The following is a 71,362-nucleotide window of genomic DNA, read 5'->3' as shown; positions in this document are numbered from 1 at the left end:
CAGCTCTGAGTCCAGATGTCCAAATACAAATGTGAAAGCAGACAATTTGATTCAGACTTGAAAGTGTGATATTCTAACAATTATCTCTATGGGCATCCATATAAGGACCCTTCGTACTAAACATACTAAATTCCATTCACATGGAAGTGAGCCATCATTTGAGGTAGAAATTGCACATAACACAACCAACACCAGGTTTGGAGTAGGTTAATGTTCTTGAAGGCATTTGATAGCATCAATTTTCAATATGAAGTTGTTATTTCTTTCTATAGAGTGCATGCAGGTTACTTGACAGCATGAATAGATGTCACAACATATTTTCTAAACTGCATCACTGCTTGACGACACCAATAATCATTCATTTGACATAATGGTATCAGCCTCCAAGTACAAATAATGTCTCTTTCAAGCCTTGCTGAAATAAAACTTTGATAACGTGAAATATTTGCTGAGACAACATAAGAGAAAAACAAAACTGGCATTTATCTACAATCTGCAAAACAATGTGTTGCTCTTCTTTGTTTAGAGAAAGGTTTAGGGGCCTGACTTTCTTTATAATCACCATATGGCAGCAACCTGTTTCATGGCAAATCCCCTGCTGTGGGGCCATCTTGAAGATCTTTATTTCATTCACAGGCAAAAGTACAATATAATGGGCTTTTGAATCTCTCTATTCTTAGAAGACAACGTTGACAACCAAGAAATTGCTGCCAGCCAAAGCCACTTAACCCACAGCAAGGCTGTGCATAGATAGCACTGGCAATAAGCTTAGCATTTTAACATTCCTCAGCTGCTTGACCATGTCCCTGACTCGTAGTCAGTTTGGCAAGTTCATGTCAGGACATACAAATGTATTCACTATTTCACAGAGAAGCGTTATGCAGCACTTGCACTGATTTAAAAAAAAGAATTGGCTATTTTGAAAAAAAATCCACATACAGCACAAGAGTACATATGTACATATAAGAAATAAGAAAAAAAATTTAAAGCATAGAGCTCCTCTCTTAGAAAGCACTATAGGAAATTGTTACTTGAGGAAGAGTCACACGATCAAAGAAAAAAAAATCTTTTTAAACTATCACACAACACCAAGGAGGGGATTATGATGCTAACATGACATAATAACAAATGTAGCATGCTCTTGTCTTGACTTAGCTATTGAAGATTAAAACCAATGCTTGTCATCTAACAAATGTTCTGTTATTTAAATCTGCTTTCATATGTCAAATGTGCGCAATGTAGTGCTGAAAAAAACGACTTTCTGCACCACTTTTCCATGTTGGATTTTGTGTTTGCCGTGCAAACAACTTCTAAATATATCCTCAGGTAGGGGGAGTGAGGTCAGAGGAAATCTCTAGTGAAGTCTTTAGGCTCATTAAGGATGGGCTTGATCTCTGCAACACCTACTGTAGCTGCAACAGCTTTGGTTGTGCCAGCTGGCAAATGAGAAACCCACAGGCTGCAGGGTGACACCCTTCACCCCACCGCCACCCAATTCCATTGCTCTGTCTGCTTAATTTTATCACGCATATATTTGACAGATGTAAATAACATGGATCTGACTCAGGATCTCAACTCAAACATTTTAAAGGAGCTGTATGGATTAGGTGGACCATAAATATATCTCACTAATTGTTTCCCTTTGAACTGTCACTTACTTTTGTCCTGCATGTCTGTGCTTTAATATGTAGACTGTTGGGTTTCTTGTTATGATGTAAATAGTATAGATTATTGCAACCTTAAGATGTATCAGGTATGTATTATACTTTCTTTTATAACAACAAGGCAAAATTTCCCAAAAGAAAAGTCATTATAATAACTTTAATGAGTAAAACAGATAGTTCATATAATTTTATAAACCCTGCTATTCAAAAGAAGCTAAGCTATATTTAGATGCCTCCTTCTATAAAACTTTTTTTCTATTTTTACAGTGTGTAGCCATTCAAGTTAAAAGTCCATCTCTGTCTTTTCTTTCTTACATTGTCTATAATGAAGGGATTAGTGAAAACTCCCAATACAAGCCATTATCTTTCAGACAATGGATTATTTGAAAGAAAGTTTTGTTGAGGCTTCATTAGCAATGGCCTCCCTCTGTGGTCTGAAAGCAGGACACATTTGGAGCAATTACTTGACCAGAAAACAACTGTCAGTCATTCTTAAAGGGGAAGGATTCTAATTAATAAACCTCTTAAACCCTTTGGTTTTACTACCATTCCCCCCGCCAGCATTGTTGTCTGATGTGGTTAAGAAGAGTTTTGTCAGAAGAAAAAGACATTACATGCTCTTGTTGCACAGATCTTCAGCTGTAGATCCTTTGCTCAATTGTTTGCAGGGGATTTCAAGGACTTAGCCAGGAGTAACAAGTGCCTACAGTAGTGTCACTTGTCCATTTGTGGACTACAGAGTCGCCATGTGCGAAGCATAGCCTGTGTCAGGAAACCTACAGAAGGTAAGATTATTTCAAGTGCTTCTTATTGTTCATCCTGCCAATTATGTCATTTATCAGTACTCGGTAACTATTATGCTTATTGACGTTCAAGTGATAGATTAAAACAATATCTTCCAAGTGCAGTTTACTTTTTCAGCTCCTCTCAAGGTGGTCTAAAAATGTCACGGAATACATTTTTAATTCAAGTCAACTGCACGCCGAAAGATTTTAAAACTCTGACTGATAAATGATGGGAATCATTCTTGAGAAGGAATTACAAACTATAAACCAAATATATACAAAGACTCAACAAGTGTCAGTGTGCCAAGCAAAGATTTCTTTTTTCTGAGAAGGCCTGGATGAAGTGTTTAAGGAATATGTTCACATTAGATGTAAAAAAAAATAACTTATGTTTGTTCATACATATCTTGCTGACAAGTTTGATTCCCTTTATGATTCTTATGTGTTCTTTATAAAGAATATCATGAAGAACTTAATTACCAAACAAATATAATTTTACTGTTTGACAGTGTTGTCCTTTTTCTTTTCTCTTGATCATTTGCAGACAAAGATGCAAGTTAGTTCTCCTTTAGTGGAAGCAATACATACAACCTCACTGAAGTGATTCTTGGAGGATACAAACCCCACGCGCCATTTGATTCTGCTCCATAGCACAAAAAGTAGGACAAAAGCTCTGTGTAACGATTACTCTGTCTTGTCGTAAGCATTTTGCTTTTTTTCTGACAAGGCATTGAGAAAGTGTGTCCGAAGGCTCGGATGCATTTGTCAATGGATACCCTTGGAATAGTGGACGATAGTGGACATGGAATAGTAGACAACTATGACATGGGAAAAGGTGCTGGGTCAAGCAGTGGAGGCAGGGTCCACAGCATTGATGTCATATTGGGATTCACTAAAGACCAAGAGCCTCTTCTCCATTCAGTCGGAGGTGATGACAGCCCAAAAGCCAATGGAGCAAACCAGCAGGACCCTGAAAAGCAAGTCCCCTCAGACCCCTATGGGCACCTGCCAGAGCTAGGTGACAGCTCTCAGCATTCATCCTACCACGGTGAGTCTTCTCAGGAAATACACTATTACCAGGCACAAGACCTCTTATCAAATTGCAAAAGTTTTGCACCAGTGCACTTTAATGTAACAGGTTTAGCATTACCTTTCAGCAGCTGGTTTCATGTTTATGATACTGGTTCTCTGAATCAATGATGTGAAGTATTTCAGTCTTCCTTGTATTGAAGTAGAGCATTTGGGAAAACATTGGCTATAAAAGCAGCAAAGGTGGAAGAATACATATATCTAAAAAATAAATCCCTTTCTTGTATAAGTAGACCTCATATTTAAAGTCCAACATCAGAAATACAAAATCCAGCCAAAGAAAGACTCATATCAACAATAACAAGTTGTCCAAACTGCTGAATCTTATTTTAACATTAAAGTTTCCAGCACATTCCTTTAGTATTTCAACATATTTTTTCAGAAAAACACATCAGTGAGTCCTTTATGCTGAGTAAGTAATGCTATTTCATATCAAAAGGAATGAAAGAAATGAGTTGTATGTAATTTTACATGCACGTATTTCTTCTGAATTGTCAAACACAGGCATGGCTATTAACATAATTATCTATTACATTCGATTCACATGTTTTACCCTCTGGGTGTTATACATTGAAGCTTACTGGCACTACTTGATGGATGGGAGCCAGAATTAATGCAATTAGTTACATCCATGCTTCTCTTGCTCTGCTTATTGTGAGAAAGGTGTATTTGGAAAGCAACCTTTTCTCTTTTTGCTCTTTGGTTATTTGGACATAATTCTGCGCTGTCCTGTGGATTAAAGCCATGTTTGTCTAGACACTTTTGCTGATCAACTATTGGGTCTGGTTGCAAGATGGAGGCTAACAAGCCACTTAAGTTTGCCTGTTGTTGGGCCTGACTACTAATCAACCACACTTTAGTGTAAGAAAAGAGGGTTTTTCATACTTAGTTTCTTTTGTTTTGATTCAGTATTGTTTAACATTAACTTGTATCAGAAAACCTCTGTCAAGATGAAAATGTTTTTTTTAGACCCATTAGATGTTCGGTGCCCACTGAAGTACTGTAATATTTTGCATTGATATGAACAAAAAAGATTACCTTCTGCACTTTGGAAAAAGCTAGAAATTGACAGAATAGAGTTCAGTACATTGTTATTTCCATCTGCACATGTATTAATTAAAAATCTGAGAATGGACATGCTTGAATGTGGCTATAGTATTAGCTGCAGTTACTCAACACAAAATGTCTAATGCAAATGGAATGAACAATAAAAAAAATACACATTTTAATAAACAAGAGTCAGATGCAGTACTAAATATATATTCAATGTAATGGTGATGGCTGAATGAAAACTAGTATGCACCTGCTGTTTCTGTTTAAAGGCTGAAAAAAATAATCATGGAGATGCTGTCAGCTACAAACTTTAATGTTGCTACAGAGCAGGTCTGTCCAACAGTAGTGAAAACTTTTCACTTTTAGGATCCATTTAAAGTAATCCCAGCTCACCACATACTAAGGCTTTCTGCCACATTTTATTTGATTTTTTTTTTATTAATGAACCACTGTCAGGATTAGCAATCTATTTGATTTTTTACCAAATGTCTATTTGTGAGCTTTGCTGGTCAGTTGAATTATTTTTAATAACTACACATTGCTGTGATGGTTGTCAGTGCCTGTAACAAATACAATTGTATGCTGAGAGCTGATGCTGGGACAAAACTGAGATGGATATCATAAGCCACCATCCTACTCATTATCTCTTTGATTAAACTTGGAACAATCATGCCCTCCCCGCATGGAATTACAATTTAAAACCAACAATTTAGACCGTATTGCTCTAAACGGTTTTGTATGATTAATGAGCTTTGGTGCATCACTCACATGGCTCACTTACTCTTCATCCATTTCTTTGAAAACACAATCTGCGCCATGACTGTTCACCTGGCTTGTGATGAAGCCACCTAAAGTCTCTTGTTAGATTAGAGGACACAGGGACTTTCAGGTTTAACTAGCAGCATCTGTTACTATGGGATTACTGTAAGGAAAGAATTCAGTGAAAGACATAATGTCAGTTGGTCTTACCAAATCCATGAGGTTTACAAGCCCTTGAGGCAAAGGAAAAAAAAAGAGGGGGGTGGGGGGCATCTGTCATTAAGATGTTTCATCATGTAGGAAAAATAATGATTTCACTTTAAGAGAAACATATGTGTTTAATTTATTTATCTATATATTCATTTATTCAATTTGATAAGGTGTTTGTCCCAAGACTAGACAAATGATTATATACATTAGATCGAATGTATGACGTAATGATCGAACTTTTCAGAAATTCAGTGGAACGTGTTGTATGGCATTAAATTAAAAGTTAATATATTGCTAACAAGGTAGAGAAGGTGGGAAGAAATGTGGAGTCTATTAGTCCATAGAAAACATATAGTTTTACTTTTTAAATAAGTGAAATGCTCTGTCCACTTTATTTTGTCAGAACTTTTTAGTCATTACTCTCCCAAAAAGGGGCTTCAATGGGTTAAATTCCAAATCCAGAAAGTTACCGATGAATACATCGGTGAAGTTTTTGGAACTTACCAGACTTGCTAAAAGCACAAAACAAAGAGCTGATGTTGCTGAACTGGTAGCATCTTTGCCTAAAAGGTTTGCCTTTCAGATACCTATCAAAATCAACAATTGCTCCTCCAGCACCTGATTACATTGCTCTCATGTCAGTGGCTTTACTTAACTGAGTAAGATGTGTCAAAGTGGTACTTTTTCACCATCTCTAGCTGTTTACTTGTGTGATACAAGCTGGTTGTTTACTCTGAGTGTTCCTGAGATTATTTGTTTGTCTGTACATATACGCTATTAACTAACAAAACAAATTTAAATCAAAACCTTTTTTAATTCCCTTCATATTGTATTTGAAATATTGCCAGCATAAGTCTCAAACAACCACTTTGAGAAAGGTAGATAAACCTAAATTCTTTGTTAGGCTATAGTGTGGAAAAATTATAGATGACTGACAACTTTCAAACTTATCCTGTCCTTCATTTCAGAATCTAACCTCTTCTCTGGTGACAAATGTGATGGAGAAATGAGCAATCTGCACAAGGAAGTGGACGTTGCCGAGGGGTCTCCCAAGTCTATGAAAGATGAAGAGCACACAAAAAAGAAACACAGAAGAAATCGTACCACCTTCACCACCTATCAGCTTCATGAGCTGGAGCGAGCTTTTGAGAAGTCCCACTACCCAGATGTCTACAGTCGTGAGGAGTTGGCAATGAAGGTCAACTTGCCTGAGGTTCGAGTTCAGGTAAAGATGTAAACAAAACGACAGTATGGCTAATATAACTAGAGCAGCATTGCATTGAATATAAGTCATTTGAACAATTTATTCAACAAAAATCAAAAACAGAAATATCTTTATGCATTTTGCATTGCTGTCCATCAATCTCTAACACTGGATCGAAAAAATGTTTTGACAACTCACAAAGTTCCTTCAGCTACGATATGTTTGTGGTCATGTTTCTTACATGTGACAGTTTGAAACATGGATTCCACAGGCCTCTACTTCTCTTTGTTTTCACAAGCCTTTTCTTGGTGGTGGATTGCCTGTCTGCTAACAAGCTCTACCTGCAATTCAAATTCAGCTGGCCTCACATTATGCACAGGAACTCTTTGTTATGATGCAGAATCAATGGTTGCAAGCTGCCCAGTCAATGAAAGAGTGAATATATTTGCACCTGTGTCTCAAAGCTGATATGAGCTTCATCTCCTAAAGAGTTGACTGCGATTCAGTGCCAGATATAGGCTACCTATCTACTGTAACTGCAGCCAGCCACAGTCCAGAGCATATTAGTCCAAAAGGCCTGGTCTGTGTTGTACATGCAAACTATAAGCTCCTTTTCAATCTTCATTTGGGATAGCCAGGGCAATAGCTCCATGTAACTACCTGCAGATCAGGTGTGCTAATTTTGGGTTTCTAAAGGAATTTTGGTTTTCAGTGCTTGCAACTTTTTACATAATAAAGTGTGCTCATTAGTATAATTTGAGCTGAATAATTCCATGTAATCAATTTGTTATCAATAACAAGATAATTCCCTAATATATGCCACAGTTCAAGTGAAAATTACACTTTTGATTTTCCAAACATGTGAAATAATTAAATGAAAAAAAGAATTAAGATATAAAAATGTAAAAATCCCGTGTAATTTCAGTCCTCCCACAAACATGCATGTTAGGTTAATTGGCGTCTCTAAATTGTATCCTGCCTCTCGCCACATGACTGGGATAGGCTCCCTGCAACCCTAAATTGAATTAAGCGCGTACAGAAAATGGATGGATGGATGCATTATTTCATTGTGTGACATTTCTCTCTGCCCAGGTGTGGTTCCAGAATCGAAGAGCGAAGTGGAGACGTCAAGAAAAGATGGACACTAGCACCATGAAGCTCCATGATTCTCCCATGCTATCCTTCAATCGTCCTCCAATGCCTCCAAGTGTGGGGCCGGTACCAAACCCAATGCCACTGGATCCCTGGCTGACCTCGTCCATTTCCAGTGCCACACCCATGCATACTATTCCAGGTTTCATGGGTTCACCACAGGCCCTGCAGCCCACTTATTCAAGCCACAGCTTCCTCAACACCCCGCCTGGCATGGTTCAAGGTATGCAGTCCATGGGCCCACCTCCATATCAGTGTCCGCCCAGCTTCAACGATAAATACCCAGTGGAGGATGACAGGAGTTCCAGCATTGCAGCACTCAGGATGAAGGCCAAAGAGCATATTCAGTCAATGGATAAAACCTGGCAGCACATGTGATATCACTTCCTAGTATGGATGGACTTTTTTAAATGTGCCCCTGTGAATGTTTACAAACTGCTTTTACATTGTTTGACTCATGTACCAAGGAAGGGGATACATGACACCAAAGAGGCTTGAAAGTCAGAAATTTTATCACAGTCACTATCGTGCAACTGTGTTTTCATTTATTGATTTACGATAAAAGGAATTGATTCAGTCTGTAGGGCTCTTTTCTTTTGGGATTAGCACAAAATGTTTTGGTACCTTTTTATTTGCAAAAGGACTCTCAAATGAGACTTTTTGTTCTGCAATAATTTTGTATATTTGATGATATTTCAGATTGTATTGACAACTTGATATACATTATAGAAAGCCCATCTTATCATAGATCCATCTTATCAGAGGTAGCTATGTTTTTCTCTTTTTTTAATCGTCATTATTGAGTTATATTCTGGTGACAAATGTTAATCAATTTATACAAGTTTTCTTTCTTGAATGAATGGTGTTTTGACTTTTTATGGTTTTAAAATACTTTAAACAATACTAATACTAACTCTGTCTTCAGGTGCCGCTGAAGGGTTAATTTCTTCTTCAGGATTAATGGCCAATGTACTAGGGTTACTCTTTGAAAGTGTTGGTATCTAGTGTTAAGTTCTTAACTGTTTTAGTATAACTATTGGTTTGCTTGAGGGGGGTTTTCTTCTGTCTTTTTGGGTTAGGGTTTGTCTTTGAATTTCACTGTTTAACATTGAAAATACTGTCCAATAACTTTTTCAAGATCTGAGATTTTTTTTTGCTTCTAAGTGGAAAAAAAAAACATGTATCTAAAACCACTTATCCACTCAAATTCAAGCTAATATGGGTTTAAAGGGAATAATGGTGTTTTATATCTAATTGGTAAAATGGCCTTTTGAGGAGCATTGAGCTCTGATGGGGGAGGTTAACGGAAGTCACAGAGCGTAATCTGATTTGGAAGCTAATTTAAACAGACAAGCATACCTCTTAACACCTAATTACTGCTTTTAAAGCGATTAACCCTGGATTCTCAGCCATAGACAGAATGCCCTTAGATAGCCCTGAAAAACCTTTGTCAAAACCTGATTAACCCCCGACCCCTGAAAAAATATTATCAATTTCTATCATTTTTGATTTGCAGATAAAGTACTTTTTGGAAAAAGATGCTCCTCATTCGATTATTACCAAAATTTTACCTAAAGATAAAGGGGATTTTAAGGAACCCCTGTGGTGACATTTGTGGGAAAAGTACTTTGCAGGGTTACAAGTTCAAAAACATGTGACCAGAGATCACTATGTTTTACCAAATACCTATTAAACATCCTCCTTTTTTGCACTGATCCTTTTATTCATGTATTCTCTCATGTCCTCAAAAACGTATACTTGATAAAGCTGATTAATTTATCAAGTCTGCATATTGTTTGCAATTGACCCTTCCAAACAGCTGAATTAAGTGACTTTTACTCATGATCAAATTGTGAGTAACTGCATCTTTCATACTTGATTATGATAACACATTTAGCCTCTTCTGGCCAAGCATTGTTCTGGCCATAACTGAGCATCATTACATAGTGCTCTGCCTACACACTACTAGGTTGTAAGGTTTCAATGCCACAAAGTGAGATTCTTCATGTGCCTCAATAACAATAGTCACTAAAAATGGAAGATACTGGATGCAGGCAGTTTTTTTACAGTTACTGCAATACTGAAAACAGAAGAGTGTGTAGAAAATGTAAAGCTTCTGCGTCTAAACACAGGTTGGTAGAGCTATAAAAAAGCATAAATAGCTAAAAAGTCAAATTAATACCAATCGTTTTATTCTAATGAAAAACCCTAGAAAAATGACAGCATTTCAAATATTTGCTTCAGAGAAGCATTGAGCAAACAAAACAATGTGCAGTGTAAACACAGCATACCAGACCGGTAACAGTTCAGCAGTCTTACTCCTCGACATGAAGTTTTATTTCTGAGGAGGTGCACGTCAGGCTACAAGAAAAGTGTTTAAAGACAAATTGTATTTATATTGTTGATCTCTCACTTTGAGCCATAGATCAGTCAACAAACAAAGTAGCATTTCTCCCATGAATGTCACCAGTGAGGCTCCATATGATTTAGATCAATTTAATGAACGCACACAGCCCCTCTTATCTCTTGGAAATAGCAGAGTGTGGTGCAAATATTGGACCACTGGTTGAAAAAGATGGCGTGATGCGGAGAGGCATAATATAACTTTGATATTGAGTGGGTGTTTTTTGTGTACTTTTGGTGTGTGGGTGTGTGTGGGTGGACGGACGCATGTGTATGTGCACTAAATGAATGCAGAGAGATGCTTAACTTGTAAAGTAAAACAGAATCCAGGGATCAGAACCCTGTCACTAAAATTTGTGTTTCAAATGTATATCTTAAGGTAATATTGAGTATTCAATGCTTTGAGGCATGTTTATCTGGCTTCACGTTAGCTGTATATCATGTTTTCAATGGAAGCACCACAGACTTTGTTGTTCATTGTTGATATTCCCTTTTGTTACCACAGTGAACAAAAAGCCAAAGGAATGAGAGAGAAAATCTATTTCTAGAAGAAGCACTCACAAATGTGTTTTTTTTTTATCAGTTGTCCTTTATGTCATTATGTGTACACATTTTTAGTCCCTTCTTGTTTTTAGTGTGACTTTCATTTTCCTCATGAAAAGACACACAATAAATTTACAGAGCACTACTGTACAGGACCTTGTTTTTCTTTCCACCCATCCATTAGAGAGCCACCAACATGACTTTGTGCTGTTAATGAGCGCTGGTGTACAATAGGCCCATGTAAGCTGTGACAGAGCGAGCTGGCCTGATGGCAGCCTGTTGTGTTCATCCAGACCTGTGGACATTTGCCAGGCCGTTAGGCAGATGAAGCTCCACTCCATCAGGCCCAACCAGGGGTGTCAGGGGGCCCAGCCTGCTTGCCTGCCGAGGCCACAAGGGCCAAGCTGTAATTGCCTTCTAGTAGCCTGTGTGGCTTAACTGCCCCACTTTATTCTGGGAGGGAGTATTGTCGTCTATTTTGCATCCAAGAACTTTGCAGCAGTGTATTTGTAAGTACACAACCGAAACTCCTAATTCATTTTTGGGATATAGTGAACATTTTTCCTAAGTTGATTTCTGAAAGATACATACTATTGTGCATACGAGAAATAAACACTTGGGTAAGACTTGGTAAAATGGTAAAAAACAAAAAAAAAGCCAATAATATTTGCACCCCTCATCCCTGATGATGCGATTTAACATGAAGTTGATTGCAGAATCACTTTATTAGATGCTGCTATTAAATGCTTTAGTTTTGCAGTGTGACAAACCATTTATATGCCTGACTTGTTTGACATAGAATTGTTTAACTTTGCTATATTTAGCCATAACCATCCCTCACCACACCTTTGTCAATAAGACATCAGGAAGCAATATCCAAAATTTGCTCATGACGCACTCAGATTTAGCAATTAATTACACACATTATGATGTTATCGTGCTTGACCAAGCATGACCTTCACTGGGGCCCAGGCTCTAGTTAACAGGCTGACTAGCGGGACGTGGTCCACGGTGTAAATAATAAGGGAAAAGAGCGGAATTAATTGGGTTTGATTAAGAACACTTTTCAAAGGGACAACATTTTCTCCTCTTGACATAATTGCCGATCACTCAGAGGGTGGGGGGGAATTTGATGGCTGGCGCCAGTTGCTCGTCTTCGCCCCAGTGTGTACATAGAAAAAAAGGAAATGTCACCCAAACAGCACTCCCTTTCTTGTTTTACACACATGTAATGGCTTGTTTTTTCATTAATTAGAATCACTCCATGTAACGCATGTTGATCTTAAATTATCACAAAATGCCTTGTTACACCTAACACTAACTTAATAATAATCATCATATTTATAACCTTTCTTGTAACTGTTGTAACATTGTTGTTTCACGTAAACTGCAAACTGACTTGGGTGTCTTCTTCTGTACTCTATTTAGGAGTTTTCTCCAAAGAATAATGCAGTCTGTACCGCAATAAGGGGGTGGGAGTGAAGAAGAAAAGCCAGGAAGTGGGACGGAAGTGTAAAAGTGCAGGGACTGTGGAAAACACAATGCATGACAACCCTCAAACTGACAATCTGCTACATGAAGGGCCATGGATTAGTGCCTTTCCCATCCCCTTGTTCATCCGTATAAGCATTTGTGGCCAAATGAGCTCTAGTTAGACGTGGAAAGTTAACCTCATCACATTTGAACACATGTAGACGTAGCAGGCTGAGATGGTGATAAATTGAACCTTCAACTTTATGGGGAACAGAGCAAGGAAGACATTCTACATTTCTAAAGCCTTTATTGTGATCAAAAACTGTGACTTCAGAGTTGTGGGTAAACATGATAATTTTACATTATGTCATGATATCTGGTAGCAATGACACATCGTGTGGACAAAAGTACAAACTAGTGCTTTTATTTTTTCTATAGGATGTATCGTGTGAGGGAAGACGACATGAGAATCATCACCTTCTTGGATTTAAAAACTTAAAATTCTTTAATAAAAAGACAACAACAACAACAAAAAAAACACTTGCAGACAAATCCACAAAGTTGAACTCGTGAATTACTGTGAGTTCCAACCCGAACGATTCAAACTTGTTCTGCTTCATCAAAAAGAAACAATGAACAGCAGATATTGCCACGTAAAACCAAGTCAGTGAGCAGCAAATAATAGTAAGTCTTTACCAGCCATCTTGGTGGAAAAAGCACAAGAACATCAGAGGATTTTGTACCACAGTATCCTCTATTTAGGTGTTAATGGTGGTTTATCTCATTTTCCTCAGCCAGTTTCATACAGTCTAGTCACAAACACTGACTCCAGGTTCTACCCGTTTGGTTTTAATTTATTTTGTATTTTCTATTCCAAGGCATATTGCTTTCACTTTGACGTCTTCCTTGGTTGACCATATCTTTCCGTTGTACTTGTTCCACATTTTAGACACTGATGATTTGGAACAACCAACATCTCTAGCTTCTTACTTCTTAAGTTTTATAATTCTTTATATTGTTTTGAAGTACAGCTCTCTTGTTGGGGCCACGTTTCTATTAGACAGCTGTAAAAGCTCAGCAACAAGCACTTTTTTTTTTTTTAGGTGCAGACTCATTTCCATATTTAGACTAGTGGAGGGATTTGTTTTAGAAATGCAAATTACAGGATGATTCAACAATATTTGTGTCCATCTTAACAAAGCAAGCAATTTAATTGAACATTTTTAAGGAATAGTTCAAAGCCAGAATAGTAAGCTTTTTAAAAAAAAATCACCGTTTACAACTGTCATTTTTTTCCTACCAAATAAAAGAGCAAAATAAACATCCTCCAAGATGGGCAAGTGAAAATATTTTATATTTTGCCAGTGGGTTGAACATATTCAGAATATATTCAGGCTACAGATCAGATAAAAACAATCACTTCAAAGCCAATCACTTTGGCTGATTGAAGTACTTAAAAATAAAATGCCTGTTATTTTCTTAACTTTTATTTTTTAGTGTGATTCTTTTAACGAGTGCATGATTTATTCTTTCTGCCTTCAGATATGGCAATTGATCATACTCAAATAGTCCCTGCTTGGGTGCAGATTTACTCAAACTGCACGTTTGCAAGTGCAGAAGAGGTGCACTACGTTTCTAACAGCTAAGAAATAAAGCAAAAATACACACAAACAAGAAAAAAACTGGTCTAGGTTAACACCATATCTGGCATATTTGATAAAAGGTTGTTCCCTCAAAAAGTTTTAATAGTTGTCTTTTGTGCATTTATGCAGAGCAGACAGAGAAAGACAGGAAGTGTGGGGAAAGGGAGTAGGATAATTAGATGCAATTAAGGGCCAGCTGCAAAGGAGTCAAACTAGCTGCCCAGTGCATTTGACCCCATGTTGGCCCAAACCACTTTTCTATTAGTTCATCATCTACAGCAGAGCAGAACCAAACATTAAAGAGCTTCAGTCAGTGTTTTGATATGATAAGTCAGCTTTTCACATATACCTGTAATAAGCAGTGTGCATTTTTAAGGAAAGACAACCTTCCATATGAGTGTGAAAGGACTTGTTATTGAGTGACATGACCTGAACACAATATATTTTCATTATATGCATTACCAAAGAAATTACTTTTAAAAAATATATCGTATTTGCCTATCCAGGCTACATACAGGAGCTGCATTGGCACCTTCTTTTTTTCTGAATCCAAGTTTTTCCTTGAAGCTGTGGATGGATTGAGGAAAAGATCTATTGTTACTTTTGTGATAATGCCACCATTCAGAACACGAGTCATATCCTGCGAGATCCTAAAGTTAAACTCACTTAAAACACAAACAGGTTAATCTACAGTATGTCTCTGATAGCATGCATAACGTCTTAAGCATCTAGTATTGTGGTAGAATTAAAACAACATCAGCATTATTTTTACAGGGCAGAAATGATTTTGAAGTATTCTGTAAGAAAGGGTTCTGTGGATCTGGATCTCTGTCCCTCAACAACACATCAAGGAAGCTCTGGTTAAATGCCCGCAGTATGACAAGAAGCCGGAGGACACGTCTGAAAAGAAGAGCAGAAGCAACTGGTACATTTCATATCTGCCTTAAAAAGTAATATCTGATTAATGGAAATCAATTCCTTCTAAAAATCCCTTTGAAATTCCACATTTCAATATTTTCTTATCATTATTTGTAATCATTATTTTTATTAGTAGTGGTAGTAGCACCAATAGTAGTATATTAACTGTAATCGGCCCCCAACTGAACCCAACATCATAGATCAAGTCTTGAAAAGGAGGATAGCTCTGCTACCTACATTGTCTATATCAAGTTAATACAATATTTACAATTTTCACAAGGATGGGTCAAACTTGTTTCTATATTTATAGTAGCACTGGTTGTATGACTAACTTTTAATACACTCTATTTTTTAGCAGCTTGTGAAATATCCGTATTTTCCCTGCCATGTGTTCGGGACAAATTACATTTTTCTGGATGCAGTACAGTATGAGAGACGTGAGCAATCATATAGGTCTGCGTAGAGGGTGAATAACGAAGATTTTTGTTCTGCGTTGGAGTCCAATCAGATGCCAGTAAACACTGTCTCACCATGGGACCCAAGTTCTTCGCTTCTCCTCCATTCGCTATCTGCAGGGTGATGTGGGGGGCAGATGTGTCCGACAAAGCATACAATGCTTCCATTGAGGCCGGCACAGACACAGCTGCAGCCACACCCTCCTTTCCTACATAGATATCACATATCTCAACACACGGCTCCTCTCCAGTCTCCAAACATTGAAGTACAAAGCCGTCCCACAGCGCATCATAGTTTTCATCACCATATAGCTCATAATTAAATGTGCAGTGTGGTGGATCAACTGGATCGGTGTACAGATGCATGACAGAAATCCAAGGAAGCCAAGAGGAAAACGTGGCATGGAGTGAGGTGGAGTCAAAGTCAGGAACACGCCCCCACCATATCTCAGCTGTGCTCTCACTGCCTCTGACAGAGGAATCAGCTGTTGTTTGCACCATTTGCCCACTTAATTGTTGTGACTTAGCACATCGCTGTACAGAGCCATTCGGGAAGGCGATGTCCACATAATCTGGAGTCATAAACACAGATATGTTTTGTGAACACAAGATATCCCTGGCTAAAAGATTAACCGGACAAGAGGATGAAAGAAGAAATGAATGATCAAACACAATAGAGTTCCATACACATGAAACAGGTGTTGACATTGGCCACTCTTCTGTTTTTCCCGAGAAACCAATGACGGGTACGGTATTCCGTGATAGAGGAAGTGGCGTATTAAGTGTGGAATACCTGGCTCCTGTGTCGATCATACACGTGTGATCTCGGCCGTTAATTGATAATTCAACCAGCGGCTCGAGAAACAAGTCATCACAACACAGTGAGCCACCCGTCGTTGGTTCTGGGCACCCCTATTGGGGCATTTGATGGGAGCCTGGGGCATAATACCCAGAATCCTGTCGCGGGCCCTGTTGAGAAGTGACTGCCCCCCCAGGAGCACTGTGGGGGTAGTTATTGTACTCATATGGTCGCGTCCCATCCCCTGATTGCACTGAGTAGGGAGCATCGCGACAGTCAGCGGCCCAATGGCCATATCGTTGACAGATATAACATCTGTCATTTTTTCTATTATTTACGCGTTGACGGGGTTTTCCTCTTCTATTAGCTCTGACCTGGGATCTGTTCTGTTCTGGGTATGACCCATATGAAGAAGCTGGATCTTGTGGTCGTACAGCACGAGGAGGAGTTTGCTGAGACATCTGTTTAATTTGAGCCTTATTTTGGTTTACCTGGTCCCTCATATCTTTAAGCTGTGATTTTGCCACTTGTGCCTGCAGGGTAACTAACTCAGCTTTTTCTTGTTCTCGTTCTTCGATTTCATTATCAATGTATTGAGTGACATGGGCTGACCATAATTCATACGTGAAATTTGTTAGTCCAACAACTTTTCTTAATGTATTCTGTATATTGGGAGATAACGATGCTTCCACCGCTCCTCTAAATAACATCTCAATGGCATCACTGATGGCTGGATCTTCCCCAGTTCTCTCATGCCATAACTCTCTCACCCGCAATAAGTAAGCTGTACCTTTCTCGTTTTCATTAGGTGGAATTCGACATAATTCAGCCGATTTGATATGTACAGGGAATTTCTCTCGTACCTGTGGCCATAATAAGTACACCAGATCCTCCAGGGGTGTATTGTCTGGAGCCGAATCAGTGTGGCATAGTAGTTCGATTTCTGTGAGCATGCCTAATGACGTAGGGTGAGGTCAGGTAATTTGAGCCATCAGCTAAAATGAGCCATTTAAGGTTTGAGCATCCTGGCCCTTTAAATATGAGCAGCCAATGACTGCCAACTATTTCAATGGCATGCTACAACTGTACTTGATGTAAAATAATACATTTGATTGGTGTATGGATGATATGGTGGGCGGGGCAATGCCACACTTCAAGACTGCTGAGAAGAACTGTGAGGTAAGTGCACTGGCAGACAATTCTGTCTTGAAACTTATAAGGTTGGTACATTGTTGAAAAAACAACCTACAGCTTTAATATTTAGTGTAAATGCATGTTATGTAAGCAGTAATCAGATATGATTCTGAATTTGTGTTAAGCTGAGCTATTTTCCATAAAATAACACTTTTTGGTGGTGGCTCAATTTACCTTAATGCACTGACGCAAATTGAGCCATGCATTTCAGCTAAAATGAGCCACCTTCAGAGTTAGCTTTAGTTAATATTTTAATGGTATATACACTATACTAACAAGATCATATGTGTAATATGTCCAGATTATGGCAAAGAAGAAACAACAGCGAGGAGACGAGAGGAGAATGAAGGAGAGACAAAAAGAGAGGGAGAGGACAGCATGCCCTGCAAGGCATGTCAAATTGTTTATGGCAGCCCAAGTGACCCAAAGGTAGGCTATCAATGGTGACACTACAATAGGCCTACTGTCAAACTATCTAAAATAATCTGTAGGCCTACTGAACCACAATGAAGAATGTAGACTACTTATTCAGGATTATTATTAATTTGCATGTATTACATTAACACTTGGATTCACAATGACCAGAGGACAACTTAATTCAGACAACTTCATTTAGTTTACCCAATATGCAGATATTTCACATTTAGTCATTAAGTGGTGTTCTGCTCACCTTTTCTCTGGCGCCTGATTGTCTGAAAAAAGCTGTCCCTCCAATCACCTCGAGGCGTCCTCCCTCGGACGGGGTCGGTCGCACGGCACGGTGGTCCTTTAGCCTTCGAACCTCGTGTCACGGCACCATTTGTTAGATCGGGTTCTTTTAGTAGGAGGCTCAAGAACGGACCGGAGTAATTCAAGTGAAAATGAAGTCTTTATTCGGTATGGCAACAAGTGAAGTATTTCAGCGCTGGTCTCAGTCTGACAGAACTCTCGCAGGAATCCGTCAGACCGAGCCCCGTATCCCCGGTTACACCTCGTATATATGTCTCCTAGTTTCCCGAGGTGGATCCCTTGTTGATCAAATGTGATTGGATATGAATTGTCTAACTCAAATAATGTCTCTGAGGAATTCAAATAATGTGTGTGTATCAATCTGCCCTTGGTTTCCCAGACTTTCCTGATTGTTTTGTCTGTCTACTCCTGCATCACTTAAAGCTGCAGTCTGCAGGATTTGTTGTTGTCATACGTAAAGTCCTACTTTTTGGCATTTTAAGAGTTTACATGATCCATCAGAACGCTTGAAGTTGAAAACGGTGACCTCCGTAGTCGCAAAATGCAAGAAATGCTTATTTTTTAACCGAAAAATAAAAAGTTATTCAACTTCCTGTCCCGCCCCATCAAAACACATGAGAACTCGTGCACGTAGACGTGCACGCCAGATGCGCGTACACGACTCCTCATTCATCAACTCACCTGTCATTTGCGATCATGGAAGACACAGTAAGTAGACTAGCCCGTAATGAAGTTCAATAGTCTAGATAAATAAGCGTGGGGACGAGCCTACCTTGTATCGCGCGTGCACAATCGGTGATTGACAGGCAGCAGAGCCCAGCTCGTAAACCTGATTGGTTACCTTTTACCGGTCCGGTCTGCAATTTTGTAAACAAACCTGCTGGCTTTGGAGGGACCTAGCGGGACATATAGGGGACCTAGAGAACTCTTTTTTTTTTTTGTATTGGGGTATTTAATGTACTACTTTCAGAATCCCCGGACAGTTCCAGGCATTATGCTTGAAAAAGAGTTGCAGACTGCAGCTTTAAGGTCATATGGAAAAGTACTGAGACTTATTTCATTCCTAATGTCTAAGAACAAAGCCAATTATAACATATCATTAGGCTATATCATTTATATATATGTATATATATATATTTCAGCCAAGATTTTTTCAACTTTGGGGGTTTTTCATTGCCACTGTCGCGTCTTCATTACAATAAACGTGTCCTTGCTGAAAGTTGAGTCCTCACTCGAGTTTCTCAGTGATAAGTTTATTTATTTCAGTTTGGTACACTCTACTGGACAGTTGAAGAAACGGCACGTTGAAAATTATTCAAAACGTCAACTGATCTGGGATCAGTTTGCGGAGGAGGACATATGTTTCGTGGTCTACTCTGATTGGTCCAGACCTTCTGTGTCGTTGTCCAATAGCAGGTAGACATCTGTTCGCTGGAGCGACTCTAAAATATTGCCTTCTCTTCCTTCCTCTTCACCTCTTCGCTTTTTCGGCTCTGCGACGCTGGTGTGAGCTGCAGAAAAAAGGAGCTGATAAACGAAAAAATGCAGGTCTTGGGTTTAGTTGGGGTATTACTTGCAGTGTACTGCGTACATGCAAAGGTTTACTTTCGGGAGGAGTTTCTGGACGGTGGTAAGTCTGACATGTACACTCATTTTTACTTTGACTTTCAGCCATGTTTGGACCAGAATTGTCATCTAGAGTTACTCATTCAATTATTTCAAAGTATGTGTTTAATTGAAAGCACCATCCTTCTTGGGTTATTAATTTGAACGGAGTCTGAGCTAGCTAGTTTGCGCAAGGCAGTCAAAGCTAGCAAACGTTATATCCTTGTCACCTAAGTAATCGAACGTGACCAAGTTGCTGTGTAACGTTAAATTGAGCATACTCGTTTTAACGTCTTCATATTTGAGGTTCAGACAGTAACTTAAATCGCCGAACAATTTTTCTATTCCAGTTTTCGAGCTGTAACTCGATGGGTTTTTAAAAGAGTGTCATGTGTGTTTAATTTCTGCAAAATTTTTCTGTTGAATGTTTTCTGTTCAGATGAATGGAAAAGTCGCTGGGTGAACTCCAAACACAAATCTGACTATGGAGAGTGGAAACTTACGGCTGGCAACTTTTATGGAGATGCTGAGAAAGACAAAGGTAAACTGATACTTTTTATTTATTTATTTTTAAAATAAATTTAATTTCATTGTAAAGACCACTTGCTCTTATGAGAAACGGCCATTGATTAGTGCTGTTCATACTATGTTTATTATGACCTAAACCTAACAAAGTGGTTGCTGTGAATGTATTTTGACATTTAAAATGGTGGAAGTCCCCTGTGTGTAGAACAATATTTAAGTGAAACAGAAAGTCACCAGTTCCAAACTGACTCGACTCGTAATATTTGCTGAGCTGAATTGCCACATTCAAAGTTCAAACTCAGTAATGTTTTTAATGGCCCAAGGCCGTTTTTATGTACACTCCCTAAGTTTTAAGAACTTTGGTATGTATACCTTTAGTATAGAGGATCTGGTTTATGTTTGTTTTTACTTAAAAGTTTTTTGTTTTTTTTTTGTATTTGCGCTACAGGTCTGCAGACAAGCCAAGACGCTCGCTTCTACGCTACCTCTGCCCGTTTTGAGTCCTTCAGCAATGAGGGAAAGCCTTTGGTCATTCAGTTTACGGTGAAGCATGAGCAGAAGATTGACTGTGGCGGCGGCTACGTGAAGGTCTTCCCTGCTGACATGGATCAGACTGACATGCACGGAGATTCCTCTTACTACATTATGTTTGGTAAGAAATGGTCCTCGTTTTACTGTACAATAGCTGCTTGCAATAATAATTGTTGTTGTTGTATTTCTAAAAATGAAATGAATGCTACCTAGGCCCTGACATCTGTGGCTACAGCACCAAAAAAGTCCATGTCATCTTTAATTACAAGGGCAAGAATCACCTCATCAAGAAAGAGATCAAGTGCAAGGTAAGTTTGCATCTGAGATTTGCATATTCTGAATTGCTTATCCTGCATTGCTTTTGCACCTGTGGCTAAACCCAAACACTTCCTCTTCCTCCAGGATGATGAACTGAGCCACATGTACACGTTGATCCTGAATCCAGACCAGACTTATGAGGTGAAGATTGACAATGAGAAGGTAGAATCTGGCAGTCTGGAGGATGACTGGGACTTCCTGCCTCCTAAGAAAATCAAGGACCCTGAAGCCAAGAAGCCAGAGGACTGGGATGATCGTCCCAAGATTGATGATACTGATGACGCCAAGCCTGAGGTGAATAAGCATAGTACCGTAATTCTGCTTTTGTTGAGGTAGCACATCTGAGTCACATGACAGTTTACAGTGTGTTTGCTTCAACCTTAATGGTATTGTTATTCCTTAGGGCTGGGACAAACCTGAAAATATTCCAGATCCTGATGCTAAGAAGCCTGAAGACTGGGATGTGGATATGGATGGAGAGTGGGAGCCACCTATGATCCCCAACCCAGAATACAAAGTAGGCCTTTTTTAGATTGTCACAGATTAGGCTTTTACTTTGAATTAACACTTGACACGCTTTGACGAATGAATATCATCTGTATTACAGGGAGAATGGAAACCCAAACAGATGGACAACCCCGACTACAAGGGACCCTGGGTACATCCTGAAATTGACAACCCTGAATACAGCGCTGACTCGAATATCTACAAGTTTGACAGCATCGGTGTTCTAGGTCTTGATCTTTGGCAGGTGAGAGAAGGATCCTCTTTAGGAAGTATTGTTATCACAGTGGCGAAGCTTGAGCCACAGTCTAACAACTTGGACCTGTTTTTCAGGTGAAATCTGGTACCATCTTTGACAACTTCCTGATCTCAGATGATGTGAAAGAAGCGGAAGACATTGTAAAGGAGACATGGGGCGTGACAAAGGTATGCTGGTGGTAATATATTTTTTGCCTTTTACACAACATGAAAAACCAGTAGCTATGAAGGCTGAATACATTTAGAGACATGGTTTGGGATATTCCTAATTTGCCTTGCAGGAACCAGAGAAGAAAATGAAACAAGAGCAGGATGACTTGAAAAGAAAAGAGGAAGAGGAGAAGAACAAAGAACAAGGCGCCGAGGCCGAAGATGAAGATGAGGATGACGATGAAGAAGAACCGGAGGAGGAAGACGACCTAAAGGATGACCTGGAGGAAGTACTTTCTGAACAAGATGAGGAAGCAAAAGCTAAAGATGAGCTTTGAGGCGTTTCTTTTTTCTACCCCTTCCACAGAAACTGTCCTGTAATTTCCGGGGGTATTCTGGCTGCTGTGCATCCTTTCCCTGAGATACGGACACAACCCAGGTTTAGGGTCTCATGAAAACGGGGGCAAGTGGGTGGTAATGGACTTGGTGTCTTTTTCATTTTTGTCATGTTACCCTTGAACTGCTGGATTGATTCTGTGGTTTTCCACCAACAAAGCCCATTCCTCATCTTTAAATAACAATAAGTAAGCACTGTCATCACCTGTTTCCTTGATCTAGACATGCCCCTTCTTTTGCAGATATGTTTTGGTGGGTTGTTGTCCAGCGTGTTTTGAAATTTCACCAAAAACTGTGTAAAACAATCATTTGGATTTTAACTTAATTGTTGGGGAAAAAGTAAAGAAAAAAAACAGAACTAAGGGATTGTAACTTATTTTGGTTGTTTCTGTGGCACTGACTTTGATTTCCTTTCCACAGTCTTGAAGGCACACTTAAATTAAATATTAAGACATGATTGAATCCTAATTCAATTAAAAACGATTTGTATTTGCAATTGAAATGGTAGGAATTCAACGTGTGTTCTTGTTAATGTGATGGGATCTGCAATATACTCTGAAAGTCTGGAGCAACGGATGGTTTAGCCCCTTGTGTGACTCATGCAAGGGTTACACTTATTTTTACTGGACAGAATGTTATTGATACCAAAGTTTTTATTAAAAGATTACTACCTTATGGTCTCGTCTTATTTTGTACAGTAAAACTTGACACTTTGCATGAATGCAAATGACTTAATTCAATACCAGCTGCTTTTAAAAGAAAGTTTCATAAGTACTGTAATGGGTTTAAAGAAATATAAAGGAAAATAAGTCATTTTAACAGAAGTTTACCATAGAGATTTGAAAGTCAGTGTCCTATCCAGTGTTGTTAAACTAGTCGGTGTAAAGCGAGGTTACACCATTTCTGAACTTGTCTGTGCTGAATTGCATAAGTGGACTTTGGATCAGATCATTTGTCCCATGTTCACAATACACAGACAGCACGTGGCAGCTTAGTTATATGCTGCCACTCTCAAAGCCAGCTAGTGGTAATATTTACCGTATGTCGGTTTGTTATTTTGAAATGCGAACCTTTGCAACAGAAAAAAATATAGGCTTAAAAACTTATTTTTCATACACGACTCATGAAATGAATAAAGTTTTCTTTGTATTGCCTTTTGCTTGACTCTTGTAAAGTGTTTTAAGAGAGGGATACAGTCAGATGGATGTTCGTAAGAACATATCTTAGATGGAGAAAGGCCTGACTGATACCTTAGTTCTGTGAATTACATAAGTCAATGTGACAATGGACAAAACCATGCAAGACTTGAGTGTCAAAAGGATGTACCTGATTTTTGACATTGTCTTAAACTGGAAAAAACAAGACTAAACGCATTGCATTTGAGAATCAAAACAAAAGTTAGAATCAAATATCATTCCTAGATTCATGCAGTCTTGATGGTATAGATAAGAGCCAACAGGACTGATCAAATTATTGATCCAAACAGAATCACCTCTCACTTATAATTATTGAATTTAAACAAATGTTACGCCTTTTTGGATTTAAAGTCATAAATGGGATCAGCTGTGATCTGTGGGTTTATCAGCATGTACAATCAGAGTGTTATCATCATAATAATAGTGAAGTACGTTATTGTCTTGAATAATCTAATCTGGGGAGGGGGTAACATGTTCATAGCGAATTGAAGGGAGCCATAGACTGTGACGTACCACTTCCTCATATTTATTACCATTATTAATGTAAAACCTATTCAAAATTATTCAAAATACCTCTGCATTATTAGTTAGTTCTTGTATTGACCGCTGTACTGGTCACAGACCTGATTGTGCTGACTACCGGAACAGAGGTCCCCTCCCTCTTTTGTCGCTCGCTCTGTTTCCTTCCAGAGGCGTGCGCGCAGTGCGCGCTCCCGAGACACCAGGAAATATGGCGGCGCTCATGACTCTCAGTCAGGTAAGAACTTCCAACAGCTCAAGAAAAGTCTATAAATTTTATAGGGATGGTTTTTTGAAGCGGCAGTGACATTGGTTTTAAGTTCTCACCATGACACGACGTTACAAGTCGTGGTGAATCTCGGCCAGTGGAAACGCACCAGTAAGCTGTCGTTGTCAGCTGAGTTAACATGGTTAGCTAGGTTAAGTAGTGATAGTAAAGTTGTACGTTTTAATGTGGGAGAGAACGATATATATATATATAGTAATTACATGTTTAGGGAAGTCGCAGTTTTTGACAACAAAACATTATTAGCTAGAAGCTAAAGCTAAGTGGTAAAGCTCAACTAAATTAGTTTTAATTAGCTAATCGTTGCCATTTAAAGGTTGTTTTTCTTACCCTTAATGGACTGTTTGATTAAAACAGATTGAGCTAACTTTGTAACTAGCCATTTGTGCATTTGTAAGAATTCTTTATTTTTTTGTATGTTGCTGTTAACACATATTTGTGTTGTTTTATATTTCTTTCTTGTTTCCAGTTATCAAATGGAAACGCAGTTTATGAAAACTACTACAGACAGGTAAGGTTGGCATTGCCAGTTACTTCCACTCTTGCTCTTTTGATGTATAGTCAGCTTAATGTTGTCAGTCATGAAAAATGACTTAAGAAACTCTTATTGATTTTTATTTTATTTATTTATTTATTTTTTCTTGGGTAGCTGGATCCTGGAAACACAGGCAAAATATCAGCTGGCGATGCAGCCCAGTTTCTTAAGAAGTCTGGACTGTCAGACAGTACACTGGGGAAAGTGGGTGACAAAACTCTATATTTATATATACAAATAAAAGTACAATCATGTTCTTGGTGAATAAACTCAATTCTTTATTGTTTATCTTTTCAGATTTGGTATCTGACAGATTCAGATAGAAAAGGCTATTTGGATAAGCGGGTAACACTGAATTTCTCTGTAAATGTGCTGTCGTTGGTGATGCTGATGTGTGCAGAAAACACCAGACTTATCCTGCTTTCTTCCTCTTTCGTAGGGTTTCTTCATTGCTCTGAGACTCGTGGCGTCTGCGCAGGGTGGAAACGATATCAATCTCAACAACCTCAATCAACACTTAGCAGCACCCAATTTTGTGAGTGTCAAAATTAGACTTCCCAGCAGCTATAGTTGTAGGATTTAATCCAAGAGGAAATGGACTGAATTCATACAATTATTACTTACTTGTTGTTATATTATGCGCCTTTTTCTTTTACAGAGAGACACTAGCAGTCCATCGTTAAGTGTGTCACCACCAGTGTCTGATTCTCAGTGGGCAATTAGAGTGAGTCCGTCCAGATTTTCAGGAAATATTCTGTAGGATAAAGAAGAAAGAGGCCTGTGACTGAAACTTTTATTTCTCTTTCAGCCTGATGAAAAAGGGAAGTTTGAGGGAATATTTGAGAGTCTCTCCCCTGTAAAAGGTTTACTCTCTGGTGAAAAAGTCAGGCCAGTTTTGATCAACTCCAAGCTACCTCTGGATGTGCTAGGAAAGGTGATATAACAAAACATAAAGTGCTGTTTTTCTTCAAAGCAACTACAGGCAACCAAGTTCAAGCATGTATGTACTGTTTCTTTAGATCTGGGACCTAAGTGATGTCGACAAAGATGGATACTTGGACAAAGAAGAATTCACAGTGGTAATTTGGGGCCTTTTGCATCTGATTTAATCACATTAATACTCACTAATGAAGTAAAGCGGATAATGTAGAAAATATATTTTAGATTTAAAATAATAAACAGATTTTTCGTTTCCTAGGCCATGCATCTTGTATATCGTGCCATGGAGAAGGAGTCTGTCCCAAGCAGCTTACCAGCTTCTCTCATCCCGCCATCCAAAAGGAAAAAGTCTGGGATTGCACTTCCAGGTGCCGTAGCTGTGTTACCTGCGCTGTCTGGTCTTGCATCTGGGACCACTCCTCTCAAAGAGACCCTGCGAAGCACTCCTCCTCTGGGGAGCGCTTCTCCCATCAGCACCAGTGCTGTCAACCTTTCTCCAAAACACTCATTTAAATCCAGCTCAGCGGTATGTTACCTCACACTGCCACTATCTTCAAGTGTTGAAGTATCTATTAGTCTAATAGGGATTTAAGAAAATAAAGACTTTTTAAAAGTACAGGCTACAGTGGATAAACTTAAAATCAAATATGTTGAATGTTATTAGTAATACTTTTTTTCAGTGTTGTTACTGTATACGAAACATAAAAAGAATGAGCTAGGGATGTTTTTACTAAATTGGATCTACTTTTCTACATTAATAAAAAAAATATTTATTCATTCAAAACAAAACCTTTATTAGCTTTTACATATAATTTCCTTATGATAAACCAAACAACAGATTAAAAAAATTGTGACATAATCTTAATATTTTTGCAGGCAACTCTCTCCATTTGAATTATAACTTAGGAAAACTCTTTCATTTATGACCTAAATGTGTCCTTAAATTGTGAAGAAACAAAATTTGCTGAATGTTTTGGGAAGTTTCACAAAGCTGCCTAACTGATTCAACTTAATTTAACAAAAAAAGAAAGAAAATAAGATAAGCATGTGCTTTTATTTTTTTCATGTTTTTTTTTGTTTGTTTTTAAAAAAAAAATCCAATCCTGTGGAGAAAGAAATCTTTATAATTATTTTATTCCTCTTGCTCCACTCTCAGTAAATATCACTGAGTTTGGTCTGGAGTTTTGGAGAGAGTAGCATTTCATGTATTAACTCTTTCCTGTTGCTATCGGGAGGACTTGTTTTACCACATTGTTGAGAGCATTGTCGTGAGGGCCAGTGTGTTTCTCTCTGCCCTGGTATGGCTGCAGGGATTTGTCACCCGTGACTTTTTGAGAAACAGGTTTCCTTGAAAGGGAAGGGAAGCACTGCTGTTAACATTTCTGAACAAGTTTGTTGCCAAAATAGTTGAGACTTAAATGTCAAGAGAAATGAATTAGTGATTTGAAAATCATATAAATTTAACCAAAAAGAGTGTAGATAAAATGACATTTGTTGAAATGAAAAAATGGCATTTTGAAAAAGCATATGCTCATGTGACATGTTAAAAAGATGGAAAGGGGCTACAAAGGACTGGAAGTTGTGTAAAGCTAAAGGTGCAATGCTTAATTTACAGCTGTGTCCAGTTATATAATACAACAGGTCCATAACATGACTGGTTGTAAAAAATAAAAAATAGCATCCCAGAATAATGTTTCATTGGGGGACTTTATTTTCATAGGAGAATCCCTTTACAAATTAAACAAAGCTGAAAACTGATATTGACTCACGTGTGAGCCTTTTACCTTTAGGTGGCGCTCTATTTAAAACACTTCTTGTGCTGTAGAAATCCCTGCTTTGACTCAGGAATACTTCTTAAAACCCTGAACACAGTTTGTTGCTGCATGCACAAGAGACATTGGTGCTCCCTTTGGGTTTGAGCACATTTAAGATGGATAAAGCCACACGGAAAATGATCCTTCTGTATTACAAATCAAATTATTTTAGGAAACAGGGTTGCACTTTTCTTCAACTAATATTGTTTTCATAATGTATGATTGATTTTTCTCTGAGACTTTAAAGCCCCCCCCCCCAATATACATGTTTTTTGTTACTTGTACCAAAAAACAAGATCAACATCACGTTTTGTTCTATATGTCTGACAGGTTTAAAACATTGTTGTTGAAATTTTCAACCTTTGCTCATTTTGCTTCTGTAGTTTTAATTTGAGTGCCTGTCTGCATCAGCTGATAATCAAATAAAGGCGTTTCCGTTCAGGGAATGATTTGTTACTATACCCAAGGACATTTACTGATTGTTATATCAAAAATCACCTAGTACATCTTTGACTTAACCGTTTCAGTCTGTAAATTAATGCTGAAAAGTAAATATCAAAACATTCTGATGTCTATCTTATAAGAACTGTGAGTTTGTAGGCGACCATCTCAATCACACGCTGTCGTCCCTTCCCTCTAGCCAGCGGTAAACTGGGTGGTACCCGTGGCCGAAGGAGAGAGATATGACGATCTTTTCAAGCAAACGGACTCGGACAACGATGGGCTTGTTACAGGGAGCGAGGTCATAGAGATCTTCATGCACTCCACCCTCTCTCAAACAATGCTGGCGCAGATATGGTGAGAGCACAGATCAAATTAATTTACAGATGTTTTTAATCAACACCGTCATGGCGCTTTTCACACTGGTGCCAAGAGAGCTCACTGCGCTCCAGCTTAAGAAGGAAAACACAACCACATCAGGAAATGCATTTAACAATTTAACCTCAAAAACACCACAAAGAGGGATACAGTCATGATATTAACATAGAAATGAATAATGTTTAGTTCACAAGCACCTGTGTGGAGTGACTCTCAAACATTTTAATGGCATATGTGTACATATAGAGAAATGCACCCTGGCAGCTTCACGGGGGCCACAGACAGCATTTAATTCAATCAGTATAAATGGTATCGTCTGATTTCTTCCCTCTTTTGGGAAAAAAAGTCTGTACATTAAAAAGTGGACAAAACTCCTTAGCTCCAGTATTCAAGAAGAAAACACTAATGTTTGTCCCCATGTTATAATACATAGCAAATATAAAAGAGGGCTCGTCATAGCCCAGCAGGCTGATAGACGCATTGAAGTTGTTCTCCTGATTGTGACCTTAACCAAAATGCCTCAGTTTGTGTTTAGGCCTGAAGGAAAGGAGAACATGTGAGGGTTTGAAAAAGAGGCTTTATTTTCACGTGCTCTTTCATTATTCAGGATTACTTGAAGAATGCATCATAATAACTAGTTTACCAAACAAAATGCTATCGCACCATTTTGTAAACAGTATTAATAATTACAGTTCCTCTAGATTAACATGGTTTATAGTGCAGAGAACTAAAACATCCATCCATCCATTTTCTATATCCGCTTAATCCAACTCAGGCTCGTGAGGGGGTGGGGGGTACACCATCAGACCATCAGACAAACGAGACAAACAACCATACACGCTCACATTCACTCCAAGGGTCAATTTAGAGTCACCAGTTAACCTAACATGCATGTTTTTGGGTGTTGTTTTTTCTGTTTTCGTGTCTCTTTCATTCTTTTAAAAGTGACTTTCCTTCTTTCCACAGGGGACTTGCTGACACGAAACAGACAGGCAAGCTCACCCGGGAACAGTTTTCTCTGGCCATGCATCTGATCCAACAAAAGGTCACTAAAGGCATAGACCCTCCCTCCACTCTCACTCCAGACATGATCCCTCCGTCAGAAAGGTCTACAACACCAGTTCCAGGCCTTGTGAGTCCTGACTTCACATTCCAACAACCCTTTTCATTGAAATTCTTCCTTTCTTGTAAAGCCAAATGTGTCACTGTCCTCCACACTTTGAGTCTGATTGGCAGCTACTATTTGCGTTATAAACTCTGCTTTCTAGCTCTCTATTCTTTCAGTGCAAAACTTCTCATGCTTGTTCTTTTTTGGGCTTCTATCCTACCTGACAGAGCTATTTGGGGCTTCTCTCCTCTGTGAGACCTGAACTCGCTTCACCAGCTAGTATTCGCAGAGTGAGTAGTTATGTTTTGTGTCACACGATGGTGCTGTTGTTCTGTCATAGTCTTTGTCTCAGTTTTATCCACTGGTTGGAAATAGGAGCATGCAGCTGTGCTTAGTGAGTACTGCCACCTGACACACCCGCTTAGCTGCAGTCTGCAGTGTATTTACAGTTTATGTTTTTGTATAGAAGTGGTGTCTCTCATTTCAGTGTTTATGAACATAGATTATTGATTGGACTAAGGTGTTTATCAAAGTTTTATAGGCCTTTTATCGTTTGAGAAATTAAAACATGTTTAAGTATATAGGGAAATGTGTGTGTATGTCTTGATAGATTTTTATTAACCAATGGTCTGAAAGAGAAATCACGAAAACGCTAATTAACTGCGAGTGAAACCTCATCAAAGAAATTCTGCTCTATAACTGTTACTGTTTTAAGCAAGGCTACTTTAGGGGGAGTTTTTTTTCCTACTCAGAATAGCTCTATTACAGAGTTTTCATTTTTAGGGTAAACTTAAAGCTGCTGTTGTGGAGAAAAACATTTAGTGTAGCCTTGATCAAACGCTGCTTGGAGCCCCAAAAAATCCAAAGGATTTACAATGCTCTTGTTTTCTATTGGGACTAAGTTGTTAAAGGCTTGTTGAACACTGATCTATGAGGCAACTGTTACTGTACTGCAAAATTCTTTTGTATGTCCCTGCCTGCTCCTATTTCTTCTCATTCATGTATTGTCTGCCTCTCTTGCTCCCTCCCAAGCTGTGCAATGTGTTTGTATTTCCTTCCTGTGACTTTTGTTTTCTTAGAAACAACAGCGGGGAGCTCCTCTCTCCCCCTGTGTGCTGCTCACATCCCGTCTTACCCCCCCTTCCCCTGTAAGCATATCAGAACAATTCCCTACATGTCTTTAACCCATTGGCGCCTAAAGCACCTGCAAAAAAAGCTGCTCAATGCCTAAGCCAGTTTTTAGAAAAGGTCCCCAATGCCTGAGGTTTTTTTTAACTAAAAACAATTAATTGAAAACACGTAAGAACAATTCAATAGTCTCAGCCTCTGAAACACATAAAGACATGAAATAATTTGCATTTTAAAGGTTAAATTCTCTGCTTTTATTCCGTCATGTTCATTCAGCATTAACACCAACACATTTTCATTAAAAAAAAATGAAAAAGATGAGTCAATACACACACAAACACACACACAGACACACACATGATTCAGGATAATACCCAATGCTGCTATTTATTATACTACTATTACTATACTATAACTAATCATCATTACTATTATTATCATCATTATTATTATTAGTATTAGTAGTAAATGTAGGCACCACTTCAGCTACATTTCTGGCCATGATAGAGACGTCATTGCAAAATTATAATATCAGCAATAATAATGAATGATAAAAAGAAACTGCAATATATCTTGCATTTTGCAGTTATACTGTAAACTTCAGTGACACGACTTCTAAAACATCATAGTTATACTGCAGTAATTCGCACCGGGCTCTCTTTTTTTTTTTTTACATAAGGGCAACGCCACTCAAATAAGAATGAGAAGTCGTCAGAATGAAGCGCAAGAATAAATAATTACCTCCAGATCATGTCAAAACGATCTCGTGCCATCACTCGGGCGACATTTGTCTGATACAGCCACTTGCTCTGCCTCCAGTAATCCCGGCGAGTTAGTAGTTTGATTATTCCAAAAGTTAGGCAGATACCGATGAAAGATTTCATCTCCTGCTTTGACACGGGGCTCCACTTCGAGTTGGGTGGTGTGTGGCCGCGCGCCTGATCCGCATATAAGTTTGTCTGTGTCACCAACATATCCCAAACTTCATCACTGAAAATATGCGAGAACACATCTAAAGGACTTGCATCTTCAGATATTGGCACCTTCAGCCCCGGTGTACGAGTAAACTTTTGTTGACGTCGGGGGCGAAATCCAGCGGACTGCCAGTCTACTTGAAAGCCAAAAAATTCCTCGTCCTCATCCTCTCCAAACAAATACCAATCATTGTGCATTACATGCGCCTTGAAAATAATGATAAATTAACAATGTTGCGCTACGCAACAACCGGCGTTAGGGACCATGTTGCGCAACGCAACAACCGGCGTTAGGCACAATGTTGCGCTACGCAACATCCGGCGTCAATGGGTTAACCACTTCCATTTAATCTATTACTCAGTCCCTCCTGCTGCTGTCATTCACATCTTCTTGTCTCTGCTCACTTTTCCTGTCACAGTCACATGATCCATCATACTTTCTTTCCTAGCTTTTCTTCTTTCTGCCCTCTCATCTGTCTCAACTTCTCTCGCCTCAGGACAGCACCAGCTCCACGGGGTCGGTAGAGCTCACGGGTATCAAAGAACTGGATGACCTCAGCCAGGAAATAACTCAGCTGCAGAGGTGAGCCCCTGCACCCTGAGTAGCAAGGGGATAGCTTTGTTTCTCCTCCTCTAATAACAAAGAAGGGGAGATTACAGTCAAGTTATGTTAAGAACATCACATCTTTTTAACTTTCATACCACCTGACAGTATAAAATGTTGATCAAGTCGTTTGTTGCATGCATTCAATTTCAGCCATTTCCAATGTTTGTTAGCAAACCATGCTTTTCAAATGATTTCTTAATACTATTTGACAGACATTAATTATCTATCTCTCTGCCTTTTTTCTTCTTTGATGTTGTTCACCTGTAGAGAGAAATTCATCCTGGAGCAAGAGATTAGGGAAAAGGAGGAAGCTATTAGACATAAGAACAGTGATGTTCAGGTAAGGCTGAGCCAAATCATTTTCAGGTAATTGCTTAAAGATTAAAGCACCAGTTAGATACTTACTCATATGTGAATTTAAGTCCATCAGCTCAACTAAAGCGCTTATCAGTAGTAACGAGACAGGAATTCCCACTAAATACATTACATTATTGAGGGATACAGAAAGAATTAACAGCTCCCTATTGATGATGATGATGATAATCATATTCACTCTTTGTGTGCTTTGTTGACCCACAGGACATGCAGAATGACTTGGACAGGGAGAGCAGCAGCCTACAGGACCTGGAGTCCCAGAAGCAGGATGCCCAGGAACGCCTGGAGGAGATGGACCAGCAGCGCTCCAAGCTGGAGGGAATGCTAAACGACATGAAGCAGAAGTGCCAGGAGGAGACCCAGATGGTTAGAGATGTGACTTATTCAAGCAACATGCAAATATTAAAAAAGGAAGTGTTACTACACTTTGGGATTCACTTCTAGCAGTCTTGAAATAGACATGCAGTGATCTTTTTTGGGGGTTTTTTTTGTTGTTGTTCTTAGCTGATAATGCTTTGAAATGACTGAGATCGACATATCAGGCCAGAAGTCAAACAGTGGTAATCTAAGGTTTACATTTGTTGAGTTCTGTTGCGCACAGTTTGAAAAGTCAATATAAAACCTGTCAAGTCCTGTTAGATAGGACATATGTTTGATTTAAAAGTAAATATATTTAGGTCTTCCTGAGATAAATAATCTGAATATCATTGCTGCAGTCTAAATTGAGAGCGCTAAGTCTCTAAATATACAAGATAATGCTCCAACATGTACAGAAACCTCTGAATAGTTTTTTTCTCCCATCCTCTAGATTTCGTCCCTGCAGACCCAGATCAGCTCTCAGGAGACCGACCTCCGTAGCCAGGAAGACGAACTGAGTCGCACCAAGACGGACCTCAGTCGAATGCAGGAGGAGGAGGCCCAGCTGGAGCAGAGATTGCTCTCCGGTCGCGTCCAGCTGGACAGCATTGTGAAGTCTCTCAAAACCACCCAGGAGGAGATCAACCAGGTCAGTGCATACAGTGAATCAGCAGATGTTGTGAGGATGCAGTACCACTTTGGCTGTTTAAAGATCAGGTTGAGGAGTCAGAGAGATTGCATGTTTATGGTCTGTCTGTGGCATAGCATAACATTCTTGCTCTTAGATGTGTTGTTTGTACTCCTGTGACCGCTATACATAGCATACTCTGAAATGCACAACATGCTAAAATGAAAATACGTCTTTCGTAGTGGTTAAAGTAATTTCTTTTATCAGCCTAACCACCCCCCCGTCCCTAAATTGGATTGGAATGGATGGATGGATATTTTCTATTTTCAAGATGTAATCTTTTTGGGTTTTTTTAGGCTCGCAGTAAGCTATCTCTGATTCAAGACAGCCAAAATGAAATGACTAAGACCATTGAGCAGTACAACGGAGCTTTGAGCGACATCAACAGGGGAAACTTTAGCAACCTGCCGGATTTAAGCGAGGGCTTCGCTGAGAAAGAGAATGGAGGCTTCAGAAGTGCGGTGAGGAACCCATGTATATCTATCAAGGTGTCATTCTCTCTCTCGTTTTTTTACGAAACCATAAAGTTCTTTTAGGAAAACATGGACAAAGACGTAACAGCCCTTTTCATATCATTTACCTTTTTCATTGATTTGGTGTGGTGGCTCTGAGGTACAAAACACAACATTAGACAAAATGCAACACCCCACGAAAGGCTGAACAACTTGTCCATTTGTTGCTGAATGCACACATGTATTTATGTTTTCTGGGCACGTTCATCAGGACAACTCCTTCAAGTCGAGGATAGCCATGTTCAACAACAGTGGTGCTAAGGAGCCTTCGGCAGACCCCTTCCAGATAGAGGACCCCTTCAAGTCTGATCTCTTCAAAGGTCTGAATATCTGCTTATTATTTACTTTAGTGCCTCTGAGGATAGAAGTTGTTTCCTGCTGTTTCACCTGTTGCTTTGAGGCGACCACCTGCCCTCGTTTTTGTTTCCCTGTTAATAAGTTTTTCTTGTCAAAGAATGTAGATGGCAGATTTGTTTTCTTTTTCTAGATCCATTTGGGGGTGATCCTTTCAAAGAAAGCGACCCCTTCAAAGGTACCTCATCTGAAGACTTCTTTAAGAAGACTGACAAGTCAGACTTGTTTGGATCTGCAGACGCTTTTGGTAGAAAACCCACGCCACCAGTCAAGGTATGAAACCTTTGTTTTTGCATTCATTTACAGTGCTAATCACTCTTCTTTTACATGCAGTGTGAAATGAGCGAGTCAAAGCACTTTTGTTAAAGTTCAAAGCAATATTGTAACTAGAAATGGAAACCACAGAGATCGTGTATGTATTTTAAACATCTTTTGAATTAGTCACTCATTGTGTTTGTGCCTCTTTTTCACCTCAGCCAAGTTCCCTCAGCAGCAGTGACCCCTTCACATCACACGGCTCAAAACCAAAGGATTCAGGTACACGGCTGCTACACAGAAGTCATGGGATGTCACCACATATAGAGCTTTTGCTCCAGGTCTTTGTATTTGTAAATACTAACCAGAAGTAGTATTTGTTTGTAGTTCACGCTTCATTTTTCAGTTTCAACTGTCAATTTGAAGAAATAGGGTGTAAATTATTTTAGTCTTAATCTGTTTTCTCGAGAAGATGGGTTAACACTGCAGCAACATGCACGCCGACAATTTGCTACATCACTTGCCATATAAAAAGCGCAAAAGCATATCCATCCATATACTCGTAAAAGGCAGAGTTCCCATGCTAGTTTCCTGGAATATTATTCTAATAACGGCCTTCTGAACATAAGAGATCACTGTTGTTATGAAACCCCTCTCAAAGGGTCCTTCTTAGCTGTTCTGGGTGACGTGTTCGATTTAGATTTTATTTTTGGGAGGTGGGTAGGCATCTGGGGCAAACAATTTTTACGCACTGTGGCTTCAATTTTTCCTGTGGTCTGAAGCTATTTTTAGTCGAGTACCTACGCATTTAACTTCTGGCCAACTAAAAATACTCCCCCTACCCTGGAAAAACAGGAGGCCTGCAGGAGCCAAACATAACAGAAACTCTGTGACTGCTGGTCCTTCACTACTAGAATACACTGCCACTCCTTTAACTAGTTCACTGCTGCATCTGTCCTATCTTTATATCCACTGCTATTGAACTTCTGTGCCTCTTTTGCTACGGAAGTTGTTTTAAGTTAGTGGCTGCAGCTGGTCGATGCTCTGTCGCACTACACATGCTTCAGAAGAACACAGAGGCAACTGTAGAAATGAGTAGAGTTGCAGTGTGCAACTGAACGCACTGCATACTGCACATGAATAGGGTCTTTTGTGGTTACACACACAACAAACATATTCTCTTACAACGTTTTGTTTTTTCACTATATACATCTGCAGTTTGCTGGGTTTTTTTCTTTGGTTTTTTTTTACCAAGCATACCACTCAGCTTCAAAACAGGCAAGGCCCAGTTCTGGTTAACAGCACGGCATCTGACGCCTTTAATTAGCCAATCGGATGCCTACGTCAGGTTAAACGAAACTTCTGCTTAATAGGTTTTTGCAAAATGTCATGGAAAATTAAACAGTCGTGCCACATTCCCTCCTTTGAAAATAGCACGCAGGCCCTTTCAGAATAAGCATATGCCGAGATGATTTTGAATGCGTGGTTTGGGGCTAAAATTCATTACAGTTTCTGGCTTTTTCCATGTATGTGTTCACATGTTCCAAAAGCATTTCAATGACTCTTGTCACAGATTTGTTTGGGAAAGGGGACCCCTTTGGAAGCAACTCCTTTGGAGCCCAGGGTAGTGGATTTGCTGACTTTAGTCAGATGTCAAAGGTAAGCTCTGGAGACTCTCGGAGTCATGAATCAGTTTCACCATAAAGCAGTATTTTCCACTGAGGCTGTATGATGAAGCTAAGCAGCTATGTTGTTAAATTTTACTCTCACCTTGAGTGGTTTCTTATTTTTCTTCCAATATATCATAACCTTTGCACCTTGGCCAACAGTTTTGTTGGCCTTATAATTTTGTATTATCATTGACATTTATTTTTTTTTTTTTTCCCACCCTTTCTGTGAACAGAAGTCGGACCATCCCGTGCTCCCATCAAAAAAAAATGTGCCTAACCGGCCTGCACCCCCATATGGTAATGTCTGAATTTTGTGTATGTGCGTGTGTGCTTGAACTTGACTGCACTTGCATCTTATTTGAACATTAACAGTTTAGTGACCTCAGCTTGTCTCAACATTTAAAATGTCACAAAAACTGTTAAGTTGTGTTATTGTTTCTCATTTTGAGTGACTGTTTTTCTGCTAAATAGATATTGTATAGCTTAATGGCATGCACTCCCCATAACTGTATGAGCTATGAGATTGTAAAGATAATGGTTTCTGCTTCCAGTTTTGTAAACAGGAAAGGTGTTGGTAGAGATGTGAGGGTTCAATCGGTTTGTGGTGTGCAGCAACCTTGTTTATGATGTCAAGAAATTACTTTCAATGAGTCTCCTATTAATATCCAAAACAAGTGCATTTAAATTGGTCTATAGTGCAACGAGATTAAGAGCGACTTTCAATTAATTTTGTATGCATTTAGCCTCGAGTACATGTGAAGTCACACAACACCTACAGACCATTCCCAGGCCATGCCCTTCCGTTGTGACCTTGCACTTGATCTTTAAGCAGAAGCCACAGCCTGAGAAAGTTGGTGTTCCCCTTTGCTTTACCACATAGAGCAGGGTAGAGATGAGTTGCCACGCTTTGCCAGCGATCTTCTTCTAGAAAACATGTGTGCCTCTTATGTAAAGGGGAAGTGAGAAGCCCACTCTTAAAATCATGGGCTGCTCTAAATATATGTATCGCAAAGGCAGTTGCACATCTAATCCTAGCTCCCTTTTTAGGAGTGTTTTAGCTGTTTGCCCACAATTGTATTGCAAATAAGACACAGGCTTTCTTTCATAATAGAGATCTAATTTGACAAATAATAGGTGAATTTTTTTTGCTTTCGCTAGTTAAGCCCTCTAAATTTGCAGCGGCAGCTTGTGATGCACCGGTGCATGAAAAGTTCAAAAGTTTACCGTGAACAGCATAAAGGAAAAAATAAAAAAATATCGAAAATGTTTTTGTAGCTTACAGTAGACAAGGGTGGGGCCATCTCTTACGATCATGTGTTCCAAAAAAGCCACTCTGTGTATGTTTAAGCTTCAATGCATCAGCAAACTTGACTCAGAAATGTGGTTAACACCTTTTTTTGAACCATTATCGCTTTCCCATGGGTAACTACTCTGTGTGCCCTGAGCTTAAAGCTGTTGGCTTCCTGTGAACATTTACAGGCACAGTATTACACATTAGCCTTTAAAGTGTGAGTTCATTTTCCCAAGGGGCTCCCAGTTGTTGACATCTAAAGTGAAGATGAAACTGTTGATTTTTCTGTCATATGGTATTTGTTCATTTGAATGTTTATCTTCTCCAGTAGGTATGCTCAGTTTGAGTGCATCAGAGCCGCTCCAGAGCGTTTGCTCCGCTGCAGTCAGTAAAGACTCTTTTGTTACGACACAGTCGAGTAAAGCATCCAAAGACTGTCCTGTGGGTTTTGCAGATTTTAGCTCTGTAAGTGTAGTCTGCTTACAGTTCTCTGTTGGGTCAAGTATCTGTATGCATGAGCCTCTGATCTCGCGATCTCACTCTCCAGACTGCAGGGCTTATGGCTCAGAAGTGTTATCTTTATGTCACTGGGGCTTATTCTGTTAATTTACCTCAGACAGTGGGCGCCCAGGACCACCGTGTTTACTGGCTGTTGACTAACAACTGACCAAACATCTGGGAGCTTTTTGTCAGCTTGAAGGAGATCAATTGTTTGCATGACTGACTTGTACAGTCCCAGTACTTATCTCTATCTAGTCCTATGTTCCATCCGTCCTCCTGGCAAAGGGGCTTGCATGCTTGTTGTCATCTTTGACTTCAGTTTTTGACAGGAAGGGAGGATTTATAGGCTTTCAGTGAACAAGGTAGTGAACTTGCCTGCTCAGGTAGCGCTTGAGGAGCATTTTTCAAGTCATGAGGTGTAAGGAGTATAAGCTAAAGGCTTATTTGCTGTCAAAGCATGATGCGCCTCGAAGCAGAGCACCACAGAGTAAATCTGCCTCATTGTCTCCCGTCTTCCTCTTCTTTACCATCTTGTATAGCCTAACCGCCGAGCATGCTCTCAGGTGGAGAGATGATGCATGGCAGCTTTTTGTATCATTTGACAAGACATGTATTTATTTTATCCCTCATGCCAGCATGATTATTGTGAAAGGGATTTGTGGTTTTTATATCGAGCTTTGTGTTGTAATTTTCTTTTTCTGCCAGGATCTGAGCATGTCAAGGTAAGACTGCATAAGGGAGTGGTGGTCAGTCCTTTGCATGTGAAAAACCTGTCTGCACTGCATAGCCTGTGCTGCATGGTGATTCAAGAGCACTTTTTTTTTTTTTTCTTTTTATATGAATATCCTGAGTCGCATCAATCATGCACGATGTGAGAAACATGACCCGTAATTTTTGCCGGTAGTACAGCACTGTGAATTGTGAAAATCTTCTTTTAAGCTTTTTAGTCTAGCCCCTTTTGCTCATTTTTCTGCCATCCAAGTGAAATCTTGTTTTATATTTGCTTCTATTGTTTTTTTCTTAATTTACTGCTATATATCAGATAATTGTGTGCAAGTTTTATGTAGTTTCTGACATTCTGCTAGCCTGGGAATTCCCATGCTGCTTTGCGCTCGATTTCATTCTCACTGCAAAGTCAGCCTGGAAACCACCGCCCTTATTTTTGCCAGAGTTTGGGAACCAATCACAGAACGGGGGGGGCAGCAAGACGATGATGACGTCTATGCGCTACACCGAAGCTTGTAGAGTGTTAATCCAACATGACAGCGGACACAACGTTACCGTTCAATGCAGCCTTAGAAAGTGATAGTTCGGAGTAGATTCACCCTGGGGTCATTTGAACCGTGACATCCAGCCAAGTAGCCCACCCGAAGTTTTTCCGATATTGGCTGAACATCAGCTGAGTTACTGAGTTATCCCGAATAGCTTAGTACAAGCGCTAACGGACCCTGGCAGTATCTCCTAAATTACCACACTAAAATCACATGTCATGACACCAAACTTCTACAGTAGTACAAATATGGCCTGTACTCACAAAACGATGCATTTGGAAGTTTGTACATAGTCCAGGAGTTTATTATTATCATCAACACAAGCCTGATAGCTTCTCTGCTGCTAAAGCTGCGTCGACGTCACTTCTGGGAGCTGGGAGCTTCAAAGTAAGATGAGGGTTGATCTACTACTGTAGACAACAAAGCAAGGCTGCTCAATTTCTCCATTATTAAAATAAATTCACAACTCTACAACATAAAAATTCATGTAGAATATAGCATATAGGCCTACTTAGTCAATTTAAGTAGCTTAGAGCGCCAGTTTACTTTTATTTTACTTTTTTTTCTTCTTCCTCGTCGAATTTCTGTCGTCATCTGGTGATACAATTGGCTATGAATCGCGCGCAAAGCAGCATGGGAAGACCCTGACGTCATTTGATAGACATTCGTAGCGCCCAATAAACGGCTCTAGGCATTCGTAAACCACGCCTCAAGCCACAGGCAAATTCCTGCTCTTGTTTGGCTAGATATAATATATTTTTCTCTGCTCCAGTTTGGAAGTGAGAGCCAGCAGCTGGAGTGGGCCAAACAAGAGAGTGAGCGTGAAGAGGAGGAGAGACTGAGGCGGCTGCGGCTCCAGGAGCAACAGGACTTGGAGCTGGCCATCGCTCTCAGCAAGGCCGACCAAGCTGACACCTGATCAGACATTACCTGCAACAGCTTTTTGTTCCATTCTCTCTTACTTATAGTCCTCTCTGTGCAGGCTCATGGCATCAGCAGTGACACTGGCCCTAAGTGACTAGAAGCCCTTGATACCAGTCTTCCCCCAGTTATGACTGGACTCATGTCAAATGACTCCAAATTCCCCAACAGGTTACGGATCATTGCTCCTAAACTACATGGCAACTATAATCTGGGAGAATGCAGAGCAACTTGAATCAAGCTTGGCTTCTCTCTACAAGAACATAGAGTTTAAGAGCAGAGTACTTCACTGCAACATTTTTTTTTGCTCCATTCCTTGTTAGCTAGATGTTTAGCGATCCCTTTAAGAATATTTTACAGTTTATTTCTTCATAACAGCAAGGAATCGGTGGTGTATTAGGTAAGATGACTTGAAGCCTGTTTTTATGTAATCTTTCATAACTCAGAAAACCTCATATTGAAAGTTAAACAATACTTTGCCAACCACTCTGTTGTTCAGTAGAGGAGTTTTTCAGACACTAAAGAAACCTCTTTGTGTACTGTAAATGTTATTAGATGAAGGTTTTATGTGTGAACCAAAGTTGTTTGAAGGACTTGTGTTAAAGTGATCTGATCATTGAAAGCATGACTAAGATTCCTATGTCAAATGTTACAAGTGTTTCTAGTTATTTATGCCTTCATATCTACTATTTATGGCATTTCAAGTGCATGTTTAGAAAAAATATTGGATTATAATCAAAGCCATCGACATGCTAGTGATAGTCATGAGGTCTTCCTTTACAGTGAAAAAACTTGACCACCTGGAGTGCTGTTCACCACCCTTCTGATGTCAGCAGGTTGTGTTTCTCAGAAGGTTCATCATTGGTTGCCTTGTTACACCCAGAATACCTACACTCCCATAAAACTAAAAGTCTCTCTAAAATGGAAAAGTGTAAATCTACATTGTTTTCACTGATGCTGTTACACTCAACGTTGTCCTACTTAACTTTTCTACTATTCTTCACTACCAGAGCCGCACAGTGATGTGTGCTTACAGCTTTTTGCTTTTGTCTCAACAACAAAATCAATCAGTGGATGATTTTTATTATTCCTGTGGATTTGTTTTCTGTTTATACCTGTTGTATATGGAGGATGTTCCCTCTAATGCCTTAAGATATTGCATTCTTGCCATTTTACAACACTAATCGGGTTAATTTGGCACATAATGCACACACTGTATATTCCATACAGTACATAGACAGAGTGACAGCGCCTTATTTATCAACATATCAACACTGTAACTTGTCATATTGCACAGTATGTATGTAATTATTAAAAAACAAAAAGCCTTGGTTTTGATTTCCTCATAACTGTTAACAACTTTCAACTTAATAAAAGTGACTTTTAGTATTCCTGGAGTAAGGTAAGTTTCTTAGTTCTCATGGTATAACCATCACCAGAGAAACCACTAAGTTTGACTGAACTATGAATGTATCAGTGGATTTCATGAACAGCTCAATGCTGCAATGACATGAAGAAGCGACTGGTAAATTATTCCCCCCCTGCTTGTCACCTAAAATGTTTTATTGGAAAGACACTAAAATTATGTTTGCGAACAATGGAGTTCAACTTTAATATTGTAACCAAAAAAAGTGAAATGAAAGTGATACATTTGCATCTTCCATTGCGGCTATTTTTGACCTGGTATTCTGTTCCTCTTTTTTATAAAATTTTAATATTATAAATTCTGGTTGGTGGACTGGAACATCTCACATACATTTAGTTGTTTATTGTTACAGGTTCATCTAAAGACGTGATACAGCTGGAACTAAGTGACAGTTTTTCCATTCAAGCTGCGGTTTTACCAAGTAAAGAGATTTAAAATGATCCTGAAAGCAAAATTCTGACTTCAGAAATGCCATCTGGCTTTGATACTTGCACTCAATGCAGTCTTTCATGCAGCAGATACAAATGTTCACTGACACTGTACAGATATAATAGGCATGGACTTGGATACTTTGAAACTGTAGTGCAGGGTGACTGTGTGTAATTGTAGTATTAAGGCCCTTTGATGTCCTACTATAATTTCTACCCATCAGAAAGGGAGTCTAAGGGCTCCCTGATGAGGGCTTGCTGTGCCCCTCTGTCCAGACGGCTCCTGGCTCACTCTGTAATTATGGAAATGGAGTGTTTGTATTTATAGGCTAAGCCCACAAGCGACTGCCCTTCTCTGTCTTGCAGCTGCAAAACATCACTGTGGAAATCAAATGCTCATGTTTTAAAAGTTTGCATCTACAATTGCAAGATGTCTCTAGTGTAACTGACCTAGCTTGCAGGTTTGCTGCACCTATTTTCAAGCACTGTTGTGAAACCTTTGTTTAGTGGGTGGATGTGGTTAATCAAAATGTGTGAACGAGTTGTACCTAAGATGACTAAGTGTGCATGGAAAGACATGAGTGTCCCAGTCAAAGGTTCAAATCAATTTCTTTTAATATTTACAATAAATACACATTTTACAGTATAAAATCCATGTACTTATTTATAAATTTAAGTAAAAAATAATGCACAGGACATCAAGCCCTGATAGTGTACAGAGGGGCTGGATCCAAGAGTTTCAAACCAAGAAGACAAAAGTTCCAAAAGGGGAGGGGGGGCATCAGAAATGAAACAGTAAAGGCAGTTCAGACACTGAGGCAGTTTAAGTAAAACATTGTCTCTGCACAAGTTAGGCAACTGTATGTGCATTTCACCCCTGTCAACGAGAACATGTAAATATTCATTTATTTTTTTTTGACCACGTCGTTCTGTCACAAAGAGTTTTACAGTAGCACAGTCATAGAAAGGCACTTTTGTGTCAAACACAGCATTCCAGTTCTGTCAGAGAAGAGTAGTATGTACAGGGCCAGCCCCTTCTTGATCTGCCTGCTCTTAAGCAAACAAAAACTTTTCTAAAGCTTTTATACAACCAAAGTAGTACCAGCTACGTTATTAGAAAATAATAACACTAAAACTTTTTCAATTCAATATTATATAAAAGGAATTTGGCCACGCGGAGAGCATTTTAAATAAAATACACTTGAATCAAAATCAAAATAATACAATCCCTCTGTGAATCCCAAGTCCTCAAGTGGGCTCCTTCACATGTGTCTCTTCATGTGAAGTGCCAAATGGTCAGACCTGGAGAAGGCGCGCTCACACAGGTGGCACTGGAACGGCCTGTGCCCGGTGTGTTTACGGAAATGACGAGTCAGCTCATCGGAGCGGGCGAATTTCCATCCACAACCTTCCCAGCTGCAGTGGTATGGCTTCTCACCTGCAAGGAGAAAACATCGGAATTCATTAGCATGCGTTTAAAGACGAACATGATTTCGAGAACAGAGTGTAATGACGCACAAATTATCACGATGAAGAAGAGCTTAAACCTACCGGTGTGAGTTCGGAGATGTGCCTTCAGGTGTGAGCTCTTGGTGTAGGTTTTTCCGCAGCCAGCGAAGGTACAGGTGTGCGTGGCAGTGCGCTTCCGTGGCCACGTGCGTCGCCCTCTTTTGGGTTTCGACTCTAACAGCTCGAGGGGAGATGAGGGTGGTGTGAGCATAACCCTCTGCGCGACTGGCTGCAGGTTGAGACTTTCATCATACATGCCGAAACCAGTATGCGGAGCGTGGTAGGACATCTGCATCTGGGGAGCCTGTGTGTGGTGCTGGAAAGCCGCCGCTGTGTGGTATTTCTGTTGGAAATTCATGGGCTGGCACAGTTGTGCCTGGCAGTCCGCGGCTCCCTGGTCATCGGGGCTCAGAGGCGGGGTCATGTTGCTGGCTGCCCGCGGAGAGATGGCCACCCGTGGCTGCTCAAAGGACATCATGCACGAGACGTTGCCTTCTTGCTTGATTTTGCTACAGCTCTGGGGCACCATGCCCAGAACGGGACCGTAACTGTCCATGGGTGGCTCAACTTTGATGTTTTCCGGGCGACAGAAATGTGCCGTGTTGACATAAAACCTCCCCTGGACGCTGGGGTTGCGCGTAATGCCATAGTTGCCGGTGCCCTCGGAGCGGAGCAGCTCTGTCATGAGGCTGGCGCCGTACGGGGGTGGCGGGGAGCGCTGATCGTCTGCGGGGTATGGTGGCACGGAGTTTCCAGTTGTGTACATGCTGGCGTCAGTTGTGCCAACATATTCCGCCGTGCTGTCTGAGCCAGTTGTGTTGGAGAGAATAAAATCCAGATCCAAATAATTACTCAGATCCTCGTCGTCCTTTTTACTGTGATTGTCCAGGCTGTGTACCATTTCAAGCATGGAGCAACTGGTAGAGACTAATTTGTCCATATCTCCTTTCCACCTCTGCAAGAACAAATGGATATTGAGGCATGATGAATATAAAGTTGCTTTAAAACTGCAGACAATAATCTACAATATTGTTGTACTATTGTACTTCTAGATGTTTCTCTTTTTTATTTTTTTTGCTTCCCTAATGCACAAAGATAAAAGTTTGAAAAGAAATGATCATTTCTAATTAAAGGTAGCAGCGCAGACCTAATCTAACTCACACATAGGCTATCCATACATTTGAAAACACTCTGGATAATTTGTCACTTACATTTTCCCAGGTTTTTTCTCTTTGGTTTGAGAATGTCGAAAATGACGGTAGCATCACTCCAGATAAGGCCATCGTTTGGTGAAATAATTAAAATATCTCTTGTCGAAGTTGCGTTGAATAGAGCGGCAGCCGCGCCAGAATCTGTGCGCCTAGTTCACGGTCGCCTCTCTCCACAGCTGCGCTTCAAATACATGAACAAGTTTAACAGTGGTAGGAGGTCCTCTCAACCTTATAACTCTCTAAGCCGAGTTTGCCTGGCCAATTGTGAGAGCTCAGGAAACAACGTAAAGTTTGGTAAATTTAGCTCTTTATAAAGCCGTTCCTGCAGGCTGTCGGGCACAGTGCGCTCTGTGACACGCAAGGCAGCGCTGAGCAGCCTATAAAGCTCAGGACCTCCCACAGGCTGACGCACTCCACACGCACGCCCAACCTTCTGAAAAGTTTTAAGTAAATTGCAAACACACACGGGCTGTATAGCAACCATAAATACTTACATAATAAGTTGAAAAGAACAAGCCTGATGACAGAAGCTGCTGGAGGACAGGCTGCACCAACAGCTTAATATCAAGCCTGTCAGTTGCCCACTTTCTCATTTTGACGAATAGGGCTGAGTGAGTTTGACTGATTTCGGAATAATGAGAAGAAAAAGATGACACGAATCTGGTAGCACGGAGACGCCATAAACACCAACTTAAATAGTGGATGCCACATTATAGTTCTTTGTTGATTCTTCCACCTGATCTCTCAGATCATTCCATCAAGTCACACAGTCTTTTTTGGTATTTTCTTATTACGAAGAGAAAAACTTAAACAAGAACAAATTTAAACCTGCACTCACTTCACGCATTCAAATAGCCGCGAAAGCATCAGTTTGAATGCTTGAAGTGAGTATGCCTACAGCAAAAAGTACAAAAAAAAATGATAATGGAAAAAACAAACAAGTTCCAACTTCAGTGTCGATGCTCAGTTCTGTGAATGTGTTGCTCCATCCACCTGCTTGGCGCGCCTTGCTCTCGGTTCATTATCATTAATGGAAGATGGTTTTGTTCTTTCACAGCGGGCTTGTCCAAACAGGCGCCAGGCTCGTCTGAAACGATTTTCAGAGGGTTTTTGTTTTTTCACCCTGCAACCACTCGTGATGTAAACATGATTTAAGGTAACGTTCCATTCAGATGTAAATGAAAGACTTGGGGGCTGAAGTGTCGATTGGGGTCAAATTTACATCACAAATGAACTTGCAAGCTTGTTGGTGTTTCTGCAGAGAGCTCTGGTTTCTTATATGATCATTGTGGGGCCGTTTTCTAAACAGGTAAACAGTTTTACTGTAAAACCCCTCTCTTTGTATTGCCTTATCCTGAGGTTTATCTTGAAATTTAGGCTACATCCATCTGCGCTTTACATACGATGTGAAGTGCAAAGACTTGGACAGGATGGAAAGATAAAAGAAAAACAAACACACAATAATAAATTACATATAAAGGATAATAACAAAACAGTTTGAGGCCCTTACATACCATGTGGTAGGTACACTCTTAACCCAAACTAGTTGAGTTTACTAGAAAATCGCGTGGAAACCCGTTGCCTTATCCCGTTTAAGTTTTTACAAAACATGAAACTAAACCTTTTAAGTTGTATTGGCATAGATAACTTAGACATATTCAAGTTTACATTAGTAGTCTTTACTCAAAACCATCAGTTCACATAACTTATCTCTTTTCTGAGGTCTAGCCAACCATTTTAGGTCAAATGCACATAAATATATATAAAGCACTACTTAACATCATTTGTTAATATAAGTAATGTATTGTCTTCTAATTTAATTAATGAATTATACTGTTTTGATTTAGAGATTGTATAAAATGTTGTAGCAATGGTAGAGGTGGAGACAGGAAAAGCCTCAGTCCAGACTTTCATATACAGCAAGCACTTTTACCTTGACAGGCAATTTACAGGAACAGTAGTGAATAGCAATCACCTCACATGTATGAGAACAAGTGGGCCTAACTTTCTGTCTCACCACTTTCAGTTATGGTGCAGATTTAGTTAAAATGTAACACGAACAAAAACCTTGTACTTCACCGTCACTGCGCACAGAACATAAACATAAACACATACAAACTCTACCACAGCACTAAATACAGCACATAAACGGGGAACAGAGAGCACCCATAATGCATTGCGGCAACACACCCACAGCACGCCACAATATATTGTTTAAAAAGAAAATTGTATGGGAAGGAAGAAATTAAAAAATACTTTTAAATTGTTCAAGTTATTTTATTTCAGAAAACACTGAAATTAACAAATAAAAATTATCTTAAGTCTTAAGCTAACCTTTAGCAAACGTTTAGCAACCAGACCGATCTTAATAATTGCTTTACACGCTCTTCCGTCTACTTAGTGTAGTTAAAACTACTTTAAAACATCCACAGTTTATTTTTAAATACACAATTCAGTTTTCTCCAAAAATCGAGCTGGTCACGCTCTCACACAGGACGGGTCTTGACTCTCAGTTGAACTTCAAATAGGCTCCGCCCCTCCCTCACAGAACGTAACTTTATATGTAATCTCTGCTTAACATGATCATTGCATTGTATATTTTCAAATTTCTAATCCAAAGAACTAATTTGATTTAGTAATTACATAGATTTTTACAAAACATAATAGAATAAGTAATGAACACTAAAACGTCTAATTGAAAACAAAATCCGGGTTTACAGTGTATCTATCTATCTATCTATCTATCTATCTATCTATCTATCTATCTATCTATCTGTCTATCTATCTATCTATCTATCTATCTATCTATCTATCTATCTATCTATCTATCTATCTATCTAAAGTCTAAAAGCTGAACTAATAAAGTTCTCATTGTGCATGGAGAACGGCACTCTTAGCACTTAACTGTACTTTGAAATATGGGATTTGTATCACCAAAGCCTTGGGTGTGGATCTAAGTTTGAAATATCACATATATTTGTAATGTTTCATGTTTTTTTTTTAAATTGGTTTTAGAAATCTTGATAAGACAAGTTTATGTTCACAAATGTTAGAGTAAAAAGCACTATACTTCCATCTGAAAAGTGTTGGACATACTTCGGTAATGTTTCCCAGAACAGAAAGTACACATAACCTGTGCAGCTCAGCTCCTCGTGACAGATACATCGCCTATCATCAAGCTGTCATGTCCACCATCACCAATAAACTCTGTAAGTGCAGCTGTGAGGTTTCCACATCCTGATGCCTGATCTGCACTGTGTGTTCAGTGGAAAGTGCGTCACGCAGAGGGAGTCCAGTAAGGCCAGAGAGGAAATGTGTTTTTAGAGCCAGCGGAGCAGCTAGCCTAATGTTCGAACCCCTGACTGCTGACTCTGACCCCTGAACCCTCCTCTGCTCTGCTACCAGTGAGAGTGAGACTGCTCTCACTTCCCCTGTTACTCAGCCACCTTCAACATCTTATAATGCCTTAAAGTTTCATTTTAGGGAACCTGATCCACAACTCAACTCTGTTGAGAGTGTAAAAGGGTAAATAGTAAAACTTCTGTTTTACTTAAGAATTCTTGTGCAACTCTCTCTCTGCAAATCTCTGACTTGTTAGAGTTCATGCTAAAAACACTTGCTGTGTATCCATGTCATCAAGAATATAATATCTTCTTTTATGGTTTGAGATTGATTTTAAACTCTTGTCCACAGGAGTAGTTTGAACAGATAGTTGTTGATTCCTACTTTACTCATAATTGTGTGTTCAATGTGAAGCCACAGCTAGGACACGACTAGTTTTTTTCTAGCCAAGCACAAAGACTTTACACAATGGCAGTCTTGCTCTGTTCAAAGGTAACACGCTCTGACTCCAATACAACTTAACTCTCTTAGCTCATCCCAAGTCTAGCAATTGATTAACACGCCAAGTAATGTTGCATTTTATTACTGTGCATTTGAGGTTTTTTGTGTGTCCGAGTATGTCACATACTGTTGAGGAATGACATCAGTACTGTAGTTTGAATCCTAACCAGTCATTCTAACAGAAAAATAAAGCCTTAAATACATAGAGATCACAAAGTGTTAAAATATTTGGCCTTAATTTAATCTTTTCAATATTAGTAAGTAAAAGAAATGAGCTGCATTATTTGTTGGCTTGATTCTCACAAGCGTCAATCTGCTCTTTTCAGGATTCTTGGAGTGAACAGCAGGAGAAGTTGTTGTCTACACTATTTCTTTTTTTGAGGTTTGTTTTGGTCGATTTGAATAAACAGTACTAACTCTTAGACAGACATGTAAGTTAAAGCTGCAGTCTGCAACTCTTTTTCAAGCATAATGCCTGGAACTGTCCGGGGATTCTGAAAGTAGTACATTAAATACCCCAATACAAAAAAAAAAGAGTTCTCTAGGTCCCCTATATGTCCCGCTAGGTCCCTCCAAAGCCAGCAGGTTTGTTTACAAAATTGCAGACCGGACCGGTAAAAGGTAACCAATCAGGTTTACGAGCTGGGCTCTGCTGCCTGTCAATCACCGATTGTGCACGCGCGATACAAGGTAGGCTCGTCCCCACGCTTATTTATCTAGACTATTGAACTTCATTACGGGCTAGTCTACTTACTGTGTCTTCCATGATCGCAAATGACAGGTGAGTTGATGAATGAGGAGTCGTGTAAGCGCATCTGGCGTGCACGTAGACGTGCACGAGTTCTCATGTGTTTTGATGGGGCGGGACAGGAAGTTGAATAACTTTTTATTTTTCGGTTAAAAAATAAGCATTTCTTGCATTTTGCGACTACGGAGGTCACCGTTTTCAACTTCAAGCGTTCTGATAGATCATGTAAACTCTTAAAATGCCAAAAATTAGGACTTTACGTATGACAACAACAAATCCTGCAGACTGCAGCTTTAATTGCGATGTAACTTTTGAAAAAAAAAACCCGCAACATATCTATGAAACAATTGCTCTGATCAAAACTGACATAGTGGAAACTTGTCATGATTTAAAGCTTCTTTCTACATGAAGCATGAGAAGTTAACAGGACCTGGTCAAAACTGTGCAAAGACTTCAGTGGAGAACTCTGCACTGTGTGCATTCAAATGCCAGCCGGACAGCAGAGCAAAATCCTGTAAAGCTGCACACAGTGTGCTCTTCTTTGGGATGATATCCATAGGGGAAAAAAAAATACAGTTGGCAGGTCTGGTGGGAGCACTCAGTAATTCACATGACGTTTACGAAACAGGTTTGTATTTCATTCTGAGCCGTCACTTCCTGTGGAGAAGTGTACATACCCAATGAGATAATTCCATTTGAGCAGACTGTCAGGGCCTCACATACGATGGGTGGGACACTTTTCTAACTTTTTTTTCTGCAGCAGCCCACTAAAAACATTTGTCGGTGGTTGTTGCTCTTTTTTTTTAGATTTGTAAGAACTTCATAAAGAGGTGCTTCTCCATTGATCCCTCCAGGGGAATGCACCCTTTGCTGTTCTCCTCTGGAGAGAGGTCAGAGGTCAAAAACAGGGCAAACACCTTGAAGCTGGTGGGGATTCAGTGTCCACCTCAGATTCTTGACCCTGCCTCATTTAATCAAAATACAGCCTTTAAACCAGCAGTTCCATGAGACTTTTATGGAACATCTGAAGCTGTAGAAAGTGTTAAATGTGGATGAGCAACATTTCCACAGAAGCTTCAGGAAATTCTTTCCCATAACTGACATTTGCACAATAGTCTTACCATTGGGAAATCAGAATGGCATTTCACAAAAGTAAAGTCTTCTCTTTTGGTGCAGCTGTTTTATCTGAGCAGTTGACAGTCTTTTAAACATTCCGTTTTCTTAATGTACTTGGTCTCACAAAAATGTCAAGTCATTCACTTCTGTTTTACGCACATTTATGTTCAGATTTTTTCTTTGACTTTCTATGAAAAACAACGTAACATCAGTTCTGCACACTAGAAAACAAAACATTTTTCGTAAGAAGTTGAAATAATTTAAGTCTATTATCAGTGTGCATTCACCTCATTCAATGACAAATTTCTGAAAGAATTACAGTGCGTGTATACGATCTTCCAATGATTGTGGAAGAACATAAACTTTGAACATGAACTTAAAATGGGAACTTTTTTTTAATGAGTGATAATACCTACACATACAGATGTTAGGAATATAATGGTTAATATTTCAATTTTGTATTTGCCTCAAAGTATTGGTGGAACCGAGTCTGTTTATACGCCTCATTGTACAGTACGTCTCTTGTTTTCCATGATGAAACCAGTTGTGTCACTTAAAGTTGTCATTGGGCTGCTCAAATTAAAGACAAGAATGCTGGCATGCATCGTGTCTGTGTCAGGTCCGTAAGTGCTTCATCACTGTGGTGAGGATCTGGACACATCAGCCCTGCATCCTCCAACTTTTACGGAAAACATGCGTGTGTGAGTGAGAGCTAGTGGCGGTGCTGCACGAAAACGTCCTGACTGAGCGAGAGTCAGTGGGAGTTTGAGAGTGACTAGGATCCAGCTCTGGGCTTATATAGCCCAGTTATTTTTAACCACCCACCCCTTGCTTATTACAGCATTTCCCCCCCTGAAACACTCAGGAAGCACGTTTGGCTCCTTTTCCTGCTCACATGCGGCCAGATTCAAACAGAATCAAAGAATGATAGCATTGAGGCTCTCCATCCCCCTCGCTGGAAAAAAAAATGTGGGGGGAGGGTGTTTAGCTAAAGGTTGGCACGCGCCAAAGGCATGACACAGAACTGGCTCTAGTCCCACTCTGAATCCAGAAACGCTCAAGCATATGGTAAAAAATTGCCCAGGGACAGTTCTTTACCTGCTGGCAGCATCTGGCAAAGTTCAATTTCACAATGAAAGATAATTATCACAAAATAGAACTGTCACTTCCTTGGTCATTACTTAGTAGTACAGTACACGCATTTGAATAATGTGTTTCGTGACCCTGTTTGGTTGATAACATTGTTAAGTAAGCCAGTTAATACTGGAGATCACAGACCAGTTTAACTTCTCAGTCTTACTGTTCAGGCAAACAGAAGTACATTGTTTCGAGTGTTTTTCATTACTGTCAAAATATATCATGGAAGCTGATTTAGGGGTTTTAAAATACAAATGAATCAGATATGAGACTTGGCCTAAATACTTTCTGAAACCTTGAAGGTTAAACTATAGAAACATCTTTAAGTTATTACAATGTCACAGATCAGCAACACAAATGTCCACATATTTGTATCATCACCTCATTGAAACAGTTTAAATGAAAGCTAAAACAAAACCATGAAAGCTTGACTTTAGAATTTCCTATAGAACTTTACCCCTGTCTTGAATAAAAAGGGTTTTTATTTGTGAGTCTCTACAGGTAATGAACCGGATATTCACCACCGCAAACATCACAGCGGTGATTTGTCTGAAAACAAAGAGTTCACACTGGTTCCTGCTGTGTTCCATAGCCACTCTGCATTAAAACAGCCAGCTTCTGGCTTCCATGGAACCCAAACATGTGTTTCGACAACCAGTGTAGTTTTCAGCAAGTGTTATGGAAACCCACCTTTTAAAAATATGCAGCTCTCTCCAGCTAACATGGCAGGAATAATGGCTACATGTGGATATAATTGAGCTAGTGGAGCACCGAGGGGATGGGCCCTGATTTACTAGCTGTTAACACCAGGAATCATACTGGTCCCTCTCGGTCACTACACACACGTGCACGGCAAAGCTGACTGAAAATGTTGTGTTTTTTCTCGTACGAAAGGTGCCAAGAAAGGTGCTTTTTATCTGATAAATGAGAATGGGTCAGCTTGAAGTAAACCACTTTGAAAACACTGGAACATTTTCAGATTTACCATTGACCCTTGACAATTAAAGTTCTGGCACGGTCCTATTCACATTACAATATGCATGTACTGCAAGTACTTTAACGCCTCTTGAAAAGGAGCAGTTCAGCATTTTTGAAAATATGCTCATCCACTCTTTTGTTGAGTTAGATTAGATTTAGGATTGATGTCATTCTCATGTCTTAAACTCATTAATTAACAATTTACATCTCCTCTGAAGAAGACAAACAACAATTAGTGGTCAAACATATGTTTATGCACAAAATAATTTTTGACATGACTCTAGAGCCACTCTATTTACTCCCCTATTCCCTTTTTAAATCTCTGTTCTAAGCTAAGCGAACTAGCTTTTAGCTGACTGTTGCTATCAAGTCAGTCTGATCCTTAAATACAATGTACTTTGCATAATGTGTGAAGGGTTTCAGTGATGTTAAGTTAAGTGCACTATTCTTTCTGTGCTGTTTGCATTGACTTCTTACTCATGTAGTGTCAGCTGGTTCACTTTGCTTGATCCAAAAGTTTGAGCAAGATCAAACTGTATAAAGTCTATCCTGATGAAAACTGGGGAGGACTGTGATTTTTTTTCCCCCTATGAGGTACTACAGCCTTAAACCTGCTCACATTTGAACATGCCGAGCTAAACTGTGCCAGCTGTTCAAATAACATAACCCCAGCTTTGGTACAGGTTCCCCATTGAAGCCATGCTCCGCTTGATTGAGTGATCCAGTCTGCAGTGCACTTTATAGTGTACACACCTTAAAATGGCGACATTTGTAAAAAGGCTAATAAAAACATTCCTGGAGAAAGGAATGCTCCAGGTATTTCCTCCCCTACACCTGGATACCATTCCTTAAGTGCACTTGTCTATTTCTACAAAACCGCACTCTTGCAAAAAGAAGATCTTGGTTCTGTAAGTGTGAATAGATGTTGTGTTTTGCTCAATAGATGATAGTAAACATGGCAGTCTCTTAAAAAGGCCTGATGAAATTTCAGCCAAATTGCCATGAGTAAGAGAACAATCCTTTGGTAAATGAGTGATTGTGAGTTATAATGTGGTGGTGGAATGACTGGAACTATGTAACGGATGTCCGTCATCTTATATGAAATCCAGTGGGAGTCAGTGACGCGTTATCAGCTGAAGCATCACGTAGGTCTAAAATTCAGATCAGGTGTGACTGAGTAGAAAGCCATCGCTAGATATGACAAAAAAAACAGCAAGCCTGCATGACAAATGTATATGAGGAGTCTGAGGATCAAGTCTGGGTCAAAAGATATTTCAAGACTCTTTTCTAAATGTAAAAAGTTCCCATTTTACTCATCATGAGGAGTATTCCACAGACTACAAAAAAACTGCTGCAAAATGTCCACTTTGAAGAAAATCCTGTTATCATTGGCTTGAGCTTCATTATCATACAGTTGAAATTGAGCTTGTGTCCATATCAAAACTCTAGCTGCATTTAATGTTTTGGGTGCGTTTTCACAGTATAAAGCTCGCTGCCAAAAATGGTGGTGTGAGTGCAGTGATCGTGAGGTAAAATAGTAATCTTGTAACTTACACGGGCCATCAAATGAGTGATGCCTTTGCATTTTCACATGCTTTTCTGATTGTCATTTCATACATTGTTACTGATATGAAATCAGTTATGCCTTTACACCTCAGGGCCACGGAGGTTTCGTTAGCAGAGCAGGAAATTCTTTAGAAAAAAAAGAAGCTGATTCAGTTGCTAGTTTCAGCATGTTTCAGCTCCATAGAGAGGGCAGTCTTCACAGACATCAGAATTAAAATCTGATTGAATGTGTTTGACCTCAGCCAATGCATCTCCTCTGCGTCTGATGACACTAATTGCGGCATTATTGATCTTGAAGCCTCTGCTTATGTAAAACTTTATGAAGGGTACTCCAAACAGAGAGCTAAAGTTACTAGACAAGCTGAGGGAATGGCAGGGTTTGGAAGAAGAGAACATTTAGGGCACTTAAAGAAAAATCACCGTTTTCAAGGCCTGTGTGATGTAAATTCTCTCTGCAACCAACGGTGCCCAACCCAAATATTGCAACCACATGGACTGAGCATGCTGTCAACATATGAATCTAGATTGATTTCCATTCACAAAAACAACATGAGGTGGAGGCTATGTTCATATTGTCCACTTATTCCTTGATTAACCCACTTCATACTGTAGTTTTCACTGTAGGCTATAGAGGATTCATCAGGAGATAAGGGTAGCCAGCAGCTGCTGCATTTCACTACTTCCGTGCATCGGTGCTTCACAATTATGCATCAGTTATCATTTGTTAGGTGTTACATGAACAGGTATGAATACGCCAAATCTGAGGTGATGGGCAGCACAGGCTAGCAGTATTTGGTTGAGAGCACATGGTAATTAAGATCTCTCTCCACAGCTCCGATGTAAAACTTTCTGAGTTCAGTTTTTTGTTTGGAACCATATTGATGCATTAGACTGTACCTGTGACTGTGTAATAATGTTTAATGTGCTAATTCTGAATTAAGTAAAAAAGTGATCAATATATCAAAACAGGTGGGCCATGGTGGGCCATTGTTGTAGCTAATATGCAAATCTTTCAAAAACAAGCTACATTACAACTTACCCTTAAAGTTTCATGGTTCCTGTGCATGTGAAAGGGACCAGCCACTTCACAGTTGAAACATCCAAGTAATATTAGCTCACCAGCCATTTTCAACATATAAGAACTGCTAATGGCAGCTAATGATAGTCTGCTTTGTCAGCTCCATAGCTGTACATAACTTTTTATGACTTTATATGTACAAGAGACTGTAGTGCACTATAAGTTGAGGGTCACGATGATTCTTCTGTACATTAACCAAAGTCCAATTACCATAAATCATCTTTTTTTTTTAGAATGGATGATAAAGATGATAATATTTAGGGTACCATACTTTGTATCACTCTTTTGTGTCTTGCACAGTGTAATGTGTAAAGTGCATTAACGTTTGATTGATGAATAAATCCATCTTGAATGTTATTTGATATGTGGGGTTCAGACCAACAGATGAAGTGAATTCTGGGTGCATCCAGTGCTAAATCAGATTCTTCTCTTCTTCTTACAGTTAAAACAGTTAAAGGGAGTGTTCAGGTGCTGAGGGTGGATCTACAACTGAGTAATTTAGATTTTGGGGTTTGGTTGCAAAAAGGCAGCGGAGATAACAACTGTGGTTGTCAAAAAAAACGAGATCCGGTGTGTACCGACCTTTTGGCACGCGCAGAATTCAGATTTTGATGTGTCCTTCTTTCACTCTTAGCCAGCTGACAGGAATTGGTGTTTGTAGTGTGGTTTGTCATCTAACCAGGTGGATCCACTATGCACAGAGGGAGTCCACACCATTGCAAAATATTCAGTTCATCATGTGTGAAGTGTGCTACCTCAACGGGGAGAGTGGTTTACTGAGCCACATGTCGGTTTCCTCTCAACTTTCAGCAGTTTCTTTTGTGGCTGTGTATAATCCACCGATGGAACCTGATTTAAAATCCACTCAGAGTCGTTTACAGTTAGAAAACTTTACATCTACTTTAAATATGGTAGTGTTTCACTCCTGTAGTAGAACTGAAAATACCCACACAGTTACCAACATCACGTCAAAGATAGTTTAGAAACCCCACAAGAAGTGAAGTGAGTCAAACTACTTCTGAGGCTGCATAACTAATTGATTTATTTACCACACCTGGCTTCAATAAATGGCACCAAAGCGCAGGTTACTGGTCTATTTAACACTTTAACTGAGGTATAATTACCCGACTGTAATAGCTTGGGGGCCTCACCCAACTGGTTAACTTCAAACTCCCCCTCCTCCCCACAGCTCTTTAATAACCCGTATCTCTTGTATGATCTCTGCCTCTTCGGTCACTTCCTGAAAGGGGCCCACCACTGATCAGGTTGTAATTTATTTGCTTTTTATGGGGTGAAAACAGACAGGGCTGGTTCTTATCATAGCAAAGGAAAGAAGATTAACTTAAAGCAAAGGCAAATCTTAAGAGAACAGCATCATCTGACATCAGAATAATGGTGATTACAGAAATATATGATCAACCTTAAGTCCATTTCTGGCGTCAGTGCATTTTTTTTCTTATATGTCAAGGCAGGGTCAGGTTTATTGTGATTGGTTGAGGTAATTACTACAAGAAGGGCCTGTTGACATAACTGCTCCTTCCTTTTATTTTATGATGACCAAGTCCTTTATTCATCAACCAACCCTTCCCAAAATATGTGATCATCTTGTGCTGTCATTGTGAATACTGAGTTAAACACCCAATCGACGCACACATAAACACACAGTGAGTGCTTAGCAACAGCATGTGCTGTGAGGCAGCAGAGAACAGCTGACACAAAGCAACTCAAGTCTCCTCAACATCTGATCCTGAAACCACTTCTCTGAGGCTTTTTTAAAGGGTCAAGGGGTCAAAGTGGCCCAATCCATGACCTCTTGAAAGCTTGGCACCTCCACCCTCTCAACCTTGACTGACCACCTAACACTCACCTGAGCTCTACCCTAAGCACTTATTAGGCCCATCTTGTTTGCAGCTCTGCTGAACTGTCAGATCCTGTTCACACACCAGGTCGTCACAAGACCTGTTGTCTGTGTTGTCCTTTGACTAACCGCTCAGATAATGACCCTGGGGTTTATTAATTCCTCTCTTGTTTTTGTTCCCATCTAAGTCCTCATAATTGTCAGCATGCCCGGGCACTTCTCTGCGGCAGCGCAGGTCGTGTACTTCAACCTGCGGCTGGCTGAGAGGATAAACACACTTGATCCATAAATGCATCTGTGCTCATGAAGGGAGAGCCCAGCAGCTTTGGGTGAAATTCTTAAATGCAGCTGCTCTATTTAACCTGAGGCACAGACATCATGCTGGAGAAAAGCCTTTGCTAATCTACCTGCTTGTGTATTAAGCAATTCAGACATTCTTTGTTAAAGGTATAGAGATGCTTTTTGACAAAGGTCTGCATATATGTCACAGAGTTCAACTCTCTAATGCAAAGGGGCTGTGTCTTTGAGGAACTGCATTCCGGCTTAACAAGAATCCCTGAATAATGTACTTCTCTGAACATACATCTGTTTCTCACGCAAATAAATTAAATAAAAATAATTTTGAAGAGATGGTAGGACATTTTTTTTTCAGTTCTGCTTTAGAGTTTTAAAGCAGCCACCACATATTGTAGGTTTTCAGTGCATGTTGAGTTAGTATTACTGAGGTGTACTCTAGTTTAATGCAGCTGGTAACCACTTCCTGTTTTTCGAACAGTGAATCTTCTCACAGTTTGGCCATAGTTTCCTGAAGTGTGTGTTTTGTGTGTGTAAGCACCAGCATTTGTGTGTTGTGGGTTAACACAAACTGAGGTAGCTTGCATGTTTGCAATGAACAATCACAGTTCCTCTCTACTCAATGCGGTGCACCTTTCTGAGTTGCAAACACCAAGGTTGACATGTAAAGGTTTTGCAAAAGAGTCACAAAGGGTTATATCAGTGTGAGTGTATGTGTGCACATTTCTGTGTCCCTGCACATGCAACTGTGAAATACTATATGTCAGCATGGCTCCATATGTGCATATGACTGCTTTAACTATGGAGTAAATTTACTATTATTTTTCGTTCGAGTTACATGAGTTGAAGTATCTCTATTTATTAACGTTATTTGGGAACTAATGCATTCACACACTCTTCTGGCACCATGCTGTAACCTCCCTGCTCCGAATAAAACATGTGAGATCTCATGTTCACATCATTTCTTGATCTCTGAATCTCTCTTTAGAGCTTTGTCTCAGATGGACCTCACACAGGCTCAAAACAGAGATACCACATTCTTGCCTGTGCTCTGGCCCATGTCGAATGTTGTCTTTCAAATCAGAGATTAACAGAAACACATGTACACCAGTTGTGTATATAATGATTGTCTCTGAGTGAGCCAAGAGGACTGCTGAGCCTAAGTCTGTTTTTGTAGACTCTTAGGTTGACCGTGCTTGGATTCTTATTCATCTGGTCTTCTTAGCTCTCTTCCATCTGATGTGAAAAGGCCCGACAGACATTCTGTCAGACTTAAAATACTGACAAAGGGCTTATAGTTCATTCTTTTTTGTCCACATCTGAAATCTGATGACAGTTGTCAAGATATCATGTTCCTAATGTTGAGTATAGACTTAAGAAATATTTAACCTCTCCATCATCTCCGTCTGCATGTGAGAATTTAACTTGTTATCAGCTACCCCTATTGGATTTGTGAGTAACTGAAAGAAGGCCCATCAAAGAGAAAGAGCAAACAGATAATCTAGCATCTGCATCACATAGGTAGCCACACAGGCCACAAAGTTGGAGAAGTGGGCCCAACTTGTGGGGGAAGAGGTTCCCCACTGGTTTTGCACACAGAGATAAACAGCACATTATGCTGAAAATAGATTCCCTTCATCTCTTTTTGACCTAGAATTTGTGCAGCCACATTGAGGGTTTATCCACCCAACCCTGTCGTTACCTACTACCAAACAATTGAGGAGAAATCTGAGGCATTTAGCAGCTAACTGTTCATCCATGACGACTTTCACCCAAAGCAGTCTTGAAAACCGTAGGGGTCCTTTACCAAAGAACTTGAGAAACTGTCCTGCTTTGTCCTGAAATATCCTCATCAGAAGACAAAATTGGGTTATAATGGAAATGTTTTGCAGGGTGTGTCATGTTATGAAAATCCCACAAATTATGGGCTGGTGGGGAATTGTTCTAATCCAGCAAACCAGTGCTTCGGAAACAGAGCTGCCATTTTGGAGAGGGTAAAGAGCTAGTTATTTCCTGAGTACAGGCAGAGAGCTAATGGATCACAGAGAGGCTGTGTGGGCCCAGTGGTATATTTTGAGGGGAAGGGGACCCCACACTTTTGAGGGTTCTGCATCTGTGAGTGTATGAAAATACCTGTCAGTGAGTCTGTGAGGCAGATTCAGAACAGTATGGAAGTTATAATTAGGGTAGGTTCTTATCCAAATATAGCTTCAGATTCATGTCTTCTTTTGATTTTCTGCTTCTCAGCAGGAAAATGTGAGAAACAGAGATCAAAGTTAGTGCGTGATGGATATGCTTCGGTAATTGAAGATTTCAACTATTTGCTCTGTCCTTGAAGTCATCTATTGCTAATAATTCAGCGTACTTTCTCAGCTGAAGCTTTCATCAGATGTTCAGACGGAGTAACGTCCTGGATCATGTTGTGATTCTGTGGCGCGCTGCTTTTCTTGGAATGTGCACCGGCTCTTTGATTGTTCTGTTTCCTGTGATTTCAGAGGCCCTTTGTCTCTGCGTGGTAACTCGCTAATCAGGGAACTCCGTCATAGCTCCCCGTCGCTAGGCCGCGCTCCCCTAATGTCACCCTCTGTGCTCTGATATTTTTGGCTCTGCTCTCATGCCTCTTGTAGTCACATACACAGAGACACAAAAGAAAGAGCAGTCAAAGTGAGGAAGAACAATCACCTTCTGGAATGTGCAGAGTAAAAATGAGACTGTGACATAAGTGGCAGCTGAAGAGGTACAGTAACAGCTCTGAGTGGGAATACCTGTGAAAAGAGAAAATAAATAACAGTAAATCCTTCTCAGTGGGAACAATCTCTCAACTTCACATTCCTGGTAGTGTTCCTGTAAGTGTTCTGTATGATTTATGATTTGATATATTCTAAGCTACTAAATAAACAGATCATTTTTCTCTGTTCAGAATATGTGCTCAGAAAGCATGAATAAGTCAAGACGGGAGTATCACAACGAGGTCAGTTTTTCTGCACTCTGGGTTTCCCCCCATCTTCTTTTGCTTAGACTGTGGTTTCGTGATGTGTTATGGGATCCATGAAACAACAATGAAACCAGATGTGCTTAGTAATGCGTCTATGTACAGTCTTAACTTTGCAGAAGTTGAGCCGAGACCATGTAGTCGGTGTGAAAACTTTGTGCCATCTAAGCTTCGCGGAAAGGCTTTTCTTCCCTTTTATACCTCCGCTTAAAATAACCCCCTTCCCATTGGCTGAGAGCAGCAGGGTCATTGAATCACATCAGGCCAATTAGAGAGTAACACTTCCTTTACTGTGAAAGATGTTTCCTGTTGATAGTAAATGTATGTCTTGCCAAGCAGCAGAAAGGGGGAGGGGGCTGAAATGCTGCCAGTGTTTCTCTGACCTTTGTGGCCTTCATAGCGGAAAAAGTGACACTGTTGTTGGGGTGAGGTGAATGTTTTGACTGAGCTTATGTGTTTGCAGCCGCACAGCAGTGGTGAAGAATAGCATAGTGTATTTCACCAAGTACAATTTCAAGGTATTTGTACTTTGCCACTTTTGAGTAAATCCATTTTATTCGTCTTGATGCTTTTACATCTCTACAATTTTTATATTAATCCTCCAGCTTCTCAAAGTGAGATTTTACATTCAAAAATGCATTTTCTTTGTTTTTTTTTATAACCCTCTTAGACAGCAGAATTTAGAAATGTTCTCTTTCCTTCCATAAATCATAGATCATCACCAAATTAATTTTGCAAGCCTTTAGATGGTCCCTAACCCATGGTTGGGAACCTCTGCCCTTTATATAAGTTACTTGAAAGTAGAGTTCAGTGGTGAAAAGTAAAATGTACTCAAGTATGCTACTTAAGTACAGTTTTCAGATATTAGTACTATAATTGACTTTTGTATTTAGACTACTTTGTACTTCCACTCCAGTTTGAAATATTAAACTTTCTACTCCACTATTCCGACAACTTCAGTTACTTTTGTTTGACCTTTTGTGTCCTCACTGGCCTTGCAGTGGTAGAAGAGTCTTTGGGTACAGTCAAAAAAATGAAATGAAAATTTTGTTCCTTGACATTTCTGAACAACATCACAAAGTTCATGAAAGATGATAGGAGAAAATTGTAAGGACTCTGGAAAAGACAACCGCAGTCAATGAGAATCCAACCCCACTTACTCCAAGCTGTGATCAGTGGATCTGCAGTACCAAAGCTCCCCCCCTACAATCCTCACAATGTTGCTACTTCAAAGAATTCTGGGACAGGATTATCTTCTTTCCCTTCTTTCCATTATGGTTATGTGTGTATCATGGCTACCACTTCAATACTTCCAGCTAATTTCACTTGGTTAGGAAGGGTCCAAAACAAAAAACACTACATGACTCGAACCTTAAGGTTTGTCTCAGTTGTCTGCTTTCATCCTCGTGCTCATGACTTGGAAATTGTTGTCTTAATCAGGCAACGCACTTGGAAGAGAGAGGACTGAAGAGAGAGGAGGCTTGTCGGAGGAACCATTATTGAGGATACACCAGTATATCCTCTGTGGAAGGTTTTTTGGCAGCCGTGACTTCTGGGGGAGGCGCAGTATGTTAATCCTAAACTTTAAATTCAAGTAAAAGTAAATATTTACTTTGTCAAATACAGATTTAACACTAATCTGACAGAAATAATGAAATAAAGTGGTAGGCTGACAATAAACAATAGTTAGATGATGCAGTTGTGTCACATGTCACATTTAGTTGACTTTGGTTTAAAGTTTAAACCTCTGAAACAAGGACATCTTACTTCCTCTTCTCGCATCCCTGGTGGGAGGGACTAAGATAGATAGAAGAGCTGAGGGGAGGAATTGAGTGTGTGGTGCTTGAACTACATTGTCCTATTTGTGGATAAAACATGTCTGAGAGAGAGCTCACCTCCTGCTGCTGCTTACCATGCTACTGTTTGTTTTGGGGCTTAAAGGCTGAAGTATTAGGTTTGAGAATAATTTTCTTTTCATGCATCTCATTAATCAGTTGTCCATTTATATAAAACTGTCCATAAAGTTGGTCAAACCAGCTCTACCTCAAGCAGCTGTGACAATAACACACACTGGTGCGCCATGATTGACCATCCAACAGTGTCATAAATAATGTAATCAGAGAGACCAAACCAGTACTTTTACTTTAATACTTTAATACAAGTACATTTGATTTTGTACACTTATACCACAATAACTTTGTTTTATGTTCCTTGTTTGTTGGTACTGTTGATTGGAGTGATTTGAGCATACACACCTTGTGGGTCATATCTGCTGTGTCACATGTTTCCCATGTTACCAGTCAGGCCTGGCAGCAGATCTGGCTGTTTCACAAGATGGTGCCAGTGATGAGAGGCGGTTTACTCTCTGTAGAAATGACAGCTGCACTCTCATCACCTCAGTCAGATCACATTCCAAGATTGTAATTACAGCAGCAAACAGATCTGCTGTTTAACTCTTTGAGGCGCAGATGGTGACATCTAAACAAACAGAAATCACAAGGGAGATTTTTTTTTTTTATGTTTGTGAGAAAATCTGATGTACTCAAGGTTAAAGTCTTTAATTCTGAACATTTGTTGAAGATTTTCTGTCTGTCTCTAACAGGGTTTCAGTGACCAGTCTCACTCCTCACGCCCACCTGTTTCTGTGGCCTGCATAGACCCAGTCTTGTTTACTTCTAATGGTATTCTGCTGCAGAGTTAAAACCGAGGGGCCCGATGGCTGTGGCCACAGGTTGAAGGAATGTCTACCGTCTGGACGGGAAAATGTAATCAGCTGAGATCAGCGAATTAGAGGCCAGTTTCTCTTTCTCCCTTCACGCTCTCACTTTCCCTCCATGTGCTTCTCACGCATGCAGGCACTCTTACTTTTTCTTCCTCTCTGACTCGTACATGCACACACACATCCACTCTTTCAGATGAAGAAAAATGACACCTTTTCTTTCAGCTATTTCCTCTGTTTTTACATACTTGGGCCTGGGGTACAAGAGGCAACCTTGTGTTTTCATGTGACAAAACACACAGAGGTCTGTGTGGATTCAGGAGAGGTGAATAGCCTAATTCATCATTTAGGGTTAGGCCTGTCTAAGCCTCATCTGGGAATATAGCTATCTACAGTTAAAAAGTGCGACTGTTGGCGTTGTCTCCTGTGCTTAAAGGAGCTACAACTCAGTCCTGTCCTCTTTTTGACTGATGACTTCTCTGGAGAGTCAAAATTCCACAGTCAAAATGTGGTTTAACCTAAAAGCATGAGTTGCTGTCGTAAAGTTTTGCCATTACAGCAAGGAGACAGCATTTGACCTAATCCTTGAGTGATTTTGGCTTCATTTACACAAATCAAATATAAGCGGTGGAAGGAATCGTTAGATTCTTAATTCAAGCCAAGCTACAACTGTGCTAATGATTTTTTTCTACTATAATATGTTTCAGTTGATATTCAATAATATCTCCAACTAAACAGAAAACACTAGAGAAAACACAAAAAATCTTAACATGCTGTCACGGTTTGCCAAGTACCACAGCCTCACAGAAATGCAGGAAACTAACACTAAATGTTATCTATCAGTCCATGTCCTTGAAGAAAGAATTTAGCTGCTTGTGGACACAAAAAAATACTCCATAAAAAGAAAAACTAAATGCAGGATTATCACTTTTTAAAAAGTTAACATTTGGAGGCTGGAGGGGTTTGGTGGAAGATCCATACATCACTGTCAAGCAGGAGATCAGAGTTCACCTCCTGTCTGCCCCAAAAATGTCTACAGTGACATCACTTTTAAATGTCTTATGTATGTTCTGTCGCTTTTTACTACTGCTTTCAGTCTCACGTTTGGTTTAGGCGTTACAGCTAAGTGGTTAAGGTGAGAAACATATCCCACCTCACTTTCTTATGATGTACAACATAATATCTCCTTTTTCTTTCTTATTGGTTTTTGATTCTGCAAAAGACATGAATGACGCCTCTCACTGGACTGCATTACTTTGATGTTTTTTATTCATGTCCATTAGCATGAATACAAAAATACTTTGTGTGTGTATGTGGGAGACATAGTGTTGTAACTGAAGCAATTGTGTTTAGATTAGGCTACCATCAAAATGTCTAAAACAGTTGTGATCTTTTTATGTCAAACAATGTACAATGTTGCCACTGCGACATCAGTCATTAATTTTTGGACCACAGTTTTGAAGCTTGAGAGTTAACATTTTGTCCAATTTCTTTATGTATTTTTTTTTGTGAAACCAGACGATATGGAAGAAGGTAACTGAAAATTCTGGGAATCACTAGATAGCGACTTGTCCGTTACAAAGTAGCCCTGGCCAATAAATGACGAAAGTGAATTTTTTTTTTTCTCTCTAAACGGGACTATAGTTTACAACTTGGCATCATGTTTTATTGAAGAAGACTGGAAACGAGCCACTCAGAGTATAAACTGATTATCAAAATATTTATTGAGGTATCAAATCTAGAGAATTCGTCACCTGTTGGTGAGTAGAAGGACTGCAGGTTTTATACAATATGCAATTATACAATTGGTTTCACTCATTAGAACCTTTGGCAAAAGCCATTATTCACTTACCGTCACATTTCTGACAGAAAAGCATAATACAGGCAAACAAGTTCTGTCAACCATAAAAATCACATTTTGCAAAAACGTCTAAGTTACAAGTGCACAAGTTCAAGCAGGTCTGACAAAATTGTGAAATATAAAAACACTCATTTTACAGATTAGCCTCACTTTATATTTTGAATTTTTAGGTATTGTACAATCATACGCTGGTAGTATTTAGGAGCTAATGCTGATAAAGGCGGAGAAAATAAAAAATTTAGTTTGATCAGTGCATAAAAATGCATCATGTATCAGTGTAGATTCTCAGTCATCCAGGTTCTGGGAATCGTATGAGCTTGAATGCGGGACACTGGACTTCTTTTTCTTGATTCTAAAGATGTCTCACCTCTCATCCAAAAAGCTTCTTCAGTTCTTCGGATGAGAGGTGAAACTTCTTCAAGAGCAAAGAATTATTCGAGCTCTTAGAAAGAAAAAATAATCATACACTTATAACTGACCATATTTTTACTTTTTATTTTGATTTACAGAGTAAATGCCACAGATATCTAACTCAAAATATAAAGCAACACAGAACTCAACATAAACTACAACTCCAAAATGTTTTTTTTTTCCAACTCGAGCTAATGCACCTGTCATCAATACTCTCACATAAGTCTCAACCGAAGGCATTATTTCTGCTAATCAAACCTGCTCGGTGAACGTTAAGACTAACAGGTCAACCACAGGCACGCTCAGGCTGCACTGTATCCCTTCCCTGCCTGTCACGTACACTCACTCTCACACATTCTCACTCGCTCTCACACACATGTCGATAACCACACTTGTAATGTGAACCCCACTGCTGAGGAGAGTAGGCCTGTAATTACGCAGAAATGGTGGGAAAGCCATAATCACAATGACTCAAATAGAAATTTGAATCAACGGATGATTCCAGATTTTTTCATTGCCTTTGTGTACACAAGGCCATTCTGATTTACATTCGCCCCTGGAAAGCCTATTGTCCCTCACACAAATGTTAACGTTTCTCTGATTGAGCCTTTAAGAAGCCTGTAAGCGGTGACATATAATTGCGCTCTGATGTTTTTGCTTTCACTCAGAGACCACATCAAAGGTGTTTTTTTTTGTCTGTTGGCCAACAGGCAGCTTTCATTCTGATCGTAACCCTCTGACAGAAACAGAAAAATATATTGATTTTAATCAGTGCCCAACGGTGAATCACACTTTGTGCTCTCTTGCTTAGAACAGATGCCTCAGTGTGATTCTGTTACACACACAAACCCTGCATTTCCACTATTTCAACCCAGCTGGCGGAAACCGTTAAATGAGCAGAAACTTCGACACCTCTGTGGTATGAAAATAAGATGAAATGCAGTTATTTTAACTGGGGTTTGGTCCCCTAATTTGATTTGGAATGTCTATATGTTTATTCATCTATCTCTATCTCTACTTATCTACTTTTTTTCTTCATAAAAACTTGGCCATTTGCTGCTTTAAAAAAACACCACTGTTTAAGAAACTGTAGTTGCTCAATAGCAATTGCCTAAGACACCCCATTTCATTCCTAGGAAATGAATGCGTGCCCTTGTTCCAGATTTAGTTCTTGCCCGTCACCATGGGCTGCTATTTGGTCTGCCATTTCTCAGGGTTGTGGGCTTCTTTAATGAGCACTTTGATCCCACTCAGGTCTGGCGCTGATGTTTATTCGACCCTGAAGAAAAAAAAGAAGAAAAAAGGATTCTCTAGCTGGAAACCAAAGCTGTGGTGTCCAGTGTGGTGGCTGCATCCCGACCCCAAGGACCTCATCTTAGTCCCTGTACTCTGCGTGACAGCAAATAAGTTGTGGATGACTTTAAAGTCGAAGCAGGGTGGGTTTTCTCTTCTAAGTTCAACAACAGATGACAAATGTGAAGTAGAGGAATTTTGGAAAGGACAAAATATGAGAATGATCCTGAAATATTTCGAGTCAACCTGTCAGATTCTTTTGGATAACCAGTTCACACTGCAGATGCAAGTGGCAGATGTTTCTTTTAGGTTCATACGCTGTATAACATGTGCACTTGATTAGGACTTTCCTTTATCAGCCTCATAAATTTCATAACTAAACTAAAACAGTTTCTTGGCTCTACATACCAGATATTTTATTTCCAGCATGACTTCGACACGAAGCAGCTGTGGTCTGAGGTGCCTTGGCTCAAGTTCTTCATAAGTTGCCGCATCTGTACACTGTCACTGTAGCTTAATATCTGTAACTTGACAAGCTCTTTTCCTCTGTCTGTAATATTACTCTTCAAAATTTGTGAATCAAAATGTGATTTTCACAAAGTGAAAGAAAAAGGCCGCTGTGGGACACAGAGGGGTGAAACTCATAAAGAAGAAGGACTTAAAAGAAGTAAAATTTAATTGATACACTTTTTCTCAAATTAAACTTTGCTTTACTTTAGCTTGCTATGACAGAGATCAGGCTTGCGTGGTGGTTAGCACCATAGCCTCACAGCAAGATGGTTCCTGGTTCGAACCTGTGGCATTTGCATGTTCTTCCCATCTATGTGTAGGTTCTCTCCAGGTGCTCTGGCTTCCTCCTACGTCCAAAAGCATGCATGCTAAGTTAATTGGTTTCTCTGAACCAACCCTCGGAGCATGATTGTTTGTCTCTTTTGTCTGTGTGCCGCCCTGTGATGGACAGGCAACCTCCCCGGGGACCCTGAATTAGATTAAGTGGGAATAGAAAATGAATGAATGATAAAATCAAAGTTTGGATTAATGAGTGATTATTAACACGGATTTAGTTCCATAAATACAGGACATAAGTTACCAATAGTTGCCGACCAGTAGCATAACTAAAGCTCAAATATAAACATATCTTGCTTGTTTATGTGCATCAGCAACAAGCTGAATTGGTAAACTTGGCTTCTTATGAAGGGATATGTGCTGCAATTGTGACACTTTGCAGTCATCTGCTCTCCAGCACATATATATATATATATAATATTAAAATCTCCATACTATGTCATTTTATTAGTTTTTTATTAATTAGTAAGCATTAAAGATGCCAGTAGAAGCTGACAGAGCCAGACTTCCTGTTCATCCTGGATTCAGTCTTGATGCTAAGCTAGACTTATAGAGGAAATATAGGTGATGTCACTGTACTTTGGTAGCAGACAGACAATTGACTCAAAGACCGTAGACTGTTTGACCAGTTGGAAAACATGTCTAAAATGGGGGAGAGCTGTTGTTCGATTGATTGCTCTTATGGATTCAGCAGGAAAGACAATGCTATCGTTTTACTGACTTCAAACAAGTGAAGAGGAGAGAGCCAAAGGAATTGGAATCTAGTCTGAGAAAAATAGATTTGCAGTGAACACTTTGTTTCCTGTATGTTAGATTTTAGGGTGAAAATCATTATTGTACAATATTTTGACAAGCTTAGATAAGCTATTTAGCATTTCCTATTTATAGCCCATATAATTGCAATATTTTTGCTAGCATCTGAGGAAACAATTGTTGCGTTGTCTGCAAGGGTGAGATGTTAGCTATTAATGACATGCACACTGACACTGACTCGTGTTAATTTAGAACCACCAATTAACCTGACATGCATGTTTTTGAACTGTGAAAGAATTATTCCAACAGCCCTGATCCCCAGGTTCACAAGTCAAATCTTCTTTCAATGTTACAAATCAAGGGGGTTCAAGTAAACATGAATTTAAAAAGCACACTGAAACTCTGGCTGTCTTGTACAACAACTGTTACTACAAACCAAATCATGTACAACGAGAATGTCGACGGAAGTTTTGAAAGTGAGACCAGACATCCAGACTTTTTTATGCCTTCAGGCTCTGCTTTGTGGATTTTCCTAACAAAAAAAATGATGCAGATTAAAAATACAGGGATACAGGGACTTGCTTGATGTTAATGTTTGTAGTCCCCAAAGTTCTCAAATCAGACATCAAAGTGGGCATCATTCACAGCGTGGCACTTAATGACAAAGTCAAATCCAAAGTGACAGGAATGCTGAGCAGGCTGCGTGCCGCAACTGGCGCTACCGATAAAAACACAGAAGAACAACAAATCCAGTTGAAGGACAGAATGTACAGGGGTCCGTTTCACGTAGCAGGTTCAACCAACTCTGAGTCTATTCCTGATCTCTGAGTTGATCTACTCTGAGATAGAAAACCCTGAGTTTTCGGTTCCAGAAACGCTGATTTGAGTGAGGTTAATCAACTCTGAGTAAATTCACCTTGAGTTTAGCGCGTGCACCACAACTTTAAAAAGCCAGCATCAATGGAGCCCCGATTCGACGAGTCACCTTGGCAACGGGGAAGAGGAGGGGCTACGTTTTTCACCAACCTCGAATTGGAAATCTTAATGCGCTCATACGGCGAGTTTCAATACGTTTTTAGAAATAAGTGCAACACCGCTGCTGCTGCAAAAGTGTAAGTTTAAATGTAGTCCTTTGCAATCACAATTATATTACAGGGAAACTGCTTGAATGGTAGCCCATTCATTTATTTCATTTAGGTGCAATCCCGCAGGGGAGAAGCGCACTTGGCAGCAGTTTAAGATGAAATATAAAAACATTGTTCAAACAGGTGAGACCTCGGCATGGAGGTACCTCATTTTGATCATGTTTTACACTGTAAAATAAATACTAAGTGGCTATTTGACTGTGCAGTTATTTTATTCCCAACATAATGCTGTTTTCACACACATAAACTATGTCTTCTCATCTATATCATCCATCCATCCATTATCTATACCGCTGAATCCGTCAGTCGGGTCGCGGGGGGGCTGGAGCCTATCCCAGCGGTCAATGGGCAAGAGGCGGGGTACACCCTGGACAGGCCGCCAGTCCATCACAGGGCCACATAGAGACAAACGAGACAAACAACCATACACACTCACAGTCACTCAGAAGGACAATTTAGAGTCATCATCTATATCATGTTCTGTTAAATAATTAAGCCTATTTAAACTAACACAGACTTCTACTGAGCCAACAGAAAGAAGGCAGATGACCATAAAACGGGTGGTGGCCACCACCTCTAACGGGAGGGCAGTGGCAGCTGAGGGAATCCCCGGAGGGAATCCACCCCCCACACACGAGTGCCTTTATAAAATATAATAGGCCTATATATGTCTTTTTTAAGCCTATTCATACAAATATTTATTTGTCTTTTATGTCTTTTTTTTCTTTTGTCCCAACACATTCTGATGGTCCCGCTCAAAAAGATAATTGTCTGTCAATGCAAAAATCTATGCGCGGTCTGATAACCATCTCCGACGAATATTTATTTCTCTGCGCAATAATGCTGCACCTTCATCCACGGGATCATTGTCAAAAGGACATGTTCGTGAAAAAAGTTGCCTCCTACTGTGCCTAATGGACTTCTAGAAGTAGAAGAACTCGCTCTGCTGACTGAATGAATGAGGAAATCAAATGGCGTGTGTGGCTGAAAGAGGGCGGAGACAGAAAGAAACTCAAGGTTTCTTGAATAAAACCTGGTCCCGACCAGGTTAGGTTCAGAGAGTCTGTTACTCCGGTAACTGACCGTGAGGTTAAGTTACCTCTCTTTGTGAAACAGGCTAGAGTTACCCCTCTTTCTCGGGGTTGAGTTACCTCCCTTTGTGAAACGGAAAACTCAGGGTTTCCCTCATTTCAGGGTTAATCAACTCAGAGTTTTCACTAAACCTGCTACGTGAAACGGACCTCAGGTGGAAAGCCTTGTGATCACTTGAAAATAACACTGTGTCCTAACAATTTTAATTGAAAATTAAAACTGATTTAGGAACATGGGGTGTGTTCATGCATCTGTCAAAATCTTTTCTGTGAACTGGTTTAGTTTACGATCAGGGGTTTTCTGTGTATAAACTCTGAGCTTTTCTTCACCTCCCCCAAATCATTTGCTGCTGTCATACAGACATTCAAAACAATCAAGTAATCAACAAGTGGTCGCACAACATTTTGACTCGTGTAATGGGTCATAAACTGTGAGGTTTTTATTAAAAAATCTGCCAACCGAAAAGCCTCTTGGCTGAATTATGATTCACACATTGACCACACATGTTTATCAAGTTAAGTACTCTTAAATCCAAACCTAAGTTAAATTAGTTTCAGATGGAATAAGTTCAGGGAAGA

General features: G+C 39.7%; 4 protein-coding genes across 9 annotated transcripts; 3 read left to right on the top strand and 1 right to left on the bottom strand.

Annotated features, from left to right (window-relative positions):
• The first annotated feature begins 3,205 nt into the window (after positions 1-3,205).
• On the top strand, positions 3,206-8,294 carry LOC142398264 (retinal homeobox protein Rx2). The gene is made up of 3 exons (XM_075482229.1): positions 3,206-3,497; positions 6,529-6,785; positions 7,857-8,294. Exons 1-3 carry the CDS (start codon positions 3,206-3,208, stop codon positions 8,292-8,294), a joined length of 987 nt encoding a protein of 328 aa, XP_075338344.1.
• Positions 8,295-19,512: 11,218 nt separating this feature from the next.
• On the top strand, positions 19,513-23,035 carry calr3b (calreticulin 3b). Its single transcript, XM_075483009.1, has 9 exons — positions 19,513-19,703; positions 20,118-20,219; positions 20,652-20,855; positions 20,948-21,042; positions 21,137-21,346; positions 21,456-21,569; positions 21,660-21,803; positions 21,890-21,982; positions 22,096-23,035. Exons 1-9 carry the CDS (start codon positions 19,616-19,618, stop codon positions 22,300-22,302), a joined length of 1,257 nt encoding a protein of 418 aa, XP_075339124.1. The 5' UTR covers positions 19,513-19,615; the 3' UTR covers positions 22,303-23,035.
• Positions 23,036-24,264: 1,229 nt separating this feature from the next.
• LOC142398810 (epidermal growth factor receptor substrate 15-like 1) lies at positions 24,265-41,808 on the top strand. Of its 6 annotated transcripts, none has more exons than XR_012772818.1 (24): positions 24,265-24,313; positions 24,831-24,872; positions 25,011-25,100; positions 25,194-25,241; positions 25,336-25,431; positions 25,555-25,620; positions 25,705-25,830; positions 25,916-25,975; positions 26,095-26,361; positions 28,290-28,447; positions 29,435-29,600; positions 29,804-29,866; positions 32,176-32,261; positions 32,553-32,625; positions 32,865-33,026; positions 33,469-33,666; positions 34,002-34,166; positions 34,429-34,537; positions 34,705-34,844; positions 35,048-35,108; positions 36,400-36,485; positions 36,730-36,793; positions 38,116-39,010; positions 40,332-40,413. XR_012772818.1 is itself a non-coding variant. In XM_075483007.1 (24 exons), the coding sequence occupies exons 1-24, from the start codon at positions 24,287-24,289 to the stop codon at positions 40,476-40,478; spliced, it is 2,517 nt and encodes an 838-aa protein (XP_075339122.1). In that variant the 5' UTR covers positions 24,265-24,286; the 3' UTR covers positions 40,479-41,808. The 6 variants fall into 6 exon arrangements, 5 of the variants coding, with proteins under 5 accessions (XP_075339122.1, XP_075339118.1, XP_075339119.1 ...); XM_075483007.1 differs by having other exon boundaries at positions 38,994-39,010; positions 40,332-41,808; XM_075483003.1 differs by having other exon boundaries at positions 38,116-38,252; positions 40,332-41,808.
• A 1,123-nt stretch (positions 41,809-42,931) lies between these two features.
• On the bottom strand, positions 42,932-45,401 carry klf2b (Kruppel like factor 2b). The gene is made up of 3 exons (XM_075483002.1): positions 45,055-45,401; positions 43,886-44,798; positions 42,932-43,772 (listed from the first exon to the last, which is right to left on the bottom strand). Exons 1-3 carry the CDS (start codon positions 45,124-45,126, stop codon positions 43,597-43,599), a joined length of 1,161 nt encoding a protein of 386 aa, XP_075339117.1. The 5' UTR covers positions 45,127-45,401; the 3' UTR covers positions 42,932-43,596.
• Positions 45,402-71,362: the final 25,961 nt, after the last annotated feature.

The sequence above is a fragment of the Odontesthes bonariensis genome, chromosome 14 (assembly GCF_027942865.1).
Source record: "Odontesthes bonariensis isolate fOdoBon6 chromosome 14, fOdoBon6.hap1, whole genome shotgun sequence".
NCBI lineage: Eukaryota > Metazoa > Chordata > Actinopteri > Atheriniformes > Atherinopsidae > Odontesthes > Odontesthes bonariensis.
Note: the sequence above shows the minus strand (reverse complement) of the source record. Positions and strands in the feature narration are given on the sequence as shown.

Coding starts and splice junctions, on each gene's coding strand:
- calr3b (XM_075483009.1), top strand. CDS start 19,616: ATGCAGGTCTTGGGTTTAGTTGGGGTATTACTTGCAGTGTACTGCGTA. Junction 19,704..20,117: donor GGAGGAGTTTCTGGACGGTG/GTAAGTCTGACA, acceptor TTTTCTGTTCAG/ATGAATGGAAAAGTCGCTGG. Junction 21,570..21,659: donor TCCCCAACCCAGAATACAAA/GTAGGCCTTTTT, acceptor TCTGTATTACAG/GGAGAATGGAAACCCAAACA.
- klf2b (XM_075483002.1), bottom strand. CDS start 45,126: ATGGCCTTATCTGGAGTGATGCTACCGTCATTTTCGACATTCTCAAAC. Junction 44,799..45,054: donor GAGAAAAAACCTGGGAAAAT/GTAAGTGACAAA, acceptor TTGTTCTTGCAG/AGGTGGAAAGGAGATATGGA. Junction 43,773..43,885: donor ACATCTCCGAACTCACACCG/GTAGGTTTAAGC, acceptor TTCTCCTTGCAG/GTGAGAAGCCATACCACTGC.
- LOC142398810 (XM_075483003.1), top strand. CDS start 24,287: ATGGCGGCGCTCATGACTCTCAGTCAG. Junction 34,538..34,704: donor CAAGTCTGATCTCTTCAAAG/GTCTGAATATCT, acceptor TTCTTTTTCTAG/ATCCATTTGGGGGTGATCCT. Junction 34,845..35,047: donor AACCCACGCCACCAGTCAAG/GTATGAAACCTT, acceptor TTTTCACCTCAG/CCAAGTTCCCTCAGCAGCAG.
- LOC142398264 (XM_075482229.1), top strand. CDS start 3,206: ATGCATTTGTCAATGGATACCCTTGGAATAGTGGACGATAGTGGACAT. Junction 3,498..6,528: donor TCAGCATTCATCCTACCACG/GTGAGTCTTCTC, acceptor CCTTCATTTCAG/AATCTAACCTCTTCTCTGGT. Junction 6,786..7,856: donor TGCCTGAGGTTCGAGTTCAG/GTAAAGATGTAA, acceptor CTCTCTGCCCAG/GTGTGGTTCCAGAATCGAAG.